The sequence below is a fragment of the Macrobrachium rosenbergii genome, chromosome 47 (assembly GCF_040412425.1).
Source record: "Macrobrachium rosenbergii isolate ZJJX-2024 chromosome 47, ASM4041242v1, whole genome shotgun sequence".
Taxonomy (NCBI): Eukaryota; Metazoa; Arthropoda; class Malacostraca; order Decapoda; family Palaemonidae; genus Macrobrachium; species Macrobrachium rosenbergii.
The window spans coordinates 35,913,124-35,973,123 of NC_089787.1; the positions used below are offsets into that span (position 1 = coordinate 35,913,124).

Sequence of the window (60,000 nt, forward strand, 5' to 3'; positions counted from 1 at the left end):
GTCAATTAAGGTTCGGTCAAATGTAAAATACCTCCGACCATTTTCTCGCTATCATATGTATTTGAGTAACGCGGATACACTCTGCGGCATCTAATTCTGTTATCAAGGTAATACTTTTGCCGAAGGTAAGTGAGTTACTACCCTTGACGTAACCTGATGAGGTCACATAACTGGGGTCTCTTTGGTAATTGTGAAGCCTTTAACTCTTACATTTCAAAAGTCATTGCTGAGGTTAATGTTATGCAGAAAGAGAATGTGAAGAATTTGGAGTAATAATAATTTATCCTTCCATCAAATTTTCTTACATAAGAAGCACATACTGACAGGTGATCATACTCCATGTATATATAAGCAAGGCGATCTACTTTGAACCAAGACTTTCTGGAATCTCGTGAACCGTATACGGGTTGCAATGGTCTGACAAGAGTGACACAAACAAGTAAAAAATGCGCTTCAGCGCAATCGAGTTTTCTGTACAGCGTATAATAAAGGCCACCGAAAATACATCTATCTTTCGGTGGTCTCCGTATAATGCTGTATGAGCCGCGGCCCATGAAACTTTAACCGTGGCCGGTGGTGGCCTAATGTCGTTGCCAGACGCACGATTATGGCTAACTTTAACCTTATATAAAATCAAAACTACTGAGTCTAGAGGGCTACAATTTGGTACGTTTGATGATTGGAGGGTGGATGATCAACATACCAATTTGCAGCCCTCTAGCCTCAGTAGTTTTTATGAACTCAGGGCGGATAGGAAAAGCGCAGACAGAAAAGTGCGGACAGACAGACAAAGCAGGCACAATAGCTTTCTTTTACAGAAAACTAAAACAGCAAGTCTATGCATTACAGTCTACCTTTGAACTGAGATTCCTTCTACCTTGTAAGAACTGTATTGACATCAATATAAGTATGAATGTCACGGTGACTGACAGAGAGGCAATATCCCCTACTGCACATCTGTTCATAATCGTCTCCTTGTGTACGAAGTCTGACAAACTGATAGATGGACAACCACAAAAGACTATCTTCCCTCATTTACACACACACACACACACACACAAAAAAATCATATATATATATATATGTATATATATATATATATATATATATATATATATATATATATATATATATATATATATAAATATATATATATATATATATATATATATATATATATAAAAATGTATCAAAAATCACATATGTATATAATGTGTGTGTATGTATATATATATATATATATATATATATATATATATATATATATATATATATATATATATATATATATATGCATCTTTTTAATAAGTTTGATTGCAATAGTTGACCATGAAGGGAAATTAAGCTGACATGATAACCGTGACGGACAAAGTGAATGAAAAATTGAATATTAAGATAGCACGTCAAGAATAGAAAAAAAAACGCCCACATGCATGCATACACACACTCACACACACACACACACATATATATACAGTGTATATATACACACACACACACACACACACACATATATATATATATATATATATATATATATATATATATATATATATATATATATATATATATATATATATATATATATATATATATATATATATATATATATATATATATCACATACGAGTCACGGTTACAAAAGTAAGCTTAGAATGGCGCTTCAGAGAAAATTAAAGTTTGTGGGCAAAAGAATATACACTGTAGAACAATCATGTTAAGGCCACCATCTGCAATATTATTTTTGCCCCGAGTGCTGTACGTTTTACAAAAGATATCAATAAACGAAAACTGTTAAATAAAATAAAATATGAGGTTTTCTGACATTAACTTCCAATATATTCCTCTCGCCAACCTTTCTTAAACAAGTAAAAAATGCGCCGAAGATTCTTCGGCGCAATCGAGTTTTCTGTACACCGGCTGCAGCGGGTAATCAAGGCCACCGAAAATGTATGAGCCGTGGTCCTTGAAACTTTAACCACGGACCGGTGGTGGCCTATCCTATATCTTTGCCAGAAGCACGATTATGGCTAACTTTAACCTTAAATAAAACAAAAACTACTCAGGCTACAGGGCTGCAATTTGGTATGTCTGATGATTGGAAGGCGGATGATCAACATACCAATTTGCAGCCCTCTAGCCTTGGCAGTTTTTAAGATCTGAGGGCGGACAGAAAAAGTGCGGACGGACAGACAAAGCCGGCACAATAGTTTTCTTTTAAAGAAACCTAAAAAAAAGCAAAGGTAAAACGAATAAAAGTATAAATAACAACACCGTTTCATTCTCTTCAACTCAAGACGCCTCTTGAGGATAAAAGATAAAAAAAAAGGTCTGGAAATACAACACTGAGCAATAAAAACCGGAGGGTACGCCATTGCAAGAACGGCCGAGTTTTGAATATTGCCCATTAGGCCGGTTCCAAAGCAATGCAAACCAGTTAGATTGGCAATTTAGTTTTTGTGTTCGCCGTTTCAATTGGCGATCTCTTGCCAATTTTCTTCTCAGGCTTTTTTTCCCCCTCCTCTTTCAGGGGGGCGATTTCTGGTCTTTCCTTTCATCCCTTGCATGAAATATGGTTAACCAATAATACTAACAAAGAAAATCATTGTTAAATAATGGGTTTTTTTCTTTTGGAACCCCCTCTATCATCAAACAGAACGATGCATCATGTATAAATACATGCCGCATAAAACTGCAATTATTCCTCGAATCATCTGTCTGTACCAATATCATACAACAAGGCTTATGCAATCGTTCATTAATCTATGACCTAAATGATTAAATACTGGCTATCAGATATTTTTCCTGAATGAGAGGTTAGCACACAAATCATGAAACCGTAAATATATACTATGTCAGCATCGACTCATCCAAACATATACAATTTTGGGCATCACTTATTACTGTTAATCGAGTATGAGAAGCTAATATATATATATATATATATATATAAAAGCTATTATATATATATATATATATATATATATATATATATATATATATATATATATATATATATAATAAATCTTTGTATGTGTGCTTTCACGGTGTATGTATGTGTAATAAAAGAGCGTATTGCAAACATAAATTATATGGTAGTTTCTCATAGTTACATCATTCGATTAATGGTAATATATATGTACGTTGTTTGAAGAATGAATATGGTAATATTGAAGTTTCTTTTAACATTGGATTTATTCTTGATTCAAATGGTGAGTGAAGAATGTGAAAGTGATTGTAAACCAGTGCTTCCATGGAACATCCTCGTAAAGGAAAAGGCGTTTTAGTGGAGTGGAGAGAGAGAGAGAGAGAGAGAGAGAGAGAGAGAGAGAGAGAGAAGAAGAAGAAGAAGAAGAAGAAGAAGAGAAGAGAGAAGAGAGAGAGAGAGAGAGAGAGAGAGAGAGAGAGAGAGAGAGAGAGAGAGAAGAACAAGAAGAAGAAGAAGCAGGAGAGAGAGAAGAGAGAGAGAGAGAGAGAGAGAGAGAGAGAGAGAGAGAGAGAGAGAGATGGCCATACCCTCCTCAGTATACCTTGGAAGGTATATATATGGTACGATTTAGATTGAAAAGGTAAGCTAGATTCTAAATGGCTTAACAAGGAAAGAACATTTTATGTTTTGACAGGGAAGAGGACGTGTGGATCGAGTGTTTTGTCACGAAACAGCTCCGTGAGAAGTCTGAGAGCAAAAGGAAAACGTTGTTAGTGGCGTGTATGGACCGTGTAAAACCTCACAGTAGAATTGACAGAGACGCATTGTGGAGGGCTTTGAGGACGTATACCATACAATAGGAATGGAAATGGAATATAAAATTTGGACACAAAGAAAGCGCTGGGACCTATGAGGTCATTCAGCCCTGAAAACGAAATTGAGAGTAAAACGGTTTGAAAGGTGTAACAGGAGGAAGACCTGGCAGTTGCACTATGAAATAATTGTTGGGAGAGGGTGCTATGTAAGATGGTAGACAATTGTTGGGAGAGGGTAGAGTGTTGGGAGAGGGTAGAGTGTAAGATGGTAGGCAATTGTTGGGAGAGGGTGCAATGTAAGATGGTAGACAACTGTTGGGAGAGGGTGCAATGTAAGATGGTAGACAACTGTTGGGAGAGGGTGCAATGTAAGATGGTAGACAACTGTTGGGAGAGGGTGCAATGTAAGATGGTAGACAACTGTTGGGAGAGGGTGCAACGTAAGTTGGTAGACAAATGTTGGGAGAGGGTGCAATGCAAGATGGTAGACAACTGTTGGGAAAGGGTGCAACGTAAGATGGTAGACAATTGTTGGGAGAGGCTGCAATGTAAGATGGTAGACAATTGTTGGGACAGGGTGCAATGTAAGATGGTAGACAATTGTTGGGACAGGGTGCAATGCAAGATGGTAGACAATTGCTGGGACAGGGTGCAATGTAAGATGGTAGACAACTGTTGGGAGAGGGTTCAACGTAAGATGGTAGACAATTGTTGGGAGAGGGTGCAATGCAAGATGGTAGACAATTGTTGGGAGAGGGTGCAATGTAGGATGGGAGACAATTGTTGGGAGAGGGTGCAATGTAGGATGGAAGACAATGGTTGGGAGAGGGTGCAATGTAGGATGGGAGACAACTGTTGGGAGAGGGGGCAACGTAAGATGGCAGACAATTGTTGGGAGAGGGTGTAATGCAAGATGGTAGACAACTGTTGGGAGAGGGTGCAATGTAAGATGGTAGACAATTGTTGGGAGAGGGTGCAATGTAAGATGGTAGACAATTGTTGGGAAAGGGTGCAATGTAAGATGGTAGACAATTGTTGGGAGAGGGTGCAATGTAAGATGGTAGACAATTGTTGGGAGAGGGTGCATTGTAAGATGGTAGACAATTGTTGGGAGAGTGTGCAATGTAAGATGGTAGACAATTGTTGGGAGAGGGTGCAATGTAAGATGGTAGACAATTGTTGGGAGAGGTTGCAATGTAAGATGGTAGACAATTGTTGAACAGGGTACAATGTAAGATGGAAGAAAGAGAATATGAACAGAGGGACAGTAAAAGGAATGAAAGAGGCTACAGCTAGGACCCGAAGGGACACTAAACGAACCTTAAGTAATGCCTTCAGTGCAACGCGTGGGGGTGCATTAACAGCACTAACCCCACTACAGGGAGCTTAGTCTTAATGACAGAAGTAAACAAGTTTTAGATCTCGTATGCGTGAGCGTGACTGGTTTGCTGTCCAAATGGTGCTGAAATGAGCGTAAATCACGTCTCTGTGCCTGATTAATATCATTATGGATAGAGTGTGGGTGGGAAGTTGTGGGATAAGATGGATCCTAAATAATGAATGAAATAGTTGATGTTTGCAGATGATAAAGAACCTAGTAGATTAAACTGAAGAGACTAATGAAAGGCACTGAAAGACTGAAAGTTGAGAGTAAACTCTAGGAGTCAGCTTTTAACAGTAAATAGGAACTAGGATGACAGAGCAGTCAATGTTAGTACAGATGACAAGAGAATAGAAGCAGTGGATTCCTGTAGTAACTGTGGGTGAAGATTGTGGTGATGTTAGTAAAAAAGGTAGGTCAGTGATTAGATGAAAGAAGACAGGAAACAGGAAGTGTGCAAAAGATTACAGTTTAACTAAGAGGGGTACTTTGCTGAACGACAGCTACCTCCTAGAGAGAAGTTTAGTCCAGAAGTCTCCGAATTTAGTGTTATTTTCCAAGTGGCAAAGAACCAACTGGTTACCAAGGCAACGGGAGGTTGAGAAAGTCTATCGTGGTAATCACGGCATTCTATGACAGAAATTAGGTTTGCTATCACCAGAAATAAATTCCTGTAATTTTTCACTGCCAACCGCCCCCTCCCACTTCTATGAAAGCCAAAGTTGGAATGAATGACGAGACTGTTGAACCGACCTTCCTCTATGGGAATGAAGTGGGGCCGTTGAATGTCAAACAAAGAATATGGAAGCGGTAGAATTGAGTTGCTTACGTAATAGTTGTGGAACTAAAAAGCTGAGAAATAAGGAGATGCGTTGTTAGATTTTAGAGATGGTTCGGTCATGTGAATAAAATGGAGGGTGATAAAATGGTATGAAAAAACCCCTGGCCAGTAACAGAGGCGCCGAAAGTTGAGGTTGAGATTAAAGCAATATGAATGACGTAATTCTGGCGAGCCTTCTTTGTAGGTGCATATAGATTAACAAACAGACAGAATGATAGATAGACATCTCATGGTGTCCATATGCATGATAAGAAATGCATTATTTCTTTTTTTTATTTCATACCTTTCCATTACAATCGAAAGGAACCTTGTTATATAACTCTAACTCTTTAAAATTCAATACTGACTAAAATTACAGGTCTGTCACGAATAATGTAAATAACTTTGTGCTATTTTCAATAAACAAAATTCTGTACAACAATCAGCGAACATATAAACAACGAAACAAACAGAAATGGAGCCGATAAGGAGACTTAGAAAAATTTAGAGATGGATACTGACATGCAATAAAATGGGAGAGAGGGAGATAAAAGTGGTAAGAAAAAAGCAGCTGGAGTAACAGAGGAAAAGGAAAAGAAAAAACTCAACAAACACCTAAGCAATATGAATGAACCAATTCTGGATATAAACTTTGTAGAGTGAGAGATAGATTAACAAAGAGACAGACTGAGAGAGAGACATCTCATGGTTCTTGAAAATGGGATAAAAGAAATGCATTATTTCTTTTTTTCCTCAGAGAGAGAGAGAGAATCAGAAGAGAACCTTGTTATATTACTCTAACTCTTTAAAATTCAATACCGAATAAAATTACAGGTCTGTCGAGAATAATGTAAATAACTTGTGAGAGAAGAGAGAAAGTCTGTACAACAATCAGAAAACATAGAAACAAAAAAGAAACAGAAATGGAGAGAGAGAGAGAGAGAGAGAAAGAGAGAGAAGAAAAGAGAGAGAGAGAGAGAGAGAGAGTCTAAAAAATCTTGAAACATGAGAATTAAAAGAAATGAGAGAGAGAGAGAGAGAGAGAGAGAGAGAGAGAGAGAGAGAGAGAGAGAGAGAGATTCTAAAATTCTTGAAAAATGGGAATTAAAAGAAATGAGAGAGAGAGAGAGAGAGAGAGAGAGAGAGAGAGAGAGAAGAGAGAGAGAGAGAGAGAGAGAGAGAGAAGAGAGAAAATTCTGAAAATGGGAATTAAAAGAAATGAGAGAGAGAGAGAGATTCTAAAATTCTTGAAAAATGGGAATTAAAAGAAATGAGAGAGAGAGAGAGAGAGAGAGAGAGAGAGAGAGAGAGAGAGAGAGAGAGAGAGAGAGAGAGTATAATTCCTGAAAAATGGAAATTAAAAAAACTGTCTGCGTAAATGTTTTTGTACCGAAAAATTAAATGCTTTATTAGCCGAAAACCACTAATAACTTAAGAATTGCAGCCATGAAATACCACGCCTTCTGGAAACTGGAATGCTATGAAAACTGGAAATAAGTGTAATAATGGAAATAAAGGAGGGGAATTACCGATACAGAATAAACTGGGAAAAGGCGAAGAGATGGGAGATAATTAACGCATGTTCCCAATATATCCTCATATCTTTACTGACTTAATCTTTGTGGTAACTTACATTCTGGTATGGTGTGTAGGGCTAACAACCTCATCCCACAGTCTTACTGACAACCATACGATTGAAAATATGAATGTTTATTTATAGAACAGTACAATGAACTATTACGTTTGAGTTTTTTTACTGGTAATTTTGAATACGTAATCTAATGAAAATCTTAAAATATGAATAAATATAAGAGACCAATGAACAAACTTTTTTCAGCCCAAATTTAATTCATAACACGGGTTGGAAACCCGCCGTGAAAGTATGTACGTTATGCATTTCCTATTTCGGCGTCAAATTATTCAGTAAAAGTGTGCTTCAAAATCGTCATGAAAACAATACCTCTGGTGAATGTGCCTAATTAGTTTATATATATAAATATAATATATATATATATATATATATATATATATATATATATATATATATATATAAATATATATATATAATATATATAAATATATATATATATATATATATATATATATATATATATATATATATATATATATATATATATATATATAGTATATATAAATATGTATGTGTATATATATATACATCTATATATACATATACCTATATATATACATATATAAACATACATTTATTGTACGCCAATACATACACAAACATACATTTATTGTACGCCAAGCACGGGGAGAATATCAGAATATCTATTATTCGAAAAATCCCATCATCATTATAATGTTAATTGCCATCGAAGACCGAACAATTTCTGTAATGAAGGCCATTCCTATTCATGATTCTGAAATATGAGATGGGAAATGATCTGAAATAAATACAAACTTGTTCATCAGGCCGCTCCAGTTCCGAACTGAATGCTAGCTCTCTCTCTCTCTCTCTCTCTCTCTCTCTCTCTCTCTCTCTCTCTCTCTCTCTCTCTCTCTCTCTCTCTCTCAATTATTTATTTGTATTTCAGTCTATTCATAATACAGTTTTATTTTACAGAAACAATGCGTTTGTATGTTCGTAAGTAGGGGAGTGTGTATGTATGTATGTATAAACACGTGAAAACAATAATTATATATATATACAGTATATTTAAATATACTGTATATACATATATTATTTTTTCACGTGTGTATACATACATACACACACCCGTACTTACGAACACAAGCGCATTGCATTTGTAAAAAATACTGTATTATGAATAGATTGAAATACATATATATATATATATATATATATATATATATATATATATATATATATATATATATGTGTGTGTGTGTGTGTGTGTGTGTGTGTGTATAACTGAATCACCAAAAATATATGGAACGTGATGAATATATAAATAAAGATTAAAATTCACGAAGGAAAGAGTAACAATTTAGTGCTGCGAGGCCTTTCGACTTGTCGACCTTTACTTACCTAAGTAAAGGACTACAGTGTAAGTCGAAAGGCCTTGCAGCACTCAATGTTTCTCTTCCTTTTTGTGGATTTTGTATTTATATTATGTATATATATATATATATATATATATATATATATATATATATATATATATATATATATATATATTATATATATATACAGAAAATAAACTCTCTCTCTCTCTATCACACACATACACACACGTCATGATCAAGGTGTATAAACTTAATTTCCGTTGTAATTCGTTATTTTGCACGTAAAACGAGGAGTATAAATTTGGAATGAAACCGGAGACATAAAGATTATTAAGCAATTTTTAGGAAATACATAAAAAAAGACTGAAAGTTTCGTCTAGGGCGAAAAGAGCACGTTTTCAACTGAAAGAATTATATTACTCTACAAGGAATATCAAGTCACGGGCGGAGAAGCTGCTTGGTGCATTCAGAAATGGGTGTGTGTGTGTGAAGAGAGAGAGAGAGAGAGAGAGAGAGAGAGAGAGAGAGAGAGAGAGAGAGAGAGAGAGAGAGTGTGTCTGTGTGTGCGTGTGTGTGAGCACACATGTGTATGTTTGTTGCTGTGCTCTTTGTGCAAAAATGCGACAAAGATCTCCTGACATACACTTTTCCTAATAATCACGGACACACACACACACACACAAACAAATACACACATATACATATATATATATATATATATATATATATATATATATACATATACACACACACAGTTAGTATATATATATATATATATATATATATATATATATATATATATATATATATATATATATATATATATATATATATATATTAGGCCTATGTTTAGTTGGTGACTACTTGACCCTGGATTATCCTGGATTATCTTTGTTTATTACCCTTGACAATTGCCCATCTGGTATTCTCGTTCTTTTTGTTTACTTTGTGACCTTCCCTTCATCTGTGTCTTATTTGTGCCCAGACGATGCGTTAATAAACGTGAAAGCGCTTGGTATTGAACTTCTGCCTGTCATTTTCCTGTGGGATTCGCTCATACACTGAAGTCACGTGCATCTATATATATATATATATATATATATATATATATATATATATATATATATATATATATATATATATATATATATATATATATATATATATATATATATATATATATATATATATATATATATATATATATATATATATATATATATATATATAATGAATATATATATATAAAAATTCTCCTGTATTGTGATTTGATTTTTGAATGTTCCTTTCCATCTTCGCCTCCAAGTCAAATCACTTGTTTTCCTTCACGCAAAACAACACCGAACATTTCCGGACACGCTCTGTACTAAAAGCGTCAAAATCCGTAAAGAATATAAAGAAAGATGTCATCATTTTCGTAGTGAATCTTCACTAATACGAGTCAGGGGATGAGTTAACAAGTTATTATTTCAAACGGAAGGAACAAACCGAGACTGGAGCCTCTCATATTACGACAGGCGATTTCGGCTTAACTCTCCCATATCCCTTGATTTACTCCGGTTCATAGCCGCGTGCCTACTTGATTGGGTCGTGAAAAGACCGTTATGCTGGGCATTACCATAATATGGTTCTCTTTACCTACTTATTACGCTGAAAATATCTGGATTCGGCTCTATTTGTGCATGAACGAATGACGTATCCCTTTCTGTATCCGAATGACGTATCTCAGTAGCTGAATGACTTATTCCTTTCAGTATCCGAAAGACGTATCCCTTTCTGTATCCGAATGACGTACCCCTTTCTGTATCCGAATGACGTATCACTTTCAGTATCCGAATGACGTACCCTTCTCGGTATCCGAATTATGTATCCCTTCCGGTATCCGAATGACGTATCCCTTTCAGTATTATGACGTATCTCTTTCAGTATCCGAATGACGTATCCCTTTCCGTATCCGAATGACGTATCCCTTTCCGTATCCGAATGACGTATCCCTTTCAGTATCCGAATGACGTATCCTTTCAGTATCCGAATGACGTATCCCTTTCCGTATCCGAATGACGTATCCCTTTCCGTATCCGAATGACGTATCCCTTTCCCGTATCCATTTCTGAATGACGCATCCCTTTCAGAATCCGAATGACGTCCCTTTCCGTAATGACGTATCCCTTTCCGTATCCGAATGACGTATCCCTTTCTGTATCCGAATGACGTATCCCTTCAGTATCCGAATGACGTATCCTTATCAGTATCCGTGATGATAGTTTACGTATAATTACTACTATGTAACTGAAGTAGTCTACTACACGATAATTTACAATCTGCTAAATTATACTCTAAATCCCCTGTTATAAATAAAGGGTATATAATTCACATAAAGGATAATTTGAACACACATGTTATATATATATATATATATATATTATATATATATATATATATATATATATATATATATATATATATATATATATATATATATATATATACAAAACATGAAGTTATAAAAAGTAATTGTCATTCCAGTTTAACTACGAAATAATGAAGATTCAAATTAAGATTTTCACTTTTTTTTGTTACAAATAGTTATCAAAATAATCTTATATTAAATATTTAAAATTTTATAACGACTTTCACCAAACTACAGTGAGAGAGAGAGAGAGAGAGAGAGAGAGAGAGAGAGAGAGAGAGAGAGAGAGAGAGAGAGAGAGAGAGAACTTCAATTTAAAACGAAAGATTCCCATTAAAAATGTTCAGTCATGCGATTTCTTTACCCTACAATGTTATTAAAGGATCTGTACTTGCGGTGACAGTATGCTATTATATTACACGGTACTTCATTAACTATTACGTTAAAATACCATCATGAACACTAATGGATTTTTTAACGTCGTACCAGCGTATCTGAAATCATTATCCTGCATATGCATCAATGCAAGCTCTTTGCGTCATAATTGAGGTAAAATTATAATTGCGAGGGAAATCCGATTCAATTATGGAGCCCCGTCGTAATATTTCACTAATTTAGTTATATACTGGAAGGCTCATAGCCGAATATCTCTTTTATGTGCACAGGATATCAATGGAAATCAGTCTACAATTATATATGAAGTGGCAAGTTTCCTAAGGCTTTGGCCACATAATAATAATAATAATAATAATAATAATAATAATAATAATAATAATAATAATAATAATAATAATAGGTGTTATTGAAAAGGATGTATATATTTCTCCTTGGCTGTAAGACTTGTTTAAGAGAGGGTCTATTTTCTTCAAATAATAATAATAATAATAATAATAATAATAATAATAATAATAATAATAATAATAATAGTTCTTTGTTAGTTTAATATTAGTGAGTTTAATATTATTTTCACCCGTAAAAAGGAAAAGAAAATATCGACAATACGACCACAAATTATAATCGTGAAAAGGTAATTTCTGTAATGTTGATTTATGTTTTTCAACCAGCCAACAACATTAAGTCACTTGTGCATAAACTCAATAAAGGAGTAGAAATCAGGTCATAACTACGATTCCGCACTGCAGACGAGTAGTGAAGGCAGGGAGTTTACTGGGTCGTTTCAAACTTACTGTCCAATCATCTTGTTTAATAGAGATCACCACTGTTTTTGCAGCAATTCAGCTGCAGTCCCATCAGTTTCTGGAACCTTTCAAGTCTTCAACATTTTAACTGTCCTCTTTCCGTACTCACCAGTTACCTCTGTCATGCAATCCTAATCTTTCAAAAAATTTTCCTTTCATGTGATTTCTGTTTTTTAGTTGTCTGTAAAAGAAAACTATTGTGCCGGCTTTGTCTGTCCGTCCGCACCTTTTTCTGTCCGCACTTTGTCTGACCGCCCTCAGATCTTACAAACTACTGAGGCTAGAGGGCTGCAAATTGGTATGTTGATCATCCACCCTCCAATCGTCAAACATACCAAATTGTAGCCCTCTAGCCTCAGCAGTTTTTTTTTTTTATTTACGGTTAAAGTTAGCCATAATTGCGCTTCTGGCAACGATATAGGATAGGTCACCACCGGGCCGAGCTTAAAGTTTCATGGCCGCGGCCCACACAGCATTATACCGAGACCACCGAAACATAGATCTATTTTCGGTGGCCTTGATTATGCCCTGACCAGAAAACTCGATTGCGCTGAAGAAACTTCGGCGCATTTATTACTTGTTTACTTATTCGTCAATGACTTGCGGAATATATAGGAAAGAAAAGCTTTGGAAAACTATTAAACCGACCCCTGACGCGAAAGGATCAAAAACACAAAAAAGACAATAATGATTCTAAGTGAGAAAAAATCAAATAATGAAAATAGTATTAAAAATAGTATTAATGTTGCCCATTTTCCACCATTTCTTTTCTTTGTCTAACTCAATGAATGACGCAATCCGTCTTATAAATCCATAACTCAGCCAATTTAAAGAATCCACATGTGTCTCTCCTAGTCTAACCACCAGCTGGGTGGTAAGAAAACTAAAAATACATACATAATATATATATATATATATATATATATATATATATATATACATACAATGACGCCGTTGGAAATAAATCCCCGTGAACATCGGCGGTTCTAATCATGTTCTCGGATCCTTTGTTCCCGGAAGGTTGGTACCATCTGATGTACCCAGTAAAAATAAGTTCCCTGTGATTATGAAGTATATTTATTAATGACCAATTTGTTATCAAACCACTGAAATTTGGTACCCTCTGATCTACCCGGCAACAGTAACTTCCTTACGATTAAAAAGTATATTAATAGCCAATTTGTTATTGGACCATTAGAATTCGGTGCAACTTTGGCTTGTTATCTATGCGTCATCTACTCCGAGGTGCTAGTACTAAACACCGTATGGTATACAAATGTAAATTAGACGGCCGCACGAAGATATAGTTTATTAATATAATTTGTCGACTATACTATATAGAAACAGGTGTAAATAATACTTTGATCCCCGAGGGGCTAGTACTAAACACGGCGTCCCAAGGAGCTTCCGCTATGTTTAGACTAGCAGATAACAAGCCAAAGTAGAACCTACAGTTCTTACAGATTGCCCTTCATAGTTATTGATAACAAATTAATAATAACCACAGCATGAATTGGTTGCCTTTCACAGTTACTGATAACAAATTAATAACAACCACAGCATGAAATGTTGCCCTTCACAGTTACTGATAACAAATTGATGCTAACCGCAGCATGAATTAGTTTACCTTCACAGCTATTGATAACAAATTGATACTAACCACAGCATGAATTGGTTGTACCCTTCATAGTTATTGATAACAAATTAATAATAACCACAGCATGAAATGCTGCCCTTCACAGTTAATGATAACAAATTGATAACCACAGCATGAATTGGTTTCTGTGGACATATATAAATGCACACACATACACCTTATCAATTACGTTACTAACTTCATACCGAAGTTCCCGGAAGATATTAACTTCCCGACGAAGGCGTCCATGAAGGAACTGAAGAACCTCCAGGAGGGAAGTCTTTGATGAAGTAGGATTTCCAAGTAATCGCCTCCTTGATAGGATCGCGCGTCCTTTGAAGGAGCGACTCTTTGCCTTATTATTATTGGAAGTCTCCTTTCGTTAAATCGCCGTCTGTCACTCACCAGTCCCGGAAGCCGTATAATATGTAACGTCAAATTCAAAAGAGTTTTCGTGTTAACGAGACTTGGCCATAATGGATGTTTTTAAAAAGGGGGTCCTAGTTTTCCGTAAAAGAAAATTATTGAGATGGCTTCGTCTGTACATCCGCACTTTTTCTGTCCTCCCACAGATCTGAAAAACTACTGAGGCTATAGGGCTGCAAATTGATATGTTGATCAGCCACCCTCCAACCATCAAACATACAAAATTCCAACCCTCTAAGCCTCAGTAGTTTTTATTTTATTCAAGGTTAAAGTTAGCCATGATCATGCTTCTGGCAACAATATAGGATAGGCCACCACCGGGCCGTGGTGAAAGTTTCATGGGACGCGGCTCATACACCATTATACCGAGACCACCAAAAGATAAAGCTACAGTATTTTCGGTGGCCTTGATGATTATACGCTGTAGGGGTTGTACAGAAAACTCGACTGCACCGAAGAAATTTCGGCGCATTTTTTACTTATTTTCGCTAACAATGGAGTAAAATCTGCTAAAAAAAGGGTTTTTTTTTTAAGTTTTACTTAATTGAATAAGTGGGAGAACCGGTAACTAACTCATCAGAAATCGCAAACACCCGACATATATTTAAAATTATGAGACAGTCTACACAACAGTAAAACAAAAAAACACGACTGTAAAGTTGTCCGTCAGTCAAAATCTATTACGGCCCGAGCGAGGATTAAACTCGTGCCCAGTAGAGTGCGAGGTGTGCTGACGATTCCACAGAGCTACCACGACCCTTACACGGGTAGCATTCAAAAGAGAAAAGTCGCAACGGAACATTTTTTCACATTATATTTTGCAAGGAATGTTTAATTTATATCATCATATTAATGATTCTTTGCGTAAAGCACGTTTACAGCGTGCAGAATTAAACGCAATTTTTTATCGAGTATTTGTATGTTGAATGTTGTAAGATAAACAGGCCCTAACTTCTGCTAATTAAGTATCTTTTGTAAATATGTAACAACTGAACAGATCTGTTCAAATGAAGAAAAACTGCTTTATGTTTGTAACCAAGCGCCATTGCTGAAGCATAGTCTGTCCACACACACAAACACACACACATCAAAACATGTACCCGTGCCCGTATGCGCACTCATATATAAACAAATGCGTAAGTCGATATAAAAGTGTGCATAAAAATATACAAAATAGTTATTCTCAATTCTGCCATCGACGCACAAAAACCAACAACAAAATGGGAGAGATTAAATTCATATTTTGCGCAACTTGACACTTGTGTCTCATACCGACAACGAATTGCGTATAGAATGTCAAGGAAATCATAAATGTTTGCATTCCAGCAGTATATTTCACATCACCGAATCAAACACACCCTTCTCGGTGAAAGCTTCGTCACCGTCACTGGAAATTAAAATGGGCGTTGTACTGATTTTCATATATAAACGCTTATCTATCTATCTATCTATATATATATATATATATATATATATATATATATATATATATATATAATATATATATAATATATATAATATATATATATATATATATATATATATATATATATATATATATATATATATATATATATATATATCTTTTTGCGTGTGCATACAAGATGTGTTGAAAGAACACGAAAACACTTGGAATATTCTTCTTCAATTTCATCTCATTACTGTGGACTCAGCTACATTTACCGCCACATGCTATTAAGTAAGTGTGTGTAAGTACACTACAAAGGGTAGTTCTTCATTTTGCGTTAAGATCTATTAAAATAAATAGCTCAATTAGATGTATAAACATGCGACACCATTAATTTTGCCAACGAGAGGTGTATGACAAACCTGCGGTCGTTCTCCGTCCTGCAAGCAACAAAAACAGCTCGGAAATAAAAATGGAATACCTGTCAAAACCACTCGAGTGACAGAACAGTACTTAAATGCCAATGCATCGCCTGACATGACAAAGACCCGAAGTTTCCCACAGACTAAATAACAGGGAACTGTCATTCAATAGGATCCCCGTTATAATCAATTTACTTTTCAGGTTAATTTATCAAATTTTAGTTTTCTGTATATTATGATCTCGCCTCTCGAGATCGACAGGTTCTTTAAAAAACAAGCAATTGGGCTGTAATGACTGACGAGAGGTGACAAACAAAGGAGAGAGGAGCAGAACAAATACAAAAAAATTACCTTAATATTAGTTTATTACAAATTAGCTATTTACATATTTACAGTGAGTCAAGGTTCTGGGTGGCTAAAACACATGAAATAGTCGTTAACATAAATAACACTTAAAATAAGCAAATGAATCAAAACTTAAGTCAATAGCAAATCAATAAACAATTCAAGAGCAACGTCACACGAAAACTAAACACACCAGTGTCATGATAAATATTATAAACAGACGGCTCAATAAAATAACACTAGAGCAGCATAACAGTAATACATGATTGGTACAATAAATGACAGTGGGGAGCATAATAATCAGTAAAATTAAAAAGCTCAAAATAGTCAGCATAATAATGAGAAGCAATCAACAGTAAAAAAAAACAGGTAGCATAATACAATTAATTTAACAGGAGAGCAGCATAACACGGATGCTCAAAGCAAACAGGAACACTTCCTCAAACAATGAGGACTACAGTCCAATGCCGGACGATCAAGACAGAGCCGATACGACAACCACCTCGTCCCTATGGCAGTACTGACGTCCTCCTTCGATAACGACGACCATGACAGAGCCGACACGGCAACCATCTCGTCCTCAAACTCTCCACTGCTGCTCTGCTGCCATGACTAATCCTCAGGTACGAATACCTGATGCTGCTACCCCAACTAGACTCGCTGCTGCCCTGGACCACCAGTCGTTTCGCCCTCCAGAACCTGACTGACGAAGTTTGACGCCATCCAACAGACGTCAACTCGCCAGTAATTAAAAACAAACGAGGCAACAATCCACTAAGGGAACAATCGACAAACGATTGTTCCTAACACCTCCACACCTAACAGAAAAAAAAAGATTTTCAATAAAAATTTTTTTTTTTAGACAAAATACTCTCCCCCAATGCTGCCACACCCCCGCCAGCCAAAACAGAACCAACCCTGGCCAAAGGTCGCCAATATTATGATCTCGCCTCTCGAGAGCGACAGGTTCTTTAAAAAACAAGCAATTAGGCTGTAATGACTGACGAGAGGTGACAAACAAAGGAGAGAGGAGCAGAACAAATACAAAAAATTACCTTAATATTAGTTTATTACAAATTAGCTATTTACATATTTACAGTGAGTCAAGGTTCTGGGTGGCTAAAACACATGAAATAGTCGTTAACATAAATAACACTTAAAATAAGCAAATGAATCAAAACTTAAGTCAATAGCAAATCAATAAACAATTCAAGAGCAACGTCATAAACAACCAGTGTCATGATAAATATTAAAACAGACGGCTCAATAAAATAACACTAGAGCAGCATAACAGTAATACATGATTGGTACAATAAATGACACAGTGGGGAGCATAATAATCAATTAAAATTAAAAAGCTCAAAATAGTCAGCATAATAATGAGAAGCAATCAACAGTAAAAAAACAGGTAGCATAATACAATTAATTTAACAGGAGAGCAGCATAACACGGATGCTCAAAGCAAACAGGAACACTTCCTCAAACAATGAGGACTACAGTCCAATGCCGGACGATCAAGACAGAGCCGATACGACAACCACCTCGTCCCTATGGCAGTACTGACGTCCTCCTTCGATAACGACGACCATGACAGAGCCGACACGGCAACCATCTCGTCCTCAAACTCTCCACTGCTGCTCTGCTGCCATGACTAATCCTCAGGTACGAATACCTGATGCTGCTACCCCAACTAGACTCGCTGCTGCCCTGGACCACCAGTCGTTTCGCCCTCCAGAACCTGACTGACGAAGTTTGACGCCATCCAACAGACGTCAACTCGCCAGTAATTAAAAACAAACGAGGCAACAATCCACTAAGGGAACAATCGACAAACGATTGTTCCTAACACTGTAAAAGAAAAATATTGTGCCGGCTTTGTCTGTCCCTCCGCACTTTATTCTGTCCGTCCTTTTTCCGTCTGCACTTTTTCTGTTCGCCCTCAGATCTTAAAAGCTACTGAGGCTAGAGGGCTGCAAATTGGTATGCTGATCATCCACCCTCCATTCATCAAACATACCAAATTGCAGCCCTCTAGCCTCAGTAGTTTTGTTTTATCTATGGTTAAAGTCAGCCATAATCGTGCTTCTGGGAACGATTTTGGATAGGTCACCACCGGCCCGTGGTTAAAGTTTGATGGGTCGCGGTTCATACAGCATTGTATCGAGACCACCTAAAGATAGATCTATTTTCGGTGGCCTTGATTACACGCTGTAGCGGCTGTGTAGAAAACTCGATTGCGCCGAAGACACTTCGGCGCATTTTTTGCTTGTTTTTATAAAGACCAAGGTTCATTTACGTCTCATTCAATCATGGTGGGTTGTGGAAACAGCAGTGCAGTGTTTATTAGAAGTACTCACTGTCTGCTTTGTTCTTACAGACCACGTGACGAATCAGAAAGCGTTCTGAATTGATACTTAAATATCTACTATCTGAATTGATATTTAAATATCTACTATCTCTGAATTGATATTTAAATATCTACTATCTCTGAATTGATATTTAAATATCTACTATCTCTGAAGTGATATTTAAATAATATCTACAATTTGTTGACAATTTATCTTTCGGAAATTCGGCTGCTCTGACATGCTTCAGATTTACAAAATTGGCTTAAAAACCTTAAATATAAATGAATTTACTAGTAACGACCTGACATCTTGTTTCATAAATATGAGGACTTACTTCAACGTTAAATAAATTTACCTTGCAACCAATTATAACTGACCATTGTGAAATTATAGTGATATATATAAATATATATATATATATATATATATATATATATATATATATATATATATATATATATATATATATATATATATATATATATATATATATATATATATATATATATATATATATATATATATAATATATAAACATATATATATATATATATATATATATATATATATATATATATATATATATATATATATATATATATATATATATATATATATATATATATATATATATATATAATATATATACATATATATATATATATATATATATATATATATATATATATATATATATATATATAGGGCCTTTTTATCCATGACTTTGTAACTAGAAGTTTCAGCAAACCAGAATAATGTAAAGGGATTAACTACAATCATCTTCCTGTGAAAGCAACAACAATTTATATACAAACAGTTATAATTATTTTCCAATTAAAACTTCAGATGGTGCAAGTACCTCCATTACCGCACTTTTCTTAATCATCTCGTATCATATGCTATATTGCAACTTATGAAGCATTCGCTTTCAGTCCTGAGTGTCAATAATAATAATAATAATAATAATAATAATAATAATAATAATAATAATAATATCTCGGAAGAATGGACGTCTGGTTGCCATTGCGTTTATATTGCAGTTTCTCGGACTCTCGAGTGAGTTTCTTTGTTAAAAGAAGGTAGTAGTAGTAGTAGTAGTAGTAGTAGTAGTAGTAGTAGTAGTAGTAGTACCTCGGAAGAATGGGCGTCTAGATGCCGTTGCATTTATAATGCAGTTTCTCACACTCTCGAATGAGTTTCTTTGTAGAAGCAGATAATAATAATAATAATAATAATAATAATAATAATAATAATAATAATAATAATAATATAATAATAATAATAATAAATTTATTCTTTAGTTTCAGAAGATAAAACCTCTTATATAATAATAATAATAATAATAATAATAATAATAATAATAATAATAATAATAATAATAAATCTACTCTTGAGTTTCAGAAAACAAAACCTCCTACAGTGTAATAATAATAATAATAATAATAATAATAATAATAATAATAATAATAATAATAATAATAATAATAATAATAATAATATTTAGTCTTGAATTGCAAATAATAAAACCTCTTATGGAGTGCTGATAATAATAATAATAATAATAATAATAATAATAATAATAATATATAAATAACAAAAAAAGCCTCTTTCCTCGCCTGTTAAACGACACCAATAGCTCTTCCAACGTCGGCCCTCGTCACAAAAATCCCGGGGCAACAACGACGTAACGAGAGCCTATAATCTCCAAAGCCATAAGAGAGAGATTTGAATTAAGATTCAACTCGACTCGAGGGCTCTTAACTTGACGGCGGACCGAAGAAGATACGTCAGCGTAACGCCGGGGGGGTCAAAATAACAAGGCCTGTAACGTAACATAAGATGTCGTTTTCTTCGGGAATAGTCCGCGGTCATGTTTACTTCCGAAGTCTTGTCGAGGATGGGGAAAGATTTTTCCGCATTCGTTTGTGTGTCTCAAGCGCTTGTATATAAACGCAGGCACAGATAGGTGGACAGACAGGGACTGACAGATAAAGACAGACAAACTGACTCACACGCGCTTATGCACTTATGCGCACATACACATGTGTAAGTATAAAAAAATCAATAAATATATATACATATGAGTATGTATATATTATATATACTCATATATGTATATATATTTACTCTTATCTTTTCAGCTGATGGTATCGTCTATATATAAATATATAAGTAAATAAAAAAAAATATATATATATATATATATATATATATATATATATATATATATATATATATATATATAACCATCAGCTGGAAAAGATAATAGTAAATTTACAAGAAAGAATAAACAGGAAATTTGGTTACCCGTGCTCTAGATTTTGCAGAGCAGTAACAAATTAATCCATGGAATTCTTATCCGTAATAAAAATGTGAAAATAATGATTCACATTTACTGATGATTGACCGGGCATTCGAGGTGGTTGCTGTAATTAAAATGAAGATGTGATACAAAAACATAAGATGAAGATAATGTTTGTGAGCAAATTCCTCAAAGGTTGTGCAAACTGCACCCAAAACACTGCATTAAGATTATTGTACCTTGAGAAATATACATTGTTCGTCTCTGCAAACTTTCGTACCTTGTTTATGATTTTATTCTCGTTTTTGCAAGTAACTGTTCTTTGTGTGCTAAATAAATATAAAACAAGAAACGTGAACTATTATGGAGGCATGAATTCCTCTGATGATATACGGAAACTGAATCTGGGTAGGTTCCAAAGAACAGGTCTTTAGCCTAAGCGAAATATACGTAATTCGAAAATTACGGCAGCCTAAGTCTATGTCTGAGAGGTTATCTGAGATTACCATAATATACATTTCTTTTACCCTTTACGGTGTAAAATAATATTTTATACATTTTACAAAACAGTAAAGATCATTTAAACCATATCATGAATATCTTTAGCATTAATCTAGGTTGAATGGTTTTGCTAAAACTTTTTTTTTATGTGGCACATAATGGTTTTGTTATATTTTTTTTTCTTAAATATGCAATAAAAATCGAAGTTGGTTTTTATTGAATTGTATCCCAAAATTATGAAGAACAGACTAAACTCTTTAACAATAAAGGAATTTAATATGTTTATAGTTCACGTACTGTGCATATCAAGTTAATGAAAGGTATGCAATTTACTGAAGTAAAAAACCGAAATATAGCTGACTATCTCGTTAACTCAACGGACCCTAATTACCAGTGTTTACATCGTGGGTGGGGACGAGTTCAGACTTAAAAAATATCAGTATTTGGCGATGCCTAACGAAGCGAGAAACTACTCTCCCGCCATCTCTTGGCAAACAACCAAACTAAAATTATTCATTTTAGCTGAAATGATAATACCGCGAAATCAAGTTACATTTTAATCAAATTCAGAGGTAAAAGGATCAAATGCTTAATACGCGAGAGAAAATCTTACATGGGGGCTTTAATGACAGAATAATTTAAATGTTTCTATACTTCTTTAAGCCTCAACATAAAATGGCTTGTGACTATCTGAATTTGAGAACATGAAAGAAAGACATTTTCAAATATAACACAACGAGGCTACTGCCATAATGAGTATGAATGTATATATATACAGTACATACATACATACATAAACATACACAAACACACACACATATATTTATACATACACATATGCTTATACAGAGATTTTCTCTCTCTCTCTCTCTCTCTCTCTCTCTCTCTCTCTCTCTCTCTCTCTCTCTCTCTCTCTCTCTCTCTCTCTCTCTCTCTTTTCTAATATATATATATATATATATATATATATATATATATATATATATATATATATATATACCAGAATGGATATTTTCACATTCTAAAAAGAGCAGAGGATATTTCCATGTTGTACTGACCATTAAGATAAAATAACATGGATATTTTCCCTTGTCAGGCTACAGCGAATATTAAAACATACCGCTGAAAAATAAAACAGCGTAAATATACTTTCACTTTCCACATGATTGATGTATGGCTACTAAAATAGGCATTACAATATCTAAGTTTTTGACGCATTTTTACAAAATATTTGCTTTGCAAAAGGCGGGATGTAATATCAAATGACAGAGAGAGAGAGAGAGAGAGAGAGAGAGAGAGAGAGAGAGAGAGAGAGAGAGAGAGAGAGAGATGTCTGCGAATCTCTCCTGTATTTCTGAACGTCGTGACATTGCTGACATTTGCTACTGCAAATATTAAAACACAGATAGGATAAATAAAAGTGAAAATATTTTCACCTTCCACAATATTTGCTTTGCAGAGGACGCGAGGTCAAACCAAACTAGCACTGACCTATCCACATCTCAAAAAAACTATTTTGACAAAAAACCAAAAACCAAAATAAAAAAAAAAAATCCCCAAAACAGGACAGAAGGACCTCATAACCGCCAAGGGCCGGGAACACCACCAGCGAGTGGGGTTCCTATTAGAGGCGATATCATCATGTGCCGAGTCTTCCTATTCAATTACACCTTGGTGCTTCTCCGCTGCTCCTCGCAGTGAGGGGAAAATATTATTACCCGAACAGGTCATCTCGTACCATAAGAGTTGAGCTTTTGCGCTTTTGCCCGAAGCACTCTATGTCGTCTTCCATTCGCGTATGAGGGGTGGGGGCAGAGAGACAGAGAGAAGGAGGAGGAGGAGGAGGAGGAGGAGGAGGAGGAGGAGGAGGAGGAGGAGAGAGAAAGAGAGAGAGAGAGAGACTAAAGGGGGCGAGAGGAGGAGGAGCAGGGTATATATATATATATATATATATATATATATATATATATATATATATATATATATATATATATATATATATATATATATATATATATAGAGAGAGAGATAGAGTATATATAGAGAGAGATATATATATATATATAGAGAGAGAGAGAGAGAGAGAGAGAGAGAGAGGAGAGAGAGAGAGGAGGAGGAGGAGAGGAGGAGGAGGAGGAGGAGGAGGAGGAGGAGAGGAGAGAGAGAGAGAGAGAGAGAGAGAGAGAGAGAGAGAGAGAGAGAGAGAGAGGTGAAAATCTCTCCTGTATTTCGGACCGTCATTGAACACTAGCGCGTGCAAATATACTAGATAGAGCTCTGGTTTGTAAACTGCTGTGGCAGGGATTCTTTTTAAGTGCCAGGATAAAAGTTTGGGGGAGTCGAGGCCAGGGGGTAATTTCCCTTCCCTAAAATAAAAAGGCGGAGGAATGAAAGGAAACTTGCAACAAACCTTGACTGTCAGGCATTGACAATGGGTTATATTAAGGCCCAAAAATCAGAGGAATAGGTAAAATGCAAATCAATACTACATCGATGCTTTTCAAAGTGTTTTAAAATAACTTTGATCAGGTAATTTCATTTATAAATATAACGTTGTGAAAAATGTTGCAGTACAAGGATAACTAATCGCAAATTAGTGGCTTAAGTATATCTGGAATAATTAATGACAGAATCGTGTCTCCATTTGCCAATAAAGAGACCATCACATACGACCAGAAAAACTAATGCAATTATGCCTGAGGTTTTGAAGTAATAACATAACCGCTTTTACGCGTTTTACTTTGCTGTACATGAAAACTATTGTGCCGGCTTTGTCTGTCCATCCGCCCCTCAGATCTTAAAAACTACTGAGGTTAGAGGGCTGCAAATTGGTCTGTTGATCAGCCACACTTCAGTCATCAGACATACCAAATTGCAGCCCTCTAGTCTCGTAGTTTTTATTTTATTTAAAGTTAAAGTTAGCCATACTCGTGCTTCTGGCAACGATATAGGACAGGCCACCACAGGCCCGTGGTTAAAGTTTCATGGGCCGCGGCTTATACAACATTGTACCTAGGCCACCGAGAGGTAGATCTATTTTCGGTGGCCTTGATTATACGGTGTACAGAAAACTCGATTGCGCCGAAGAAACTGCACTTTTTTAACTTGTTTGCATAGAAATCGATTCTTCTTATGATAACAGATCAAATATTTAAATATAACTGATTAGAGCGAAACCTTCATTACTGTTTTCAGAGTTAAATGAAACTAAACTCAACCTCTCAAATGCATGAGGAAATAAATTACTTCTTTCACATCTATCGGAAAACACCAAAAACAGAGTCAGGGGATTGGAAAAATAGATTTTTTATGACTAATATTATCGAAAAAAACTGCTCAAAACGTAATAAGTTCCTTAGCGAACACTACCAGGAAAATCCATTCATCCTTCTAAAAGAAAATAGTAAAAAATGCGCCGAAGTCTCTTCGGTGCAATTGAGTTTTCTGTACAGCCACTAAAGCGTATAATCGAGGCCATCGAAAATAGATCTATCTTTCGGTGGTCTCGGCATAATGCTGTATGAGCCGCGGCCCGTGAAACTTTAACCACGGGCCGTTGGTGGCCTATCCTATATCGTTGCCAGAAGCACGACTATGGCTAATTTTAACCTTAAATAAAATGAAAACTACTGAGGCTAGAGGGCTGCAATTTGGTATGTTTGATGATTGGAGGGTGGATGATCAACAAACCAATTTGTAGCCCTCTAGCCTCAGTAGTTTTCAAGATCTGAGGGCGGACAGAAAAAGTGCCTACGGGGAAAAAGTGCGGAAAGAATAAAGTGCGGACGGAGACACAAAGCCGGTACAATGGTTTTCTTTTATAGAAAACTAAAATAACTCGAGTTGTTTTTATTCAACTTCATAGTTATTTCGAAAGCAGGCTGTTGATGCCATTGCACGGTTTGATACATATGGTGCTGACGTCGTTCCGCAAAATACTTCTCTTAATTTTCAGACTTTACAGCTGTTTGAATAAACTTTACCTTAGCTGTATTTGTTTGTTGTTTGAGGGCATAAAGATCGCTTCGAATAGTTACTGCAAAATGAGAGATGTAACAATTCATAAATAACTTTTATGACCTCATTAGCAGGTGAGGGAAATTAGATTAAATTCACTCTAAAAAGAGAACTTTAATGGGTTACATATTTTTCTATATATATATATATATATATATATATATATATATATATATATATATATATATATATATATACATCAACTTTAATGGGTTACATATTTTCCTGTATACATATATATATATATATATATATATATATATATATATATATATATATATATATATATATATAGAGAGAGAGAGAGAGAGAGAGAGAGAGAGAGAGAGAATTACAACTCATGGATTCCAGAGACTAATGATCCCATTACAACAAATTAACACACTCATATTAACTGAATACGCAAATATATTAATAAATTATTTATTTAGGCATCTAATTCTTTAGATACAAACTCCCTCAATTATTAGAGTTCCCAATGAAAAATTTCACCTTTTGGTATGTTCATCACAAGAGCTTCTCGAAAAATTTCCTAGACTATTTCACTCCTAAACGATTTCCAACGGACTGTTTTCCATAAGGAATTTCCCCTTTTATTTTATAAATACATCTTTCTGCACTCATTTCCCTTCTATTTTATAAAATACATCTTCCTACACTCTTTCCCTTCTATTTTATAAAATACACCTTCCTACACTCACTTCCCCTCTATTTTATAAAATACAGCTTCGTACACTCATTTCCCTTCTATTTTATAAAATACATCTTCCTACACTCATTTCCCTTCTATTTTATAAAATACATCTTCCTACACTCATTTCCCTTCTATTTTATAAAATACATCTTCCTACACTCATTTCCCTTCTATTTTATAAAATACATCTTCCTACACTCATTTCCCTTCTATTTTATAAAATATATCTTCCTACACTCATTTCCCTTCTATTTTATAAAATACATCTTCCTACACTCATTTCCCTTCTATTTCATGAATACATCTTCCTACACTCAGGGTTTTAACCTGGGGATTTGTTATTGTATATTTTACAGGTTCGAATTCTATCTTTCCAATACTTTTCGATATGTCTCAATTTTTACTTTATCTGTTCAGTTTCCATAATCGAAAACTATCATTGAAAAATTTCATCTTTTAATTTCATTCACAGAAATTCAATTATTCAGTAACTTCTCTTCGCGAGAATTTTTATCTTTAGTTCATCTAAATACACTCCACAACGCGGAACTTTATCCTTGATAAATTTCCTGTTTTATTCAACCTTTACAAAATTCCATCTTCGGCAGAAATCATTAAAAAAGGATTTTAATTTGTATCTGCCATAAACGAACGGTAACCAAGGAAACCTAAATATTTCCCTACAGGGGAAAACAAACGCGAGGATGAGGGGCTTTCGACGGAGGGAAAACACACAGGCTGGTCAAGGGATTTTGGACAGAGGGGAAAACATGAATATTCAAGCCCCAGTCAGGTTACAACGAGCCACTGTTGTACTTGACCCGTCTGAGTTAATCTACATTCTCGATGCCAATTAATTGAAATATGCAGGAGTATATGCACGTGGGGACCTCACGAAACAGCAGAGTAGCACTGTAGTAGTTCTCTCGGCGCTTCAGAGCTCAGAACTATATTCACGGTACTTCTGTCCTGGTATAATACACTAATTTTTCTTTGTCTTCTCAGCAAGGAAGGATATCTCCCCAGTTCTTTTGAACGCCATACAAACTTACATTAAAATTTGTTCAGGGTATTACTTTACAATAAACGTATTTAAGCAATTGGATATTAACTTTGTTTTTAAGCAATGGATTGCTCTACAGCTCTTCTGAGCATCATATATACTTCCATAGCAGGTGTAGAGTAGAATTAGTTAACAATATCTCTCTACAATACACGCACTTAAACAGACACAGAAGGAACTGAAAAAAAAAAAAAATCTACTGAAGAAAAGAGCCTAAACACCTTTATTTACGAAGGCCATCAGTACAAGAAAATTCAAAATTTCTTACGGCGTTCGAGGATCGCTCTCTCTCTCTCTCTCTCTCTCTCTCTCTCTCTCTCTCTCTCTCTCTCTCTCTCTCTCTGTGTGTGTGTGTGTGTGTGTGCGGAGTACATATGTTCCAGGATGTTGGAGAAAAGAAATCAGAAAACATTCTTGATTCACTGAAGAAAACAGATTACAATAAAACTCAAGTTGCATTACTGTCTCTTCTCATTTATAACTACAAAATATAGCACCCTGGACACAAACATTTAAGCAATAAACATTATATATATATATATATATATATATATATATATATATATATATATATATATATATATATATATATATATATATATATATATATATATATATATATATATATATATATATATATATATATATATATATATATATATATATATATATATATATATATATATATATATATATATAATAACGCCTCTTTCGAGCATTACAGTTCATGGTGAGCGTGCAAGTCATGCAGTCTAACAATAATAATCTTTAAAATTAAATTGTAAATACACGAAATTACTACAATAAAACAAGTAAAAAATGCGCCAAAGTTTCTTCGGCGCAGTCGAGTTTTCTGTACAGCGTTTAATGCTGTATGAAACTCCCGATGTGCTGCAGTATGAAACTCTCAGCTACGACCAGGCAGCGCTCGGTTGCTCCCCATATGCGGTCAAGTAAAGGTTCGTCGGCGACGCCTCCTGAATTGGACTCGGCGGTGCCAGACGCATGATCATGGCTAATTTTAACCTTAAATAAAATAAAAACTACTGAGGCTAGATGGCTGAAATTTGGCATGTTTGATGATTGGAGGGTGGATGATCAACATACCAATTTGCAGCCCTCTAGCCTCGGTAGTTATTAAGATCTGAGGGCGGGCAGACAAATAACCATCTCAATAGTTTTCTTTTACAGAAAACTGAAAGCAACAAAAACAAGATATTTTAATTTACGATGTCTGCCCCGATACGTCGACATTTCAGTGGCCCATTTGAATCTCAAATACCCCTATACAACATCAAAAGCATTAACTTTTAAGATTCGATTTTTTTTTTCAAAAGAATACATTAAAAACCTCAAAGAGGTTGAGTCTTTGATGTTCATTTAATATTCATGAAATTCGTATCCCGAGATATGCTCTTGGCAAAAAGAAGAGGCGTGTTTAGATATCCATGACAACTGGAAGAATGATTTCAGGTAAAAAAAACATTTGCAAAATTAGAGGAGCTAGATTATTAAATATATATTGATTGATTGATTGATTATGTCTATCAAAACTGGCGTCACATCATCTACGTTATTGACGCCATAATAGATTTAAATAGAGACCTAAAAGTAAATAAATTAGTTTAATATATATATATATATATATATATATATATATATATATATATATATATATATATATATATAATGAAAGTTATAGTTTACTCGCTCTTACTATGTTTGTCCTCGGGTTTTACTTTGAATCATTGCTGCAAGCACCAGATTACTTAGCTTTGTTGCAATTTTCAGCAGAAAGTTGGCCCCCTTGGGGTAGTAGTGCCGTTAGTGCACCCCACGTGGTCCACTGTAAGCATTACCAAAGGGTATCCACAACGACCCTTCGCCTCTTAGCTGCACAAGCTTTTTAGCTTTTCACTTTACCTCTATCCCCACCTCCGTTCCTCATTCCTTACACATTTTATCCAATAAAAATTAAAACCATAATTAAGAAATACCCAAAACCCCATTCAAGGTCAGCTCTTGCAGAGGGAATATTCACGCAATCGCCTCTGAAGGTTCACCTTTTTCTTTAAACAGCTTAATTTACATTGCAGATTCTGCGACAGGGATTTTGATTTGTAAAATTTTACTTTGAAAACAAAAATAATTACCTTCAGAAATAATATAAGAACCCAGATGGCCATAGAGAACGTGCTAATTATTCCACTGGGGTTTATAAACACATGTCTGTCACAAAAAAAATAGGGGTGAAGGGAAAGAGTAAAAGTCAAAGAGTTACTGAAATTACCACAAGCCTTGGTGCTCAAGTGAGAGCGGTAACTGCTTGAAGTTATGCCAGAAATCCGACAAAAAGACAGAAAATTAATGGAAGTCTAAGCCGGGAAACACCCGAAGTATTGCGATCTATCATTGGCAAAGTAATCGAGATCAGCGCCTGAGGTTGTTTTATGCTTCCTTTCTCGTGAATACAGACATAACGGTAAATAACTTCTTTTACCCTAAATTAATGTCTTTCCTATACTACACTGCAGTAATCAAAACAATACATTACGGTTCTTAACCAGTGGTGCGAAGCCGATTCCTAAAGGGTGCGAGGATGCCCACGAATAATTAAAGCAAAATATATATTTTATAATGCAAAAATAAAAATTTTTTCTGCAAAAAGTAAAATAAAATAAAAGAAAATAAATAAATAATAATAATAATTATTATTATTATCTTTTTTTATTTCAACAATTCAGGGGGTGCGAGAACTGACTGCTGATTTGAACGGGGTGCATACATTGAAAAAGGTTGCGAACCACTGCATTAAGTATTCTTATAAAAGTATTTCTGTTTTACCTTATAATATTTAGAAAAAGTTAAAGGCACACTTATATTACAAATCAAACCAATCGAATTTCACATGGAATTCTAAACAGTATTCAGTAAGATGAATATTTTTTTTTTTTTACAGGACCTACTGATATCTTTTGCATTCGTCGATAACAGAGGAATTAGTCATTCAACACCAAAGCCCTAAACATTATATAAACAATCGAAAATATTAGCCTTCTCTTAATCTGGATCATTTATCTACGAATTTTCCCCAGTTCCCAATTCTCATCCATTTTCTTTCTTCTCTCCGTTCTGAATGGAAATGACGCCGAGATATTTAGTGAAGTGGAGCTTCTCCCTTTCAGAGGATTTTCCAGAATATTCCTAAACAACGCAAATAACGTCGTCCCGGAAATCAAAAGATTTCCGCCCTCATCTTTGTCCGCTGGACTGTGTAATGCGGAAGCTGGAATCACAGCTGGAATCCAGACTGGGATCAGGAATGGCGTTTTTTTAAATATACGAATCACGGCTTTCGATTTTAGATGGGATATCCTGGGCATCTGGTTTGAAAAGGTCCGTTGCTTTCTATTTTACGTTTTTTTTTTTTTAGCAATTTCTATTTTCTATGGATTTTTTTTAGCTATTATTTAAAACTGATATTTACTGTAGTTAAGTTGACAAACAAAGTGAGTTTTAATATATAGATTTTAAATTCTATATATACACTCGGATTTTGAGATAAATGATATTCAATATTTCAATACTTAATGTATACATATTTTACAATAAGGAATTAACATAACTCCCTCCAACTACTCTTTCACTTTGGCCTCATGGCCTAAAATATACATATATTGTCTCTGTGAACGTTGATATAAAAAACAAGTAAAAAATGCGCCGAAGTTTTATCGGCGCAATCGGGTTTTCTGTACACCGTATAATCAAGGCCACCGAAAATAGATCTGCCTTTCGATGGTCTCAGTATAATGCTGTATGAACCGTGGCCCATGAAACTTTAGCCACGGCCCCGTGGTGGCCTGGTCTATATCGTTGCCAGACGCACGATCATGGCTAACTTTAACCTTAAATAAAATAAAAACTACTGAGGCTAGAGGGCTGCAATTTACTATGTTTGATGATTGGCGAGTGGATGATCAACATACGAATTTGCAGCCATCTAGCCTCGGTAGTTTTAAAGATCTGAGGGCGGACAGAAAAATTGCGGACAGGAAAAGCGTGGACAGAAAAACTGAGGACAGAAAAGTGCCGACAGAAAAAGTTTTCCTTTCAGAAAACTAAAAATCTTTGGACAATTTATCTTTCACCGACATTACTTTTGAGACGCTTTGTTCAGTCTTTTCTTCCGATTCAGGGGGCAACAGCTTGGCCTAACTTTGATTTGTGACTCAAATCATGAAAAAATTAACGGTACTAATCAAAGAAGGAAATGTTATGAAAGATATATAAAAAATGAAACATACTGCCTAATTATCATTGATAATTTAATACAAGTGAAATTTTATTTTACACCAACTATCTTCGAACAGAACGAAAATATATTAAATATATAAATATTAACACCGTGATTTTATTAGTAAGATAAAAAATTACTTCCATCTAATTATTTATTCATCCATTTTCCTTCCTCTCTCCGTTTGGAATGGAAATGACGTCGAGATATTTAGTGAAGTGGAGCTTCTCCCTTTCAGAGGATTTTCCGGAATATTCCTAAACAACGCAAATAACGTCGTCCCGGAAACCAAAAGAAGAATTCCGCCCCATCTTTGTTCGCTGGACTGTGTAATGCGAGAGCTGGAATCACAGGTGGAATCCAGACTGGATTTAGGATTGACTTTTTTGTTAATATACGAATTACGACGTTCGATTTTAGATGGGATACCCTGGGCATTTGGTTTGAAAAGGTACGTTGCATTCTATTTTTTTATTATTATTATTATTATTTTGGAACTGATATTTACTGTAGTTTAGTTGACAAACAGGATGAGCTTTGATCTATAGATTTTAAATTCTATATATATATATATATATATATATATATATATATATATATATATATATATATATATATATATATATATATATATATATATATATATATATATATATATATATATATATATATATTATATATATACACTATATATTTTTTAGATAAGTGATATTCAATATTTCAATACTTAATGTATATATACTTTACTATATGGAATCAACATAAATCCCTCCACCTGCTCTTTCACTTTGGCCTCATAGCCTAAAACATACATGTACTGTCCCTGTGAGACTTTATATAAAAAGAAAGCAAAAAATGCGCTAAAGTTTCTTCGGCGCAATCGAGTTTTCAGTACATCGTATAATCAAGGTGGTCTCGGCATAATGCTGTATGAGCCGCGGCCCATCAAACTTTAACTATGGCCCGGTGGTGGCCTGGCCTATACAGTAGCCAGATGCACGATTATGGCTAAATTTAACCTTAAATAAAATAAAAACTACGGAGACCAGACGGTTGCAATTTGTTATGTTTGATGACTGGAGGATGGATGATCAACATACCAATTTGCAGCCCTCTAGCCTCAGTAGTTTTTAAGATCTGAGGGCTGACAGAAAAAGTGCGGACAAAAAAAGTCCGGACGGACAGACAAAGCCGGCACAATAGTTTTCTTTTCAGAAAACTAATAATGAAGACCCAAAGAAAGGTTTGTTCTGGACAACTAATATCTCGCGAGAGCGGTCCTTCAATCGACTGTGGTACGATATCTACTGTCTTTTAAAATGTTGTCTTCGCATTGGCGCGATGAGATACATGTCAGGTCTTTAGAAAAACTATTATTGTTTCTTTCACTAAATACCAAGAACTAAGAAAGGGTAATGACCCACTTACTGCAGTCATCTCGAAAGTCAAGTCAGCTGAATATTAACTGACACCGAAATGAATTAATCATCAGAATTCCATAAGTCGGTAACCAACCAAGATTTAAAAGAATTTTTCAACTATCTCTCTCTCTCTCTCTCTCTCTCTCTCTCTCTCTCTCTCTCTCTCTCACACACACACACACACACACACACACACACACAATCTGACAACTGATCTTCGCCACATGACTTCCAGACATATCCCGTAAAGCGTCTTTGTCTGAGTGGGCCACTCCATATAAGGGTCATATTTTTTGGGCGTTTCCCTTCAACAACAACAGCAAAAAAAGCCGAAGATTGATAAGAGTCAAAGTTCATGCATTAAGACAATATTAACTCAGAGTATTCGTCCCAGCAGGTTTGAAATATTTTCGTAGAATGAATATTCGATGCAGAAAGACTTCAAGCAATGAAATTCGATATAGAAAGACTCCAAGCAATGTGTTCTGATGCTACAGTGAGCTGAAATTACATCTCAGATGCAGAAACACCTACTGAAGCAATTACATATAAAACAATATTATGGAGGAGTGTCTAGACAGGTAATTTCCAGACAGGTAATTTCCAAGGAGGAAGCGAGATTAAAGAGACGCGGCCTTAATTAGACACGTAATTTCTAGGAAGAAGACAATTAAAGAGGAGAGATGAGTATAAACTGGAGATTGTGTAGTTCCAGTTCCAATGAAATCAGACGAAATTCAACGCCCGAAATACCTGTACATTAAAACAAGTTAAAAATGCGCCGAAGTTTCTTCGGCACAATCGAGGTTTCCGTACATCGTATAATCAAGGCCACCGAAAACAGATCTATTTTCGGTGGTCTCGGTATAATGCTGTATGAGCCGCGCCCCATGAAACTTTAACCACGGCCTGGTGGTGGCCTATTCTATATCGTTGCCAGAAGCACGATTATGGCTAACTTTAACCTTAAATTAAATAAAAACTACTATGGCTAGAGGGCTGCAATTTGGTATGTTTGATGACTGAAGGGTGGATGATCAACATACTAATTTGCAGCCCTCTAACCTCAGCAGTTTTTAAGATCTGAACCTCTAGCCACAGCAGTTTTTAAGATCTGAAGGCGAACAGAAAAAGTGCAGACGGGCAGACAAAGCCGGCACAATAGTTTTCTTTTCAGAAAACTAAAACAGAAACAAAGACATGTAATACAGCATTTTCATGTAAAATGATGTCTCCTTCTAGATCCTACTCAACCAAAATCAAGGAATTCTGCCCTAGTCGCCCCGCACTGCAGCCAAACACACAAACTGGACGGAACTTGATAGGATATAGAATTAAGGGGTTAAGCACTGGGACCTATGAGGTCATTCAGCGCTGAAACGGAAATTGATAGTAAAGGGTCTGAAAGGTGTAACAGGAGGAAAACCTCGCAGTTGCACTATGAATCATTTGTTAGGAGAGGGTGGAAAGTAAGATGGAAGAGAGAATATGAAAGGAGGCACAGTGAAAGAAAGGAAAGGGGTTGCAGCTAGGGGCGGAAGGCACGCTGCAAAGAACCTTAAGTAATGACTGCAGTGCACCGCATGAGGTGAACTGATGGCACTACTCCCCCTACGGGATGAACAATGTTAGTTCCACCACCGTTTCGTCCTACGGAAGAGCAAATAAAATTATCAGAGGAATAAATTAAAATGAATGGTATATTACACATGATTTTCATGTTTCACTTGTAATTAAAAGGAACTTTAATTACTTTCTGTTTCTAATATAAGAATCCATTACCATTTGCTTGATGCATTAATGACCATCTCGATAAGACCATAATGCACTAATGACCTTTACATCAGCCACCGGAAAAACAAAGTAGTTTTGATTAACTCAATGGAATCAACTTCGATTAATCTCTTGAATCTATCTTTTAAAAAAAAAAAAGCAGGGGAAAGCATTTCAGCAATTCTGCCTGAATAAGGAAAGAACATGAACTTGCAATCTTCAATTTCACAAAAAGGTCGCGATATCCCATTTACGCTCTGAGAAAATTAGATAATAAATCGTTTTGGCTGGCTCGCAGTCTCGGTCAAATTTAGAGCTACTAAACTGTTCTTTGTCTCGTCTTCCCTGAGGAGAAATTATGAAACGAAAGGTATATTAAATTCGAGTTTCGTTATTCATGAAAATACCATTACGAGGCAAATGGATTCATCCCGGGCGTTCAATAAGATTTATTTATTATTTGCCGGATGCATTAATTACCACTTCGACAAGAATATGATTCACTGATGACCTTGACATCAACAAACGGAAAAGTGAAAAATTGTTCATTACTTCAATGGAATAAATTTCCATTAATCTCTTGAATTTATCTTTGATGAAAGAAAAAAGAAGGGGAAGGCATTTCATGGACGTCTATTCTGATTAACTAAGGCTTCCAGGAACCATGAATATTAATGTCCACATGACGGCAATCTTTTCCCCTCTTCTCCTTTTTCCTTTCCTCAGCGTCCATGCAAATGAACTGCTTCTTCAGTTATGATAGAACCAGGAGGTGAGGTGAGGAGAGTCTCCCCTTTGGAGGAGATCCTCGAAAAAAAAGTGGAAATGAAGAACTTCATCTCCGCCACTGTGCATTTAATACTCTACCCTTCCTTATCTGTTTAGTGTGAAATGGGTATCCGGCAAAGGATGCGAAAACGCACCAAAAACCGACTTTGAGAGCAGCGCTACACGAATCTTATTTCTGGGAGAAAGGGGGTAAAACTGTATCCCTCGAATATTAATGTGCTATCGCAAGGTAATTAAATTAATAATAATTTGTAAGGAATCAACTTCCAAATATTTGCTTACCATAAGCTTGATACTCCAGAATTAATGGGCAATGACAGGGTGGAAGTACTCTAAATCTTTTTCCTCTTTTCTTACTAGTATTAATCTTCAGTTGTCATAATAAAAATAACTGGACCAGTTCCACCATGTTTATCACTGAAAATAGTCTCTCTGTCACTAAGCATGACAACTAGACAGCTGAGTATTCTATCCCACCATTAACAGATTTCATATGTAAAAAAAAAAAAAAAGTAAAAAATGCGCCGAAGTTTCTTTGACACAAGCGAGTTTTCTGTACAGCGTATAATGCTGTATGAAACTCTCAACCACGGCCCATGTAACTCGCAGCCGGCCGTGATGGCCTAAGCTGTTGCGTTGCCAGACGCACGAATGTGGATAACTTTAACCTTAAATAAAATTAAAACTACTGAGGCTAGAGGGCTGAAATTTGGCATGTTTGATGATTGGAGGGTGAATGATCAACATACCGATTTGCAGCCCTCGAGCCTCAGAAGTTTTTAAGATCTGAGGGCGGACAGAAAAAATATAGACGGACAGCCAAAGCCATCTCAATAGTTTCCTTTTACAGAAAACTAAAAAAGGAATTTTGATGTCCGTGTTGTGTATGTCAGGAACCAGGATCAACAATTTTGTCTGAGCAAGGCTTAACTCGGTGTCTACCCGGCGTGATTTCATACTTTTTGAAATAAGCAGAAAATACATCAAAAAATAATTAAAACAACCGTGTTCAATATATTACTCAGAAAAAAGGGACGTTAATAGAGTATAACAAGTAAAAAATGCGCGATCTCTCACCATTCATTGCTTTATCGTAGACGCATTGTCTTTCAGTGGTCTTTTCTTCCGATACAACTTTAACCACTGCGGGGTGGTGGGAAGGCAATATCGTTGCCAGACGCACGATCATGGATAACATTGAATAAAGTTGAGGTGACTCAATTTATATGGTTGATAATTGGAAGGTGGATGATCAAATACTAATTTGCAGCCCTACTAAGCAATCTGAGGGGACAGAAAAAGTACGACGGACAGACAAAAGGCGCAATAGTTTTCCTTTCAGAAAACTAAAAAATTTTATCTCTCAAACATTGCTTTTGAGACGCATTGCGTCTTTTCTTCCGATACAGAGGACATCCTGGCTTGATAGATTTGTGACTTAAATCATGAAAACATTAACGGTACTGATCAAAGAAGGAAATGTCATGAAAGATATAAAACAAAAAATAAAATATATCGTCTAATTATCATTGATAATCTAATATCACCTGTCTTCGAACAGAACGAAAATATAGTAAATATAGTAAATTTATTAGTAAAATAAAAATGGACTTCCACTTAATTATTTATTCATCCATTTTCTTTCTTCTCTCCGTTCTGAATGGAAATGACGCCGAGCTATTTAGTGAAGTGGAGCTTCTCCCTTTCAAAGGCTTTTCCGGAATATTCCTAAACAACGCAAATAACGTCGCCCCGGAAATCAAAAGAAGAATTCCGCCCCATCTTTGTTCGCTGGACTGTGTAATGTGGAAGCTGGCATCACAGCTGGAATCCAGACTGGAATTAGGAATGGTAGTTTTTAATATACGGATTACGGCTTTCGATTTTAGATGGGAAATCCTGGGCATTTATTTTGAAGAACTCATTCGCCTTCTATTTTTTTTTTTTTTTACTGACATTTACTGTTAAGTTGACAAAGAGGATGTGTTTTGATTTAGAGACTTTACAGTCAATATACTTAGATTCTGATACTATCGTTGTTCAATATTTTGTAATAAATTTGTGTGTATATATATATATATATATATATATATATATATATATATATATATATATATATATATATATATATATATATATATAATATATATATATATACATATTTTAAAGTAAGGAATTAACATAACCCCTTTAATTTCTTTCTCTCTTTCACAATTCACCTTCCCTTTCAGCTTTCCAATATATATATATATATATATATATATATATATATATATATATATATATATATATATATATATATATATATATATATATATGTGTGTGTGTGTGTGTGTGTGTGTGTGTGTGTATATATGCAAGTGAGTGGGAGAGGTTGGCATGAATTTTGTTAGCATATGTGGTTGTGAATTTAGAGCAATTTTTCATACACCGAAATCATGACCCAAAACCCAGCTTTATTCTTCAAAACTTATTTCTTGAACGTGCGAGCTCTCGAATACTGTTTCAATCGACTGGAGAAATACAGTCCAAACTTACTGAATATTCAGCAAGATCCCTAACGTCTTATTGAAGTTTTTTCTGAGAATAACATGAGACAAAATTTCCATGAGAAGAATGGCTTCTGTTTCTTTCACTGAATATCAAGAAGAGAGAAAGAGGCAGAGATGACCTATTTACTTCAGTAATGTTGAAAGTCAAGTGAGATGAATTCTGATTGATCATCAAGATTTACATGGTTCGGTAACCAATCATGGCACAAAACAATTTCTGATATATCCTCAGGGCTACTACACACAAATTCCAAATTCCGGTCCGCATCTTTCTTTGTTTGAGCAAGTCAGAACAGAATATAGAATTTGGGCCAAAGGCCAAGCATTGGGACCTACGAGGTCATTTAGCGCTAAAACGGATATTGTCAGTAAAAAGGTTTTAAATGTGTAATAGGAGGAAAACCTCGCAGTCGCACTTTGAAATAATTGTTAGGTGATGGTAGATAGCAAGATGGAAGAAAGAGAATATGAACGGGGTTAGAGTAAAAGGAATGAAAGGAGGTTGCAGCTAGGGACCGAATGAACGCTGCAATGAACCTTAAGGCAATGCCTACCGCGCACCCCGTGAGGTGCACTGACGGCACTACCCACTAGGGGAAAATACCTGTAAATTACACAACAGAAACATAGACACAATACGGCAGTTTCAGATACAAACACGTCTCCTTCTATATTCCGCTAACCATAATCAAGAAATTCTACCGAAAAGTTAAGTGTACCTTAGTTTAACCAGACCACTGAGCTGATTAACATCTCTCCTAGTGCCGGCCCAAAGGATTAGACTTATTTTATAAAGCAATTGGTTACCTAGCAACGGGACCTATACATTATAGCGAGAAATGAATTTCTATCACCAGAAATAAATTCCTCAAACTCTTCATCAGCCGGCCGGAGACTCGAACTCGGGCCTGGCGAGTGCCAGTCCGCACTCTACCGACTCTCCCAACGAAGAGCTAATTCTACCGAAAGGCAGTATTCATGGACCCTAACTAAAAGGTGACAAATCACGTGAAACGGAGGTAAAATACAGAAGCAGAATGGAAATTTGAGAAGAGCTGAAAGGTATTCACTCTAGTTATTAGAAGAAACTGATGCATAAAGAGGGTGAGAGAACAGTTATATTTTGTTACTGACTGAAAATGTAATAAAATATAGCCTCTTCGGTTTTCACTGGCGTTTCGAAGAGAATATTAGCTTGAGTAAGAAAAAAAGGGTTTATCCTAGATACTGACCCCGAACAAAGTTCGGGGGTCGTTATCTGGGACTAATATTTCTTGGGGGTCATTATTTTTATGATATTTACAGTCTTTTGTTTATGTTTTTACGGTAATCACTACCGAGCTTGTACTAAACACGCCGCAAAGGTGGATGCATACCGGGTTAAAATCCTTGGGGGTCACCATCTAGGAAAGATCCAGAAAAAACTTACTGAGCTAATGTGATCTATGCATACACATATAAAGAACATGATGTTGGACTCTGATCAAACTGAACCAAATTGGAATTGGCACAATAGATCATTTTGGTTCCTCTACCACTTCGGCTAACGGAGGAGAAACTCAAATTATTGCTCCTCTCTTTCCTAAAGGAGTAAATTAGGAAGGAAATTCACCTTACACCTGATCTTCATGTTTCACTTCACACTGCAAGGAACTTTTATTCCTTTCTGGCTTAAATAGAAGAATCCATTACCATTTGCTGGATGGATTAATGACCACCTTTAGAAGAACATGAAGCACTAATGACCTTTGCATTAGCAAACGGAAAAACGAAATATTGTTCATTACTTCAATGGAATAAATATCGATTAATCTCTTGAATTTATCTTTGATCAAAGAAAGAAGCAGGGAAGTCATTTCATGGACGTCTATCCTGATTAACTAAGGCTTCCAAGAACCATGAATATTAATGTCCACATGACGGCAATCTTTTCCCCTCCTCTCCTTTTTCCTCTCCTCAGCGCCCATGCAAATGAACTGCTTCATCAGTTATGATAGAACCAGGAGATGAGGAGGAGGAGAGTCTCCCCTTCGGCGGAGATCCTCGGAAAGAAAAAGGAAATGAAGAGATGAACAGCTTCATCTCCGCCTCTGTGGGTTACTACTCACCCCTTCCTGATCTGTGCAATACATTGCTACCCTAATACTATTCTCCTTGTATTTTAATACACTTTTACCTATTTGTTAATTCATTAACTTATTTTTTCTTCTTTAATAAGTGGGGTCTCTTCTTTTTTGTATTTCTCTTTACCTCCTGATGTTTCTTCTTAATGAACACTTTAATATTCTTTGGAAGCTTGAATTTCAAGTCAATGGCCCCTGTGGACTTGCTCCATATGAATAGCTTTCATTTTCTGAATAATGAAATAATAATAATTATTGAAATGAGTGTCCGGCAAAGGTTTCGAAAACGGAGCAAAATCGTCTTTAATTGGAAAACGAAAACAGCGTTCACTTTTATTCCTGGGAGAAAGGAAGTGGAATTGTTTCGTTTGAATATTAAGGTGAAACCAGAGGTTTAGATTTAACAATATACCATACTCAACCTTTCCTTGTCTGATTAGTGTGAAATGGAAATCTGGCAAAGGTTTCGATAACGGAGCAAAAGCAGACTTTGAGGAACTAAAATAACGTTACTTTTATTTCTAGGGAAAAGGAACTGAAATTGCATAATCTGAATATTGATACAAAAGGTTTAGATTTAAATTTATGAAAGCAATTTAAGAGATACCCTTCCAAAGATTTAAGGATATTCTATCCCGCCTGGAACAAAATTTACAAGGAAAAAAATCCTACGTTACCTGACCGTCTTGTACATGACGAGAACCAGGATCGACATTACTGTCTGAATATACCTTCATACTCATAGCCCCACTGCGGAAAGAGAGAGTAAACTCTTCAATTCCATTTCACTGAACTGAATTGAATCTAGAATTTAGGCCAAAGGCCAAGCCCTGGGACCTATGAGGTCATTCAGCGCTGAAACGGAAACTGACAGTAAAAGGTTTAAAAGGTGTAACAGGAGGAAAACCTCGCAGTTGCACTCTGAATCAATTGTTAGGAGAGGATGGAAAGTAAGAAGAAAGAGAATATGAAAGGTGGTACAATAAAAGCAACGAAAAGGTACCTTGCAAAGAACCTTAAGTAATCACTACAGTGCACCGCTCGAGGTGCACTGACGGGCTACCCACCTACGGGGCTTTCAATTTCATATAACTAGGAAAAACATTTAGCCAAAAATAACTAAAATCTTTTTAGTATTACATATATTACCCCAACACACGACGCTAACCAAGTATAAATATCTTCTGCTACAATATCTTTCACCTACATTGCTTTTGATGCACATTATCCTGTCCTTCTTCCGAATGAAGAGTTCAATGGCACGGCCTAAGAATGATTTCTTAATTAAATCATAATAAAATTAAGAGTACTAACAAAAAGAAAAAACACATGAAGGATATCGAATTAAAAACGTAATATACAGATAAATTCTTCACTGATAATACCAATGACATGTTAATGTAAAATTACACAGTTCTTTGAACAGAGCGGAAATACAAGAAAAATCTATATTTCTTATATTTTCGGTCTGTTCAAAGAACTGTTTAATTTTACATAAATATGCCACTGGTATTATCAGTGAAGAATTTGGCTGTGTGTTACGTTTTTGATTTGATATCTTCATATTTTTTTCTTCTGGTTAGTACCTTTAATTCTACTATGATTTAATAAAGAAATCATTCGTAGGCCGCGCCATTAACCTCTTCATTTGGCTGTTTATTACGTCTTTAATACGGCATCCTATATGTTTTTTTTTTTCATAACCATGAATTAAAAAAAATATTTATACATGAATTTTCCCTCACTCAGTCTCCTCATTCGTTTTCTTTATTCCCTCACTATGAATGGAAATGACGTCGGGATATTTAGTGAAGTGGAGCTTCTCCCTTTCAGAGGATTTTCCGGAATATTCCTAAACAATGCAAATAACGTCGTCCCGGAAATCAAAAGAAGAATTCCGCCCCCATCTTTGTTCGCTGGACTGTGCAATGCGGAAGCTGGAATCACAGCTGGAATCTAGACTGGAATCAGGAATGGTGGATTTTAATATCTGGTTTACGACTTTTAATTTTAGAAGGGATTTCATAAAGTACCTTAGGGATAGAGAGAGAGAGAGAGAGAGAGAGAGAGAGAGAGAGAGAGAGAGAGAGAGAGAGAGAGAGAGAGAAAATACCAGTCATTTAAAAGATGCACAATATATGTATACAAGCCCCCGTTGCCTTCTATTTTCTATGGGTTTTTTGGCAATTATTTTGAATAATATTTACGATAGTTAAACTGAAAAACAGAACAATATATGACAAGTAAAAAATGCGCCGAAGTGTCTTCGGCGCAATCGAGTTTTCTGTACAGCGTATAATCAAGGCCACCGAAAATAGATCTATCTTTCGGTGCTCTCGGTATAATGCTGTATGAGCCGCGGCCCACGAAACTTTAACCACGGCCCGGTGGTGGCCTGCCCTATATCGTTGCCAGACGCACGATTATGGCTAACTTTAACCTAAAATCAAATAATGAAAACTAATGAGACTAGAGGGCTGCAATTTGGTATGTTTGACGATTGGAGGGTGGATCAACATACTACTTTCCAGCCCTCTAGCCTCAGTAGTTTTTAAGATCTGAAGGCGGACAGAAAAAGTGCGGACAGGAAAAGTGAGGACAGACAGACAGAGCCGGCACAATAGTTTTCTTTTCAGAAAACTGAAAAAAAGGTGGGTTTGATTCACTTGCATTTATCATGGCTACTGAAGGATCTTTTTAACATAAATATTTTTTTTTTTTAATAATTCCAATCCATCACTTCCCATTATATTTTTGTAATCAAATGCATGACTCGCAAATCTTTGGAAGGTTATTCCTTATTAATATTTTCTACTTTACTAAATCTAAAATTCTGGTATCACTTAATACTTGAATGATACATTTTCACACCCTTTCTCCCGGAAACAAAAGTGGACGTTATTTTAGTTTCCCGTCAAAGTCGCCTTTTCTCCGTTTTCGAAACTTTTAACAGATTACCATTCCACACTAAATACACAAGGAAGGGTTGAATATTATATATTATTAAACCTAAACTTCTTGTGTCACCTTAATATTCAGATGAAACAATTCCACTCACTTTCTCCCAGGAATAAAAGTGAACGCTGTTTTCGTTTTCCAATTAAAGTCGATTTTGCTCCGTTTTCGAAACCTTTGCCAGATGCCCATTTCACACAATTATTATTATTATTATTATTATTATTATTATTATTATTATTATTATTATTATTATTATTATTATTATTATTATTATTCAGAAGATGAACCCTATTCATATGGAACAAGCCCACCACAGGGACCACTAACTTGAAATTCAATCTTCCAGAGAAATTGGTGTTCATTAGGAAGAAGTAAAAGGAGGTAAAGAGAAATACAGAGAGAAGAGACCCCACTTATTAAAAAAAGTAAAAATAAATTAATAAATTAACAAAATATATAAAATGTATTAAAACGCAAAGAGAATAGCATTGGGGTAGCAATGTATTGCACAGATAAGGAATGACTGAGTAGTGAACTACATACGCGGAGATGAAGCTGTTCATTTCTTCATTTCCTTTTACTTTTCGAGGATCTCCGCCGAAGGGGAGACTCTCCTCCTCACCTCCTGGTTCTATCATAACTGAAGGAGCAGTTCATTTGCATGGACGCTGAGGAAAGGAAAAAGGAGAAGAGGGGAAAAGATTGCCGTCATGTGGACATTAATATTCATGGTTCCTGGAAGCCTTAGTTAATCAGAATAGACGTCCATGAAATACCTTCCCCTTCTTTTTTCTTTCATCAGAGATAAATTCTAGAGATTAATGGAAATTTATTCCACTGAAGTAATGAACAATATTTCGTTTTTCCGTTTGCTGATATAAAGGTCATTAGTGCATCATATTCTTGTCGAAGTGGTAATTAATGCATCCGGCAAATAATAAATAAATCTTATTGAACGCCCGGGATGAATCCATTTGCCTCGTAATGGTATTTTCATGAATAACGAAACTCGAATTTAATATACCTTTCGTTTCATAATTTCTCCTCAGGGAAGACGAGACAAAGAACAGTTTCGTTGCTCTAAATTTGACCGAGACTGCGAGGCAGCCAAAACGATTTATTATCTAATTTTCTCAGAGCGTAAATGGGATATCGCGACCTTTTTGTGAAATTGGAGATTACAAGTTCATGTTGTTATATTTCTATTTATTTATTTTTTTTTGTACTTGAGGTAATAATTTCTGCTCAGGGAATATAGCACACCTGAGAGTAATTATCTGTGAGTAAATCTCTTGTCTTTCATTCAGCAAGAATAAATGATATCTCTTACTCTACATGACTGTATAATTTCACTAACTACATGAAAAATCCTTCATCTCTCATCATGTTTCCCTCCACCTTGTCTTTTTTTTTTTTTTTTTTTTTTTTACTGCTCTCTGACAAGAAATTGGCCTTTGTCACTGCTTTGTCAGTTCTTGATCAGTGACACTGTGGAATTACATGTAAATGGGTGGTCAGGTCTATGCAGAGGCAGTCGTGACTCACAGAACCTGTTTAATCACTGACCCTTGTTTCGGCTTCTTTCTCTGATATAAGTTTGCGGTTATGACATCCGTTTTTTTTTCTGTTTCTTTCTGTTATATAAGTTTACGGTTTTGAAATTCGTTTCGCGTCTCTAAAGTTCCACTATATCACAACATAATCTACTTCCTTGAAAGTAACGGATCTTTCCTAGATAGAGACCCCCAATTTTAACCCGGTATGTATCCACCTTTGTGGCGTGGTTAGTACAAGCCCGTTGGGGATGACCGTAAAAAAATAGACAAAAGACTGTAAATATCATGAAGATAATGATTCCCAAGAAATATAATTCCTAGATAACGACCCCCGAACTTTGCTATGGGTCACTATCAAGGGAAGATCCAAAGTAACTGGTAAGTGACTCCGTCGTCTCTTATTAACTCCCTTCTGAAAATGACTGCATTTGTCTGTAACCTTAGGAATTGAACTGAATATAAAAATTAAGCCAAAGGCCATGCACTGGGACCAATGAGGTCATTCAGCGCTGAAACGGAAACTGACAGTAAAAGTTTGAAAGGTGTAACAGGAGGAAAACCTTGCATTTGCACTATGAATCAGTTCTTAGGAGAGGGTGGAAAGTAAGATGGAAGAAAAAGAATACGAAAGGAGGTACAGTAAAAGGAACGAAAGGGGTTGCAGGTAGTGGCCGGGGCATGCTGCAAAGAACTTCAAGTAATGGCTACAGTGCGCCGCATTGCAGCCTTACGTTATTGGTATCCATTGACAGAAAACCGTCAATTTGTTTGCTGTTCGTTAAATGGCTCTGAAAATTTTCTCATACCAAAATTCTCAAGCAGTGCTTTCACTGGATAAGTTGCTGTGACGAATATGCAGTATGTTCACTCTGTAATTTCCTCAGCTCTTTTACTTCATAAGAAGGAATAATTGTTTTGTGCCAGTGTTTTTTTAACTGACAAACGCAAAAGAACGTGTAGAAAAAAAAAAGCATTTACTCAACCGAAACTTACATTCAACACAAGACAGACTTGCCCATCCAGTGCCTCACATGTATAATGGCCTAAAATGGAAGACAGCAGTCTCTGCAAAATTTTCGAAATTGAAATATGCCACCTATTGGGCTCGTGAATCACTAATACACAAGTTACTGCAGTTTCATAATGATTCTTATATGCTTCCCTCGAGCATTTAGGGGGTCCCATTTGCAGTATGTGCAAAATCAGTAGTAAGGCAAGGGGAAACTGCAGTATCTACCATTTTTCTCAGTTTTGCATTTTTGCAAACACTGCAGTCTTCCAATTTAGGGCAGTGTAAAGGCTAAGAGTTTTTCCTTGTGGGGGAAATGAAACCGAAGTAATGAACTACAGATTTCGAGTCTCAGTTTAAGTGAAAATAAAAGTCAGAATGTATCCAAATAAGTAGACCCACATTACATTTTTTAGTTCTTTGAGTCTTGAACACAGACCTTGGAAGATCAGCAACGCGTAATTAGGTAAAAATACGCGAAAACCACAATATAATGTGTTGTTTAATTTCTGGATAAAAACTATTCCGACTAAAAAGAGAACTCTTTAATTTCCGGGGAGTTATGACCTGAGAAAAAAGTGAGTATGTGTGCGTGCGAGTGTTTTGTTTGTAGCACCAACATGCAGTGACTGTGCCTCGCTGCAGAACTTCTCAGTTTCAGAGGTCCTTTATTCCTCATACCGTGGGACTGTGGAACAGTCTCCTACTGAGGATGTTGTGCAACTGGAACTTCAAAAGTTCAAGCGAAGATGCAATGCAATACTACCCTATTGCTTTTCTCCTTGCATTTTGTCTTTTTAATGAGTGAGATCTCTTCTTTCTGTATTCTCTTTACCTTCTCTTACTTCCAAATGAGCACAATAATCTTCGGAAGCTCGAATTTAAAGCCAATGGCCCTTGTGGCCTTGTTCTATAAGAATAGAGTTCATCTTCTGAATAATAATAATAATGATTGCTAATAGATTCACAATTTCGTGAAAAACAATCTGAGTAATAAAAATCCACAATTTTTTACATAGTAATATATTTACTATATAATTGTGATTTTTATTACTCAATAATAATAATCTTTAATTTAATAATAATAATAATAATAATGTTAGAAGAGTTAGAGAGAGAGACAGAGAGAGAGAGAGAGAGAGAGAGAGAGAGAGAGAGAGAGAGATGTTAGTTTAACAGACCACTGAGCTGATTAACAGCTCTCTAGGGCTGGCCCGAAGGATGTTTGGCTAAGAACCAATTGGTTACTTAGCAACGGGACCTACAGATTGTGGAATCCGAACCACGTTATAGCGAGAAATGAATTTCTATCACCAGAAACAAATTCCTCTTGTTCTTCACTGGCAGATTCGAACTCGACCAACAGAGTGGTAGCTGAGAACGGAACAAGAACTAGAGAGACAGACAGAGAGAGAGAGAGAGAGAGAGAGAGAGAGAGAGAGAGAGAGAGATTTTACTTCAAAACTTTTATGATAGGAATATCAGACATCGTTCATTTCATATTCAACATACTCTGGCTTTTAAAAATACAAATCAAAACCACCCTGTTATAAAATATGCGCAACAATTAATCTTAGTAATTTATCAGCGTCAAATAACTGCCAAACAAACCGTACAAAATGGACAGATCTCTCTGAATGAAGTGTCCAAGAAATCCCATCTAAAATCGAAAACCGTAATCTGTATATTAAAATCCACCATTCCTGATTCCAGTCTAGATTCCAGCTGTGATGCCAGCTTCCGCATTACACAGTCCAGCGAACAAAGATGGGGCGGAATTCTTCTTTTGATTTCCGGGACGACGTTATTTGCGTTGTTTAGAAATATTCCGGAAAATCCTCTGAAAGGGAGAAGCTCCACTTCACTAAATATCTCGACGTCATTTCCATTCAGAACGGAGAGAAGAAAGAAAACGGATGGGTAAACGGAGGAAAGGAAAGTTCGTAAATAAAAGGAGTAAAGGAAAATTCGTGGATAAAAGATGAGATGAGGCGAAATTATCGTTTATTGTACCATTAAATTCATGAGTTTGAAATCTATATTTCCGGCATTTCCTCTCAGTTTAAAGATAGAAAGTTTGTTGGTAACATTTAGTTTTACGTTGGTATATCTTTGTTAATATCAATGAGAAATTAAGCTGTATATTACGTTTATAATTTTATATACTTCATAATATTTTTTTATTCTGGTTAGTATCTTTAATTTTTGTATGATTTAACCAAAGTTAAGTTAAGTACATCTTAGTTTAACCAGACCACTGAGCTGATTAACAGCTCTCCTAGGGCTGGCCCGAAGGATTAGATTTATTTCAAGTGGCTAAGAACCAACTGGTTACCTAGCAACGGGACCTACAGCTTATTGCGGAATCCGAACCACATTATGGCGAGAAATGAATTTCTATCACCATAAATAAATTCCTCTAATTCTTCACTGGCCGGTCGGAGAGTCGACCGCTGGTCCAACAGCGTGCTTGCCGAGAGCTCTACCCACCCTCCAATGAAGAACTACGATTTAACCAAGAAATCATAGTTAGGCCATACCACTGACCTCTTATGTCAGGAAATGTGTGTAGCAAATGAAATGTAGGTGAAAGATACGGTAGCAAAAGATGTTTATACTTTATTATCGTCGAGTGTTGGACGTATCGCAAGTCAGTTCTTACAACTGAGTCTAGATAATCGTTACATAATAGTATAAAAGTACAGAAAGGTTTAAGAAGAGAGATGTGTATGAAACTGTGAAAAATAAGAAGTGGATATCCGGAACAATGAACCGCAATCAGATTATAAGGGAATAAAGAGGGCGACAAGACGACAAACATTATTAACCCAATCTTCAAATGAAAGGAAAAATCAATATGTAACGAAATCATTATTAACCCAATCTTCAAATGAGAAGAAAAATCAATATGTAACGAAATCATTATTAACCCAATCTTCAAATGAAAGGAAAAATCAATATGTAACGAAATCATTATTAACCCAATCTTCAAATGAAAGGAAAAATCAATAAATAACGAAATCATTATTAACCCAATCTTCAAATGAAAGGAAATACGCATAAGTCATTCAATAATCACTGGACAGGAATCAGTGAAATCCTCATAAAAATGATGCGGATTACCTCTTAAAACTATAGACGTGAGGAAGGAAAAATCAAATGAACTGACACATGCCGAGATACAATCGAGGTCATACTTACAAAACCAAACTTGTTTTATGAAGATTGTCTTTACCCCTAAAACAAGTAAAAAATGCTAAGAAGTTTCTTCGGCGCAATCGAGTTTTCTGTACAGCCACTACATCGCATAATCAAGGCAGCCGAAAATACATCTTTCGGTGGTCTCGGTATAATGCTGTATGAGCCGCGGCCTATGAAACTTTAACCACGGCCCGGTGGTGGCCTATCTATATCGTTCCCAGAAGCACGACTATGGCTAATTTTATCCTTAAATAAAATAAAGACTACTGAGGCTAGAGGGCTGCAATTTGGTATGTTTGATGATGGGTGATCAAAATACCAATTTGCAGCCCTCTAGCCTCAGGAGTTTCTAAGACCTGAGGGCGGACAAAAAAGTGCGGAGAGAAATAAGTGCGGACGGACAGACAAAGCCGGCACAATAGTTTTCTTTTACAGAAAACTAACTAGATTAAAATCAACTAGATTATTTAATTCTAAATATTAAATACACCAATTTTATGAATGCCAAATCAACTGAATTTTTACTGTACTGAGAGCACAGAAATCCACATACCAACGCATTTCAATTCGCAACGCAAAAATTGCCATAATACCTATGATGAAATTAGCCGATATCTATTACTATTGACTATGAAATCCCGAAGGTAACGACCTTAGCAGAACGTGCAATATTTTATGCAAAGTGATTAAAATTACATCCTCATAATCACACAGGACTTGCTGTAAGTAGTAAGCTATTACCTGACTACTGTCATTACGTATTAGGTATTGCGAAATAAGGGCTATAAACTTTTAGCGAAAGCCATCTCCTTAACGTTTTAATAAGGAGATGGCTTTCGCTAAAAGTTTATATCATATTATCTTCGTTTTCTAAAGGATCTAATGTTTGATATGAAAGTACAAATAACTGATTTCGACATAAACCTTTTGTTTAGCGCAATTTTACTTTCTTCAGCAAGGATAAGGGGTGAAATTGCACTAAACAAAAGGTTTATGTCGAAATCAGTTATTTGTACTTTCATATCAAACATTAGATCCTTTAGAAAACGATGATATGATAAACAGTACAAGATCTATCATAGTTGTCATTACCTTTATTTAAAAAAAAAATGTACTATATGGGAGTGTATGATCTAAATGATCTGAAAAAGGGGTACTCTTTTATTCCATAGGATACAGAAATTCTGAAGAGGAGTTTTGATTTATATATAAAAAAATTATATCAATTAGTGATTTTCCACTATAAAAATCGGAAGAGGAAAGGTACATGAAACAATTAAAATCTATGGGAATATCATGGATCCCAATCTAATCGAAATTACAAATATTGCATTACATTGAAGCTCAACAACACCAACCATTTTTCCCGTTTATAATAATTAATTTTAGTATTTTCTCCTCCATTTCCAATTCTCATCCATTTTCTTCCTTCTCTCCGTTCCGAATGGAAATGACTTCGAGATCTTTAGTGAAGTGGAGCTTGTCCCTTTCAAAGGATTTTCCGGAATATTCCTAAACAAGGCAAATAACGTCGTCATCTTTGTTCGTTGGACTGTATAACGCGGAAGCTGGAATCACAGCTGAAATCCAGACTGGAATTTGGTATGGAGGATTTTAATATACTTTCGATGGAATTCGCTGCACTCTTCGCTCAGAGGTCAGTCGTTTTCCTTTGTCTATAATCTGACAAACAATTATTTTGGGCCATGTTGTTTGATTCATGTATTACAGAGCTAATTTACTCGATATTTGAAATAAGGCTTTTTTGTTATCTTGAGATATATATATATATATATATATATATATATATATATATATATATATATATATATATATATATATATATATATATATATACTGTATATATATTTTACTCTCTATCTGAAATAATCTTTTAATCTTATATATGTATATGTATATATATATATATATATATATATATATATATATATATATATATATATATATATATATATATATATTATATATATATATATATATATGCTTATATGTCACTAAATAGTGCGTGACAATATGTTTTGTCAAGCCGACAGGAAAAATAATATATATATATATATATATATATATATGTGTGTGTGTGTGTGTGTGTGTGTGTGTGTGTGTGTGTCTATTCATATACATAGAGTAGAAAATGAAAACTAAGAACTGAGAACTTTTGTGTAATTGTTCTACATTTGAGATTATAACTTAAAATATATATATATATATATATATATATATATATATATATATATATATATATATATATATATATATATATATATATATATATATATCATTTATATATTTACAAAAAATGCGTTCATATGCGCGTAGGATTGGTATGCCTTGTTCACTGAATACGTGTCATATCTGCTGAATGCATTATTCGCACGAATGAATGCCCTTGTGTGTGTAACCGTGCTTTCGCAAAAAAAAAAAAAAAAAACTGATGCCCAACAAGAGAACCTTGTCTCTAAATTTGCTCAATATCAGAGAAAGTCCGTTTTGTGTTGGTGAAAGCCGCGCATCAAATTTACATCGTGGCAGATGACCGTGCAAACTCAAGAGTAAACTCACTGTATGTTAAACGAGGTATTTGGAATGTGATGAGGATACTGCTTTTGATGGCAGACCAAGAGACAATCAGAATGCAGTGAAAATAACCGAAAGCAGGATGAAATGTCTGTCTGTGAATAGCAAGATCGAAGGAAGAGGTTTTATAAGACACATTTTCATTGTTTCAAATGGCTCAGTTCTCTCTTCCATAATTCGGTAACCGCATCTGGACACTCAGTAAAACAATCAACAAGTGAAAAATGTGCCGAGGTTATTCCTCCATTCCGAATATAGGCTCATTTTTGGTGGTCTCGGTGTAATGCTGTATGAGCCGCGGCCCGTGAAACTTAACCAAAGCCCGATGATGGCCTATCCCATATTGTTGCCAGAAGCACGGTTATGGCTAACCCTTAAATAAAATAAAAACTACTGAGAATAGAGGGCTAATTTGGTATGTTTGATGATTGGAGGGTGCATGATCAACACACCAATCTGCAGCCCTCTAGCCTCAGTAGTTTTTAAGATCTGAGGGCGCCGAAAAGTGTTTCTTGTGGTGGACAGACAAAGCCGAGTTTTACAGAAAACTAAACCTGTTTTCACCCACATACCCAATCAAGGCCAGTTTTATGAAGCACATGTAGGAGTATATATTCATTTACTGACTGCCTCGATATTCACGTGCTTTTCTTCAACAAACAGAAATCACGAAAGCTTGCAATAAGTAAATTATTTTAATCCACTAAACGTCATGAAATGTGCTTAACAGGAATAAATACATCAAAATGAATAATCTTCATACGAATATAATGCCAGATGGCTAATTCAGACATACTGGATCAATTGTGCCTGAAGTGATTTGAGACGGACAAGACGTTACAGGCAATTTCCCGAGCGAAAAATAAAGGGGTCTAATAACGTAAAATGGTATCATTAGAAAGTAGTTTCCACAAAAAACAAGTTAAAAATAAGCCGAATTGTCTCCGTCGCAATCGAGCTACAAGGCCACCGAAAACTGATCTGGTGGTCTTGGACTGTATGAGCCGCGGCCCATGAATCTTTAACCACGCCCCGGTGGTGCCCTGTCCTATATCGTTGCCAGATGCACGTTTATGGCTAACTTTAATCTTAAATAAAATAAAAGCTACTGAGACAGAGGGCTGCAATTTGGTACGTTTCATGATTGGAGGGTGGATGATCAACATAAATTTGCGGTCCTCTAGCCTCAGCAGTTTTTAGAAAAAAGTGCGGACAGAAAAAGTGCGGACGGACAGACAAAGCCGGCATAATAGTTTTCTTTAGAGAAAACCAAAAACATGAAATAAAACGTGGAATAAAGGGAGATAAATATCATGAAGTGGGGACGCTGTGCTACTGAATTACTGAAGTGAATTTTTCTAATGAAAGTTTTAATGAGAATCATTACTGTTTCGAGGTTAGTCCTTTCTAGCATAATTGGGGAAATCCATCGAACAGTATGTAGGACTCACTGACATACGCTACTGTCATCTCACAATGCACTGAACACAACAGGGTTAAAAGACAGTTAATAACATGAGGTGATTCAACAGTAATTCGTGAATTGTAGAAGGATCATTATTACTTTTTAAAGATTGGATGGGCAGCAAACAATCCATATTTCATGATATATAAGCTACTCCCAAATGCAACAATAAAATAGCCCTCATTAGCTTTTACAATTCTGCAGGAGCGATTAATTCGTATAAGTATGTAAGTGATAACTTTAAATTAAAAAGCTACACACATAAAAGAAACATTAACTTCGCATTCTTATATCTTCCGGAAAACGATATTACCATAAATTTGAATTCATTACAATTGCTTTTATTAGTTTCCAGTATCATTTCTTGGATGCATTAATGACGACCCTCAAAGGAACATTACGCAGTCTGTATAAAAAACTATTTATTGCTTTAACTCGGCGTCAGAGCGTAAAAACGCCGCGGCTTCGAATCCCGTATTACAAAAGTGAAACTGCTTCAATAACCACTCGAATCCTTCGTAAAATGAAAGCGCATCTTTTGGACGTCTCTCCTGACCAGACGACAGATTTAACAGCTTCCACGAACCCTGAATATTCATGTCCACATGGCAGGAATCTTTTCCTCCTCTCTCTCATTTTTCCGTTCTCGAGAGCCAATGCAAATGAACCGTTTCTTAACTTCCATCTACAAGGGAATTAAGAGAGCCTTCCCCCCTCAATTACTCAAAACCAAATGGACAGCTTCTTCATCTCGGCGAGTGTGGGTAAAAATGCAAACTAACTCTTTCGAATTAGCGTGAAATGGATATCTGGTGAAAGCTTTCATAAACGGAGCAAAACCCGACTTCAGTGGAGACACTAAAACTGCTTTTTTTATTTTTGGGAGGAAGGGAGTGAAGTTGCGTCCCTCGAATAGTGATGTGGTATTAGAAGCTTAGCGTTCCAAGCAAGAATATTTCTAAGAATAAAAAAAAATTTTGTATCGTGCATTTTGGCAATCGAAGTATGATGAGAGATGGTGAACTGAAATCAATCAAGTTTCGTCTTGGTCATAAAAAAAACACACACGCACAAACACACAAACAAACAAGCGAAGTCATAAGAACAAGACGGGGTTAAATCCCATTTTTTTCATTAATCCTCTCAATTTTCTACGTTCCACCCCATAACTGAAAAATCAAAGATGATAACAGACATAGAAAAAAATTTACAAGTTGCGCAAACCATTATACAACACGACTTTGGATGAGTTAGGAACCACTATACGTAAAACTGCGCGAATAAGGCTCCTTTCTGTGAAACTTGGTCTTCTATCTTACTGTCCTTCTCTTTATCGAGTACTTCTTCCCTTTGATTGAATTGAACTGAATTGAAATGATTACAGAGTTTAGCCCAAAGGCCAAGCGCTGAAACGGAAATTGGCAGTAAAAGGTTTGAAAGGTGTAACAGGAGGAAAACCTCAAAGTAGTTGCACTACGAATCAGTTGTTAGGAGAGGGTGAAAAGTAAGGTGGAAGAAAAGAATATGAAAGGAGGTACAGTAAAAGGAACGAAAGCGGTTGCAACTAGGGGCCGAAGGCACTGTCAGGACCCCCTACGGTGTCTTCCCTCTGATTGTTGTTCAACCATAGGGACATACTGACATCCCCTGAGTAAATCATGCAACAAACACCTGCAGGCACTGCACAACCTTTGCTTTCTCCAGGAACATCTCGGCAAATTCTACCATTCACCATCTAAAATGTATATTGCACTGGTAATTGTAATTTTCTTCAAATCACTTAATAGAAAAAAAATATTGACCAAAAATTCAGCTGACTGGAAAATGTCAGCAAGAAAAATCACTGTTATCACAGTTCAATCCGGATAAAATAATGAACAGCTATAGATGTAAAATATGGTTAAAATAAAAAAAAAAAAGCATACCGGGCGAAAATATTTGGTATAGAAATTTGAAAAAAAAAAAAATCACACAAAATAAAATCAATTCCAACAACTATCAAGAAATCATAAGGGAGTGGTATACAAGTCCAGAAAGTTTAAGTAACAGAACAAGAAGTGTTGTAATTGCGCGAATAAAATACAAAGTGAAAAATAAAAACAAACACTTGCATTATAAGGAAATGAAGAAGAGACAATGCGATTCAATAACCATGAAGATCTCAGAATTGTAACTAGGGAAAGGGAATACTTCGATCTTATAATTCGAGTAAATATGAATATCTGTAATTCAATGAATACTGACGCAAGAAACGGAAGGAATTAATGAAATCTGTCATAAAGGGGTTATAAAACAGTAGATTATATTTTAAATGAATAGTGTGGAGAATTAAAAATCATATGGATTGAGATGTGCAGTGTTACTTAGAGACCATACATATAACATTAAAATAACCTTTCATAAAACCAGACTTCACTCATGATTAGTCTTATTCATGAAAAGCTACATATGGTAATATGTGACCATTAAAAATTATAAGGCAATATAAGTACAATTTTACAGATCTATTGTAAAAACTTACTTTTTTATTAATGTCATTGTTAATTTACATACCATGATATTTCACTCGGTGATTTTCAAGGCTACGTTAATCATATAAAATTAACAGTTACTAGACAAGAAAAACATAACTAGATACAAAACCGAAACTATAATCTATAGTCTAGGTTCTAATCTTTAACTACCAGAAGTAATTCTTATCTCAGAACAAAGCGTACAAACCAGAAATATGGATACTAAATCATTCAATTTATTACAACAATAAACAAGTAAAATAAGAGGCGAAGTTTCTTCGGCGCAATAGAGTTTTCTGTACAGCGTATAATCAAGGCCACCGAAAATAAATCTATTTGTCGGTGGTCTCCGTATAATGCTGTATGAGCCGCGGCCCATGAAAATTTAACCATGGTCCGGTGGTAGCCTATCCTACATCGATGCCAGACGCATGATCATGGCTAAATTTAATCTTAAATAAAATAAAAACTACTGAGGCTAGAGGGCTATAATTTGGTATGTTTGATGATTGGAGGGTGAATGATCAACATACCAATTTCCAGCCCTCTAGCCTCAGTAGTTTTTAAGATCTGAAGGCGGACGGACAGACAAAAAGCCATCTCAAGAGTTTTCTTTTACAGAAAACTAAAAACATAACCAGAGAGAAAATCGAAAATATAACCTGTAACCTACATTATAATCGACATTACGAATGACTCGAGGTAAATCTTTTACTACCAACATTAAATTCTTATCTTAGAACACAGCGCAAGTAACAGAAATATAGATATTAAACCCTTCAATTTATTACAACAACAAAAACTACACTCTCCTTATCCAATCGTTTATACACCAATTTCCCATTTCCCTTCCCATTCATTTTCTTTTCCCTCACTTGGAATGGAAATGAAGTCCAGATATTTAGCGAGGTGGAGTTTCTCCCTTTCAAAGGATTTTCCTGCAAAGTCCTAAACAACGTAAATAACGTCGTCCCGGGAATCAAAAGAATTCCTCCCACCTTTGTTTGCTGGACTGTGTAATGTGGAAGCTGGAATCATAGCTGGAATCCAGACTGGAATCAGGAATGGTGGATTTTAATGCGCGGTTTGCGACTTTTGAATTCGGTGGGATTTGGTATGGCTGGCTGGGAAATGGTTCTGGAACTGGTAATTAATGTCATGTAAGCTACAGAATAATATTAAAAGCAAAGAGCTACACTGTGATTTCTGCAAATATAGAAAAAAAATTGTCTTTTTACATATCTTCCAGAGAGTAATATTACAAGGTTATTATATAATAATCCATTAATATTTCTTAACACATGAATGACAAACTTCACAGGAATATGATTCATTAACCCTCATATGAATAAGACACTTCTATGCAAATATTACTGAGTGATTTAATCCATTAGGCAAGCTTACAAACGACAGTAGTTTTGAATATTATACTCTGAAAGGTATCTCTTGCCTGTCTCAAAAAGGAAAGGTATCTCTTGGCCGTCTCTCCGGAGCAGACAGCAGATTTAACAGCTTCCACGATCCTTGAATATTCACGCCCACATAGCGGGAATCTTTTCCTCCTCTCTCATTTTTCCCTTCCTCTGCGTCAACGTAAATGAACTACATCTTTACTCAAGACATCAGCAAAGAGAAGAGGAAGAAGGGAGGAGAGCTTCCTCACGATAGAGCTTCTCAAAGTGAAAAAATAAATGAAGAGACTCATCTCCGCTAGTGAGGATAAGTAACCACCACTTCCATATCTGTTTGGCGTGTGGAATGGATGTCCGGTAAGAGATTTAAGTTAAAAGTGCGCAGGTTTCTTCGGCGCAATCGAGTTGTCTATACAGCGTATAATGCTGTATGAAACTCTCAGCCACGGCCCATGAAACTCTCAACCGCGGCCCAAGAAACTTTCAGCCACGGACCGGTGGTGGCCTGTGCTACTGGCACCTATAGCGGTACCAGACGCACGATCATGGTTAACTTTAACACTAAATCAAAAAAGAACTACTGAGGCTAGAGGGCTGCAATTTGGTATGTTTGATGATTGGAGAGTGGATGATAAACACACCAATTTGCAGCCCTCTAGCCTCAGTAGTTTTTAAGATCTGAGAGCAGACATCAAAAGTGAGGACGGACAGACAAAGCCGGCTCATACAGTTTTCTTTTCCAAAAACATCGGAGCTACAAGCTACTTTGACAAGAACAATACCTATTATTCCTAAGAGAAAGGGAGCGAAACTGTATACCTTGAATGCAACGTGATATACAAAATAATATAACGAAAGAGAATTTTAATGGAATAATTGTAATTTTCCTGTAAACGGCACAAAAAAAAAAAATTGAAACAACAGGCCAAGCCTCAATTTTTTTTCTTTTGTCTAATTTTCTGGAAACTCTCTACTTGCCCCATAGAATTTTTTACACTAATCACCCCGACACTCAGAAAAAAATTCTATCCCACATGTAAAAATGCTAAGCCGATATGGATAAAAATAAAAATAATAATAATTTACATATTGTGTCAAAATACACCCAAATACATCCAAGTGCAAGTCGGGAACCAAGATCTTTACTGCTGAGTAAATAGTATGATTCTGTGAAACTAAAAACCTAATTGGCTAGTTTCCTTTTTTTATATATACCGTGAAATTCATAACTCTTTTCAATGCAATGAACCACCAACCTTCAACTCTTTTCAAGTCATTTCACAAGTTCTTCACGTTCTCTTCCCAGCAATGGCCACGATGTCACTCTCATCAGTTTCTTCTGATTCTCTTTGCCGAAAGAGCTGGCGAGTCACCATCATAAGGTTCATGTTCCCTTCCCAGCTCTTGCCACGGCAATATGCACGTACCCTCATCACTCATTAATTTCGTCTGGCTCTCTTCGCCGCAACAGCCGACAAATCATTTATCTGCAATCCTCGACCGTTCAGTTTCCACAATGCAGCTTGTTACGTGGCTTATACTTGACCTTATATCTTATTGTCCTTCCTTCTTGTCTCATTATTTCCTCTAATTGAATGTTGCACAACCACAGACGTAAACCGCGAGCTCTTGCAACAAAATATTATACTAACTTTGCTTCGTTTTCCCCATGGAGCCTTCTCATAGTATCAGCCCTTTGTTGGCCGACTCGGTTGAGCTTCAGACTACCACTCGATGGGCCGGAGTTCAATTCCCGCGGCCGGCTGATGAAGAGTTAGAGGAATTTATTTCCGGTGATAGAAATTCATTTCTCGCTATAATGTGGTTCGGATTTCACAATAAGCTGTAGGTCCCGTTGCTAAGTAACCAGTTGGTTCTTAGCCACGTAAAATAAGTCTAATCCTTCGGGCCAGCCCTAGGAGAGCTGTTAATCAGCTCAGTGGTCTGGTAAAACTTAGGTATACTCTCTCTCTCTCATAGTATCTCGTTAAAATCTACCACTAGTACCTCATATCACCTTGATTATATAATATTATATATATAATAATATATACTATTATAACTTTGATGGTCATTTCAACACAATCAACTGGTAGATAAAATTACAAAACAATTGCTGGCTGCAAAGACAAGCGAGAATAATAACATTCTCATCATCATGTCGAATTACAGTAATGCTGTGCAACGATAAGAAAAAACAAGTAAAGAATGCGTCGAAGTTTCTTCGGCGCAATCGAGATTTCTGTACAGCGTATAATGACACTCTCGATGTGCTGCAGTATGAAACTCTCAGCCATGACCGGGCAGCGTTCAGTTGCTCCCCTGATGCGGTCAAGTGAAGGTGCGTCGTCGACGCCTCCGGAATTGGACTGTAGCGGTCCCAGACGCACGATCCACGCCTAACCTTAACCTCCAATAAAATGAAACTACTGAGGCTAGAGGGTTGCAACTGGGTATGTTTGATGATTGGAGGGTGCATGATCCACGTACCAATGTGCAGCCCTCTTGCTTCAGTAATCCTTAAGATCTGAGGGCGGACAGAAAAAGTGCGAACGGACAGACAAAGCCGGCACAAGTTTTCTTTTACAGAAAACTAAAAATTATAAAGCCCCCAGTGTATGAAATTTTT

At 35.7% G+C, this 60,000-nt stretch overlaps 1 protein-coding gene across 1 annotated transcript; it reads right to left on the minus strand.

Annotated features, from left to right (window-relative positions):
• Positions 1-3,848: 3,848 nt before the first annotated feature.
• Positions 3,849-58,804, minus strand: LOC136830909 (uncharacterized). The gene is made up of 2 exons (XM_067090882.1): positions 58,665-58,804; positions 3,849-4,668 (listed from the first exon to the last, which is right to left on the minus strand). The coding sequence occupies exons 1-2, from the start codon at positions 58,802-58,804 to the stop codon at positions 3,849-3,851; spliced, it is 960 nt and encodes a 319-aa protein (XP_066946983.1).
• Positions 58,805-60,000: the final 1,196 nt, after the last annotated feature.

Excerpts from the sequence above, each read along its gene's own strand:
- LOC136830909 (XM_067090882.1), bottom strand. The coding sequence starts at position 58,804 with ATGAGGGTACGTGCATATTGCCGTGGCAAGAGCTGGGAAGGGAACATG. Across the intron at positions 4,669-58,664 it reads GCCATTGCTGGGAAGAGAAC|TTGTCTACCATCTTGCATTA; the intron begins GTGAAGAACTTG and ends CTCTCCCAACAG.